This window comes from Lathamus discolor, chromosome 16, assembly GCF_037157495.1.
Source record: "Lathamus discolor isolate bLatDis1 chromosome 16, bLatDis1.hap1, whole genome shotgun sequence".
Classification (NCBI taxonomy): Eukaryota; Metazoa; Chordata; class Aves; order Psittaciformes; family Psittacidae; genus Lathamus; species Lathamus discolor.
In genome coordinates, this window is record NC_088899.1 from 3,064,939 (window position 1) to 3,116,333 (window position 51,395).

At 53.8% G+C, this 51,395-nt stretch overlaps 1 protein-coding gene across 1 annotated transcript; it reads left to right on the forward strand.

Annotated features, from left to right (window-relative positions):
- The first annotated feature begins 558 nt into the window (after positions 1-558).
- On the forward strand, positions 559-44,191 carry EPHA8 (EPH receptor A8). Its single transcript, XM_065696175.1, has 17 exons — positions 559-643; positions 13,078-13,142; positions 18,822-19,485; positions 31,922-32,077; positions 33,060-33,395; positions 34,880-35,004; positions 35,176-35,338; positions 35,812-35,908; positions 36,375-36,442; positions 36,942-37,067; positions 37,859-38,044; positions 38,651-38,712; positions 39,103-39,312; positions 40,570-40,719; positions 41,821-42,011; positions 42,537-42,692; positions 44,077-44,191. The coding sequence occupies exons 1-17, from the start codon at positions 559-561 to the stop codon at positions 44,189-44,191; spliced, it is 2,955 nt and encodes a 984-aa protein (XP_065552247.1).
- The last annotated feature ends 7,204 nt before the right edge of the window (positions 44,192-51,395 follow it).

A 51,395-nucleotide genomic window follows, 5' to 3' on the forward strand; every position in this document is an offset into this window, starting at 1 on the left:
TGGTGTGGCATGACGGGGTGTGTGGGGTGTCTGCCTACCTCTCCTGGCCTCAGACATACAAGGGAAGCATGTGCAGGGGATTTTACCCCCTGTGCACACCGGGACTGAGGGGCAACCCCATCCCCTTCACGCCTGACCCCGACTGAGTGCGAACTCCCCGCCGGGCCACGGCTCAGGCTGCAAGTTTGGCTCTTGCAGTGAAGAGCGATGGGGAGCACAAGAAGCAGAGGGGGCCATGACGGGGCGGGAGGATGGACGGGTGGATGGATGGACGGCAGCGGGGAGCCGGAGCCCGCCGTCCGGATGCTGGGGCTGGGTACAGCGAGCGCGTGTGTTGCGGGAAGGGGGGCTCGCTGCAGAGCCCACCCAGCCCATTGGCTTGCGAGCCGTGACAGGCAGGCAGCTCCCTCCCCGCCAGCGCTGCCTGTGTGGATGTGAGCAATGTGCGCAAAGTGCCTTTGCATTAGCCCGTGAGTGCCGTAGCGCCGGGCGCTCGCTCGCTGAGGTGCTGGCACAACCGAGGTGGCCCTGTCCCGTGCCTGGTGGCCCTGCCGGACCATGGCATGGGCACAGGGGGACCTGACATCCTCACTCTCCATCGTCATCGCTTTGGCTGCCTGCCTCTCTGCCACCACCAGCGAAGGTAGGAACCGGGGTGGCCCTGGAGCGACAGGGCAGTGTTGGGGGGACCCGCAGGATCACTGCGGTTGTTTGGATGTGTCCGCGTGGGCTTCACTTCTCTGTATTCCCAGGGGGGCACAGCCCCAGGTTCCTGCCTGCTTGAGTTTGCTGATCCTGGAGCTTTTGCACCAGAGGCTAAACTTCGGAGCTGGGCAGGAGGACTTGATTTCTGCAGCAGCGCTGCCAGCTCTGGCCTCCCTTCAAGGGCTCTGCTGCAGCGTGCAGAGGGGACAGGGACACAGGCATCACCTCAGCCATGGCAATCCCCATCACCAGAGCTGGCAGCAGCACAGGGCTGCGCTGGATGGAGCAAACGGGTGGGCACGGGAGGATGTGGGGAGCTGGGAGGGCAATTCGGTGGGAAACTTGCCACGAGGGAAAGGGCTGGAAACTTCCGAAGTGGAAAGCAGGGATGCAGCCAGGGACCCTCTCCTGACAGCTCCGTGTCAGCCGTGTTAGGCCTGCTCCCTCTGCCTGGCCACGCTGCCCTGCTGCAGCTGCGCTCACCTCCTCAGCAATGCCACCCTGCTCCGGTGTCCCCCCTTGGCATGGGGAGTGCTACTGACACCCACCCGCTCGCCTGCCTCCTCCTACACTGGCAGTGGCAGCACGGCTGCTTCCCGGGTCTGCTGATCGTCATCACCCGGAGATCTGCCGTTCCTGCTCCCAAGCGTGTCCTTGGCACCGGCACTAGCATCCTTCCTTCCTTCCTCCCTTCTGCTACACCTGAGAGCCACAGCCAGCACAGCACATCCCTCTGCAGCGAGCCCCCGTGCTGGTGTCCCTGCCCGGTGCTGGCAGTGGCATCCCTCCCTTCTCCTGCCTCTGCATCCCTGCCATCCTTTCGGCATGCCGAGGCCCACAGACTGGCACTGTGATGCCTCACACACTTTGCAGCACCCACTGTGCCGGGTCGTTGTGCCTGCTGCCATCTCCCAGTACCCACCCATACCTCTCCTCCCACCAGCCTATCTTCCTCACCTGTATCATCCATTTCCAGCTATTCTGGTCCTAACCCTGATTTCTGCCCGCTGTCCGCTTCCTGGCACTCCTCCTGTTCCCTTCCCCACTGCTTTCCTGTCCTTGACTGGGATTCACTGGTGTTTCTGTGCTGAGGATGGGCTGTGTGGCTGCCGGATAGGACCCCAGCATCCTGACACCCCAGCCCTTGCCGCCCTGTGCCCAGGGCAGGGTGCAGCACAAGACACTGCCTGCACTGCCGGTGGCTCTTGGTGCTGCAGCCCTACAAAGCCAAGCAGCTCTGCCTGAACTTGGGCAACCCTGGGCATAGACAAGTGATGCTGAGGCCTCTTTGCTTTCCTCTGTGGAGGAGATTGTTGGCTGCTGCGGTGGGTTTTATGGTGTGTGTATGGAGATCCAGGCCTGGACTGCTGCCTGCCTCTTCCCGGGTAGGAAAGACCTGGGTTTCCCACAAGACTTTTTGGAAAGGAAAGCTAGTCTCAATAACAGCCTTGGTCAGGGGGATATGTGGGGCTGGGGGTAAGCTGGGCCCTGGTGAAGACCAAGCAGGCAGGACCGAGGTTACACCGGGTAGAAGGTGCTGGGTGGCACCAGGACAAAGTGTGGGGTCCTGCAGGAAGATGGTGGTGGCCCCGTGCTCTCGCAGGGTTGGTTGTGTCTCCAAGGGTACTGGGGCTGATCAGTGCCAGCCATGCCCTGCAGTCTGGGCAGTGGAGTGGGGATGTGGCTGCAGGCTCCTGTGAGCATCCAGCAGCCCAGGGTGCTGCGCTGTGCCCATGGCACTGTCCGTGCCGTGCCAGTTGGTGAGCACCCTGGTACAAGGATGGGTCTGGAAGCATAGAGAGATGCTGCAAAGCGCAGCACAGCCCTGGTGCCTCCTGTACCCCAGTTGTGCTGGGCTTTGCTATCCCATCTCTGCAGCCTGTGGCTCAGCACAGGGGGTATCCACAGTGCATAAAGGTGTCCAATGCTGCCAACCATAAGCTCTGCCCGCTGCGCAGCCACAGTGCATCTCTGCCCATGCCACCCAGCAATCCTGGTGCTCATTCGAGGGTTGTAGGGTAGGAAATTGCAGACACAGAGTAGATTTAGGACTGGCGTGCGCTGCACTCTGCGTGTGCGTACTGGGAGGCAATTGGTGTATAAAAACAGGTATTAACCTGAAGGAACGGCTTCAGTCTGGTTTTATTCCCCTTCCAAGAGCTCCCAGTGCCTTTCTCTTTGCTGAAAGATTTGTTCCAAGAAGTTTCAAGCATATATATCTTATTATATAATTATATACATAAATAATATATTATTATAATAATTATAATTATTATAAATAATATATTCTATATATTGTTATCTATTTCTCATTCATTTCAGTCTTCCGTACAGTACGTGCCCTGGAAATGGGAGGAAAAGGGAATCTCCGTTCCGTGGTAAATCCCCACATTTTGGCGCGGCAGCCATTGCAAAGCGCTTTGAAAGCCAAAACTCCGATTCTTTATAGATGGGCGGAAATTTGCAGGATGTGGGAGATTTCCATTTGCGACACCGAAGAAAAAAGAATTCCGAAATTGTTAAATTGCTTTAGAGCAGGGCAGTAGAAAAGTTATTTTCAATAATATGAAGATAGTGTGATAGAGTAAACTATTTGCACTATTACACGCTGTGTTGCATTGGCAAAAAATATCAAAGCAGATATTTTATATGGCACCAGCAGCTGAAGTTAAATAATAAAAGAGGAAATATCTCCGTTGTATGGAAAGAAAATCGGACGAGCAGAAATCGCCACATTTGAGGCTTGGCCAGGGGGTGAGAAAATCTGATTTTCTGCCCGAAAATGGCACTTGGAATGCCGCTGCTGGCGTCTGCTCGCTCCCAAGCGATGGCTCTGGCTCAGCGCTGTCCACCATCAGTGAAGTGGGTGACCTTTCTCCCCACCGCAGCAAAGACCCCATGGCCTGCGGGTGAGCTTGGTGGTACCTTGGTAGGGATCATGGTGTGGCAGGGAAGCGGGACCAAGGGGCCATCTCCCATTGTATTCCAGGGCTTATCAGGATGGCCGAGGCAGACAGCAGGGGATGGGGATAGGGTGAGTACAGGGACTACACCGGGGAGGATGCAGTGCTGATGACACGGGGATGCTCGCCTTTTCCCTGCGCCATGGGGTCAGTGATGGAGACGTTTTGTTCCTCCCTACAACAGGGATGGCATGTGGGAGAGCACCAGGATCCTTGGGAAAACCCAGCAGCTGAAACAGGAGCCAGAGGAAGGGTTTGTGGCGATCTCCCCTGCTAATCTCTCGACTGTAATCTCATTAATTGCCCCTCTGCTCAAACAGAAAAAGAAGTAAAAGCTCATCTCCGCATTTATTCAGCGCTACTTTTGTACCCCTTCAATGCCGAAGTCGGGGCTGCGAGAGAAGGAAAGCTCTGAAAGGGAGAGGAAATAGCTTTTTCCGTTGTAAAAAGGCTGTGAGGATGCCGTGTTCCTCTGTAAGAATAGGAAACAAGAGGGTTTAGGTACACAGACTTTTGGTGATGGGGGCATGGGGAAGCGTTAGTTTAAACCAGAGAGCTGATTTGGGGCTACGTTTGCAGAAAACCAAATAAAATCATTTTGGGGTGTATAATATCATTATTACTCCCAAAATGCTGCTATAAAGCAAGCACCTGCAGGATTTTAGGTAGGATTTTAGGATCATGGGGGAATGTTTCTGGTCTTTCTTTCTCATCTTCATTTCCACCTTGCTTGCATTAACAGCTTCTTATAGTAAAACTTCCGGAAAATCTAACCCCCAAAATCTCAGACAAATAACACAACAGGGCACAAATTGCACTCACTCTGTGGGCTTTTTACTCACTCCCCTTGAATTCTGGTTTTCGGAAATAGTGAGGGATTTATTTACAGTGAAAAGAAATGGGCACCATTTTGGTGACGGTGGAAATAGATCTGATGGATCCAAATTTAACTGAAAACCCAATGAATTACTGCAAGGACAAAGGAATTCCCTATTTATTTATTTTATTTTTTTGTTTTAACTGGCTGAGAAATAGTTAGGAAAAATAAATATTTTACCCCAAAGAAAAGCACAAAAAAACCAAACCCCACAAAAAATAACGAACCCCAGCCCTAAAAGAGGCTCAGTCAGGGAGGGAGGTTGAGCTGCTTGTCCCATGCATTTCGCTGGGGCCGGCACTTGTGGGTCCTGGTGGGTGATGCTCTGTGAGTGCCGATTTCATCAAGACACCCCGACACCTCTGCTCATTGTTTCGGCCGGGTCCTGTGTTTTGTGCATCCCTGCTCGCCTCCCTGGCAGCCTACGGTGCTGCCTTTGTCTCCAGGGGTAAATCCGTTCATGTGATAACTCTATTCGTACCCTGACAGGTTTTGATCGTTGGGTCTCCTCACCCCAGCGTGTTTGCGTGAACAACACTCAAAATTATCCCTCTGTCACACGGAAATGGTTAACCCCTGAGCGGAGGGATCACACAGTCGTATTTCCTTCATAAAGAAACAGAAATCCCCACGTCCTGCCCGGGCAGGTGTGTGGTCAGAAATAACAACATAAAGGATGTACGTCCTTTACGGATCAGGTCCAGCCACACCGGTAAAGCCTAATGAACGGTGCTTGGCCCAGGGATACCATTGAGAAAGCTGTTCGATATTTCTCTGAAGCCATGGGCAAAAGCAGACCCATCCCTGCCTTCCCTAATCCATTCCAACGGCTCATCAGCCTCAGCCTTAAAAAATTGGACCCCGCTTTTCCCTAATATAAATTTCCCTGGTTCACCTTCCAGCCGTTTGTTCTTGTTAGGCATTTCTTGCTAGAATAAAGACCCCGTATTTTAATGCTGCGAAAGCACGCTGGGTGCAAGCGGGTGCCTTGCACCCCTCATGGGCACAGGCAAAACTGGGCTTTGCAGTTTCCCTTCTCACATATTTTTCCCCCCATCCTTGGTATCATGGCTGTGCCTGTGGTACCTTCTGCTCTATCTCCGCTTTCTCCTATTTTAAATGCCTTAAACATGTAAGTGAGTGGCTGCAGCTGGATAGACCATCTCGATCCCAGCATCAAGGGCATGCACAAGTCCCTGATCCTTCCCTGGTTGAAATACCTTTTGTGTTAGGTACCTCCCATATGATTTTTAAAGGCTCTCGTTTTGTTTCGTTGCTGGTGGTGTGAGGCATTCAGCCCTTCCCTTCAAACGTTTTCAGTATTGGTATTTTTGTCCGTGAAAACGTTCTGGTTTAGAAAGCTTTTTTTTTTTTTTTAAGAGAGCAAAGTAAAGCAAAAGCCTTTAAAAAGGAAAAATTAACTTGCTTGAAAAACGTCCCCGTGGTGCAAAGAGCGGAGCGTGGTTTGGGGTGGCTGACTGCTATGAGAGCAAGAGATGAAACCAGGGAAAAAAGCATCCGACAGCCTGACGGCAGGAAAACTGCCATCCAAAGCCCCTTCGGATAATCCAGATCAGTGGGGACGTTTGCAAACATCCACATTTCACTACCGAATCCCCTGGGGAGGATAAACCCCAAATCTCTGGCAGGACTGCTGGGATGTGGGGGTCAGTGGGAAGGGCAGGGTGTCTTTATGGTTAGTCCAGCTAACGGGCTCACGGGCTGTTCTATAGGCACAGATCTCCAGTGCCAGGTGACATCGGGGAGTCTGATTTTGGGTTAGAAGTCTGCAAATCCCAAACAGGCTGGAGATAAACTGAGCAGGCAGCGTACAGGTGGGGAGTGAAAGCACTGGGATGCTCTGGGATAAAGACCTGCGATGGTGTTAGGGGCTTGCCTGGTGTGAGCTTTGGCTACCAGAAAGCTCAGCGGAGGTCAGAAACATCAGTGTCTAAAGCTGAAAATGCATTTGTGTCTATTTTGCTATGTCAGACGTGAGCAAAGGGATGAGGGAGTCAGGACTGGTGCAAGGACACCATCACAAACCCCTCTGAAGAGCGGTCCCATTTCTCCAAGTCCATACACACAGGTTTTGCTTACCACAAGCAGAAGAGGCGTATTTTGTGTTAGAAAACACTCCTGTGTGATTCTGTCGCTATATTGGTGGCATGAGATGTTCAGCCTGTCCCTGAACCTGGGGCTGCAGCTTGGTGGGACGTCCCGGTGTGGGTGCACGTCCATTATCTGTTCTTTGAGCTTCTGGGTTAGGAGACGCTGGTCAGGGATGCAAAAAGCCATCCTTTGATGGTGTGTGGGATGATGGATGGGCTCGTGCAGGGCTTTAGCCTAACGAGATGACAAGTGGTAGCTGTGCGAGGCGCGGGCTCCTCTCTGCTGATGGATGTGTCCCTGATGTCTTGCTGTCCCTTAGGCTGGGGACACTGCGCTGGAAGGGAGATGCATGACTCCCTGAAGGCCAAATCCAGACCTGAGCACACCAGGTCTGCAAATCCCTCCTATGGGGCTCCAGGGACCTTTCGGCTGCCTCGGTGCCCCCCTCTGCAGCCTCGTGTGGTCCTGCTCCTTCCCTTGCTCACACTGGATGTTCCCTTGGAATTTCTTGCCTCCCCGACCTTTCTCACCCCCCCATCCCCAGAGCCTTCCCACCTCCTCCACTGGTTTCTGCCCTGAATTACAACGAGCCCAGCCGCCCCTTGAGCCCAAAATACCTGCTTCCATACCAGCGCAAGCTCCTGGACTAGGGATGTGGAAGCGTGTGCTCACCCCTCGCTCCAAGCCTCAAGTCTGGCCCCAAGCACCCCATCCCTGAGCCCTGGGACAGCCTGTGGATTCTTTCCACGTTCCCAGTCAGTTATTTATGCCCAGCTCTCACCACACACTGTCTGCATCGAAACCCGTGTGTGCCACAATGCGGGATGCACACCAGCACCGTAACACCCTGCCCAGCAGTGGTACTGTCAGTGCTTCCATTCGGGGTGCCCAAGCCAGCGTGCCCAATTCGCCTTGGCTGTCTCACTGCACAAGAGCATCAGGAGTCTCAAACAGAGTCGGAAACAGGAGCATTTTACATCTCTATTTTCCCACCTATATTTCTGCGAGGGAACATTTTTTTGTTGTTTGGCTTTTGATGTGTTTTTTTTTTTTCCGGGGAGAAAAAACGCTGCCCTGTAATTTCAAGGTTTTTACCCTTGGAAACGCTTTCTTCCGAGTGTTTCGTTTTGTTTCTTTTTTTACGTTATTTCATGACACCTCGGTCCTAGCGCAGGTTATGCTCTCGCGCTGCGCATTATCTCACACGCGATCATGCAGGGGCTGGAAGGATTGGGTTGGTGATTTCATTTTTAACACCTGAACTGTTATTTTTTTTTGTTAGCACTGATTGAACAAACAAGCTTTCTTCCTACATCAAAGTATCTTCTGCTCCTGGTATACTGAAAAGGGGTGACCCTCTGGGCAGTCCTTATGGGCATTACGGCTCCTGATGCATTACAAAACGATATGAAATTAAATACAGAAAGTTCACAGCAGCAATCCGGAGGTCTGAGAAGAAATCCTGGAGAGGGAATTAGGGCACGTCCAAAAAGCAGCACTGTTATTGTCACGGCGATTGTTTGAAAACATTTCTTTTGAATGTATTCCTTTTTTCCCAGTCTGATCCTGGTATTCCAGAAATGTGGAAATCCCACGTTCCTACCGGATTTGCTGACATCTTTTCTATCTACCCGCAATGCTTTACTAAATTCCTCGCTGGGCAGCCGAGGCTCCATCCCCGCTGTGTCCTCAGTACGTGCAGCCCGACAAAGCCTGCCTGGATCCGGCTGAGCGCTGGGGTGCAGCACCCCATTGCCATGGTGCCGACCTGCATCCATGGGGCACAGCCCCCAAATGGGAAGCGCTGACCTACCCTCCAGGCTCGCTGCTCTTACCTCGAAGCCCTTGTGTGCTGGTGAATAAATCACTGCTTTTCTTTCTTTAAGGATAAATACTTGTCCTGGGAAGGGGGAGAGCTAAAAGCAGAACATCCCATCCCGTCCCCCGTGATGCTCCGAGGCCAGTAAGACACAGCTTTGTTGCTCGGCTTTGCCTCCCGAGTTGGAAAGGTCATGGCTAGCTATTCAGCATGCCCCTGGATTAAACGGTGGGACACAAATAGCTGACCCACCCCGGCCCCACCTGCCCCTTCAAAGTCCTGTCTGAGCTTATGGGAAACGAACACCACTGGTTCTTGTTCCCCTCCTCTCAGGGAGCCTTTCCCTGCCCCTTTCCCATAACCAGACTCTCTCTTCCTGCTGCAGATAACTCCCCCTGTGCCGTGTTATCCCCCACTGAGCGGGGCTGGGGTTGTGGGGCCGGTGTGGGGTGTGCAGACCCTGCGTGAGGCTGCAGGGGCTGAGCCTGACAGCCTCTGAGTTGCAGGGAGCAGGAGTGCCTAACTGTGCTGATAAGAGTTTAATTATCGATGCAAAAAGCGTTGTTGCACGGGGGGAGCCTTGCTGTGAATCTTGGGAGGCCTTTGAAGTTGTGATGGAGAGGAACTGAAGCCCAAGGGAACAGGGCTGCTCCCACTGACCCTTCCTCCCCACGCCTGAGCTACAAAGCCCCTGCCTGGGAGGGAGACAACAGAGTAATTAGAGAGAGGGCCGCAGTGGGTTAACAATTAGTGAGGGTGCCCAGAGCCCTCTTTGGTCCCCCACTGCTCTATGGAGGCTGGGGCTCAGCGCATCCCTGCCCTGTGTCACCCTGGGCTTGCCCCACCACCCCACCACACACCCCCAGCCAGGCTTGGGGGTCCACAAGCTCCACTGGGCTGGGCTGCTCCACAGGACTGATCCTGAGCCCGGGATGCTTGGATGAGGGACCCCAAGGTGCCTGTTTGTAGGGATGTCCTGCAGCCCTGCAGGAGCTGTGCCCACCGGAGCGAGTGTTGGGAAAGGTTTCTGACCGCTCCATTTCATAGATACGTGGCAAGAGATACATGGACCCAGACAAAACACACATCTTCTGCATGTTGGTCCCTGCCTTGGCTTCCTCACTTATCCCAAACAGTGTCTGAATTTGGTAGATATGGGTACGGATAGGGGTAAGGATATGGAGATTATAGATATAGATATATAGATACAGATAGATATAGCTATATGTGTATTTCTATATATCTGTATCATCTATGTCTATCTTGATATCAGATATCTATATCTATAGTTATCTATATAAATATATCTATATCTAGATATCTATATCTCTCTATATAGCTATAGATCTATATATCTATATATATCTATATGTATAATATCTGTATTATATATCTATATCTATACATATCTATAATCTATAAAAAATATCTATACATCTATAGCTATATATATAGATATCGATATCTAATATCGAGATACAGATAGATGATACAGATATATAGATGATATAGATAGATTTAGATATAGATATAGCTAAAGAAGTAGAGACAGGTTAGACATATATAGACATACATATAGATATACATATAAAAACATGTAGCTATAAATAAATTAATTATACATATACTTCATATACATACACACACACACCTAGTCTTCAGCTCCTGTGTAACCTGCATCTATGAGACTGCCGTGTCTCACAGGTGCAATGCAACATGTCAGTGTAATGCAACATTACACGATGCAACTTTATAAAGGAGTGAGTAGGTCTGCCTCGCATGGCGCACCATCTCAAGACCCCAGTTGGTGCTGGGGAAGCGACCTGCTCTCTCCTAGGTGCTTCCATTTGAACGGGCAATCGGGCTTGACAGCTCCTGAACCAGTGCGAGCATTTCCCCCGACACCTCCTGGTGTTTTGGCTCAATACAGCAAGTCAAGGCCAAGGCAGAGAATAGGGGAGATACAAAATGGTGCTCAGGAGCACAAAATGGAGCTCGCAGTTTGAGCCTGATCCATGCAGACAGTCCATAACATCAAACGGAATCGCCCAGCTGTAGGACATAGGTCTCATTCCAGCTGAAAGGGGTCCTTTGTGGCAGCCTCCTTGCCCTCCGATGCTCTTTCTGATCATCACCTCGGGAGGTGGGACATCACCTGCGAGGGGCTGCGCAGGGCCCTTGTCGTATGTGATCCCTTTGGTAGCCTTTCCCTGGAATGGGTGGCTGGGTTTCGGAACAGCATTGGTCTCCCCATACCTGAGCACAGCATGCAATAGTGCTGCTAGTTGGATGCTCAGGTCCACAGAAGCGTGTGCTACACCAGGAGTTAACACAAAAGCCCTTGGGCACACAATGCCTTTGTATTTGTGCAATGCCCACTGCAGTGGTCTTAACGGCTGAAACACTTGATGAGGAATAAAAGAAGCAACTTCACCCTCTTTCTGCAGCAAGGCACCAGCAATCTGCTCCGCAAGGCTTCCTGCAGGAGGTACAAGCTTGTGCACCAAAGCACCTGCAAGGAGCCGGCTCCATCATCTATATGAGGTTGGGTAGCACCCATATGGTCCGCATGGTGGGATGGGGTGTTCCAAGCTGGCTCCAGGTCCCACACGGGGCAGTGCAGACGAGCCTATGGTACATCCCACCATGGATGCAGCTCCTTGTGCTGCCTGGAGAGCAGCTGCATCCATTGCCGAGCATCTTGGCGTGGGAAAGAGGGTGCAGGGACCACAGCGGGGGGGCAGAGGGGGTCTGCAAAAGCAGTCTGCTCCCTGCAGCCTGCCTGCTGAGGGTCACTGGGACCGTGCTCCTGCTCTGCGAGCAGGGAGCTCCCGAGCCCGAGCTCCTGCTGGGTGAATTACCCAGGGAAAATAGGCAGAAAATCTTCAGATTAACAATAACAAATAAAAATGGATTTGAGATCTCGGAGGTAATTACTCCGTGCTGAGGGCAAGGGGCCTCTTTAGCAGTGGGAGCAGCGCCATGCGGGGAGTGGAGGGGCTCGGCCTGCTGTTGGGCCAATGGAGTCACACAAGAAACCCTGGAAATTCTTTCAAATTGTTCTGCTAACGTTAATAAATGCCTCAAAAGCTCCTAATCTGCTCTGTCAGGAGCATGACGTCCGGGTGTTTCACAGCCAGCTCACGTCTCTGCTCCTCTCTCCCTCCGCCTCTCCTTCCCTGCCTGGTAATAGTAAATGAAAGTGGCACCCGTTCCTCTGGATGCTGGGACCAGCATCACGCTGAGCCCAGCCTCCTCCAGGCCACTGTGCCCCATCCCCAGCATGACAAGCCACTGCCTTGCTCCAAGACCACCACCCCTACGGAGCCCGGAGACCAGCCAAGACCTGATGCAGCAGCAGGGATGCAGGCGAGCATCAAGGTCTAGTGTGATGATGCTGCTGGAGGGTGAGGAAGGGCAGTGAGCATGGAGCCCATGCAAGTGGGCTTGAACTTACTGGGTGGCTGCAGGGCTTTTGCTGGGGAAGGCTGGAGGCACTGGAGGTCTTGGAGGAAGCCTGGTTCTGATGAAGGGTGACAAGACAGGGCCATGCTGGTGTCGGTGCCTGCTGCACTCATGCCCAAGGGTCCGGGCACCTTGTTGGCATGCTTTCCCAAGCCTCCATCCCTCTGGATCTGTACCCCGGGCTTGGGCCCCTTCCCCTGGTACTGAGCAAGTTGGGGGTTATCAGGCAGAGGCAAGGCTCTGCTCTGCCTCGTGCTGTGGGATTTGGGTTTGGGGCTCATGGGCAGCAGATGATGCTCAGCAGCAGCTCACCCTGTGCATGCAGCAGTGCTGTGGCGTCCTGCTGCTGACACCGCTCGGGTTTGCACAGGAAGCTCCTGAGCACGTTCAAAGGCGCCCTCACCTCTCCCGCTGCAGAAGCTGCTCCCCTTTCCTTGCGGATTTGCCTGTGCCTCCTCGTTAAGCTGGGCTCCTGGTGGTGGCAGGGCTTTTGAAGGATTGGCTTTGATGGAGCCTGTCCCCCACTGCCTGGCCTCTCCACTGGGGTGTCAGCCAGGACCATGGGGGGTCACTTGTGCTGGAGCCGGGCACCGAGGTGCGTAATTACAGTGGCTGCTGGAGCGCAGACTTCAAACCGGTGATGCTGGGAGGGATGTGAACGTAAAGGACTTGACTGAGCCTCTGGAGAGGTGTCCAAGTGAGGAATGATGCTCTGGTTGCATCAGTGTTGGCTCAGGGTGGGACTGGTGGACAACCTAATGCTTGCACTTTGTGTTCCCAGCTTCCCTATCCCCTCTGCCCTGCTCCGCATCCCCTCCAATCTGTTGTTTGCACTCCCCTCTCCTCCAAAAGGACACATTGCCCTCAGTCCTATGGCCATGTCTGATACAGCCTCATCTCAATTATACCCCAAACCAACAGCTTTGGGGAGCACCATTTATTGCCATCTCCTCGCTCCACACCTGCCCCAGCTGCAGCCAAACAGGTCCCTGGCAGCAGCCCCATGGATTGATGGGCGCAGGAACAATCAGGCGAGCGGGATGCAAGGAGGGGTTGCTTGTGGTGGCTCAGTTCCTCGCCCCTCAGGGATGGGGAGAAAGCTTTCTAATGCAGCATTTTGCTCCTGTGTTTTCCAGTGAACTTGCTAGACACATCAACAATGCCGGGGGACTGGGGCTGGATGACTTATCCCTCGCATGGGGTAAGTATGAAGCGGCTGTTGGCGTGTGGGGAATGGGTCGCCACAGGTCCCCCTGGTACCTAGGTCAGTGCTGATGGGGCAAAGAGACGACATCTAATGGGAAAACGTCAGCCTGAAAGACCAGTGGGATGCAGGTGGTTTGGAAATGCCATTTAACTGTCCATGTCCCCTGGTAGTGACTCGGTTGTCACCAAGTCCTGAGCAAAGAGGGAGCTCAAGAGCTGGGTCACCCCATGGGCTCTCACACTGAGAAGCATCTCATTCCTCGCTGCACCAAGGGGAGCATCAGGAGGAGCAGCCCAAAATGTCTGTGAAACTCTCAGCAGCCTGGAATCAGAGGAGTTTGCTGTAGGAAATGGGGGAGAGGGGTCGGGATGTGGATGGTTTCTTAAAGGGAATGGGGATGTAAATGCACAGCCCTGCAGCGCGGCCAGGAGTGATGTAGGGGTGCTGACCCCCATCGGAACCTGCCATGTCTACTGGCTGGGTCCTTTCTGCATGCTCCCTTCACCTGCATTTCCATGTCCGCATTTCCCTGCCACAGCAGCTTGCTGGAAATGGTGAGTTTCAGATGGCAGCAGCGCCCCGGCTGCAAGGATTTTGCTCATTCATTGAGTGAACAGAAACAATCCCATAATAAACACAGAGAGGACCAACTGCGAGGCACAGTGGGGCTTGCCGCAATGCACAAAACGGGCAAAACTGGGGTGCCTACCTGGCTTTCGCTGCTGTGCTGCTTTTTCATGTCCACTCTTTTTCATCCCCTCTCTGAACTAAACGGTCCTAATCTTTTCAATTCCACCTCCTACAGAAATCTTCCCAGGCCTCTAATCATTTCCATTGATCTGTTGCTTGAGACTTCCAGTCCCCACGCTGTTCGGGCAGGAGTGATCGGAGCAGTGAATTCATAACAATAACGACGATTGGGTTTATAGCAGGCATTATTATGTATGTAAATATATTAAATTATTAGCTCTAATTTTAGCAGTTCGCTCTCGCAGTGACTAACCTGGAAATGCAGCAGATTCAGTGGTACAAGGTCAGTGGGGACCGCAGAACTAATACGATGTGATCTCCTGCATAAATACAGGCCTTCAGACCTGCCGATGCACTCGCACCTCAGAAAAGCCCAGCTTCCATCAAATATAAACCTTTGGCTGCAAAACTGCCAGTGGTGGCAAATCCTCCAGGTCCTGTAGTGATGCTGTTAACGGGTAGCTGTTAAAAACCCATCGCTATGTGGGTTTGTCTGGCTTTGGTTTCCTTCTTCTGCCATTGCTGAATGAGGGAGACATTGTCCTCTTCATGGTCATGCACAGGTTGCCCTCGGTTGTGTTGATCCCTATCCTATCACACCGCTGCTGCCATCTCATCCCAAACCTGGTGCCGGATCCTGGTGGCCTGGAGCGGCCTGATGCACGTTCACAGGTCGACATTGCTGACCCTGTTCCTCAACTAAAGTCACGCTCGTTTTTGCTTCACCCACATCTCCATTCCGCTGCCCTGCCTGAGCCTGAGGCCATGACATGGGTGACAGTGGGGAGGTGGGTAGCTCTGCATGGGTCCTTAATGGCACTAAACAGCACAGAGCCCCAGTCCCCATTCTGAGGAGCTTATAAAGGGGTCTTATGTCCTCTAGCTCAGTCTTTAGCACCCTATAGCTTGCCCTACGGTTCTGTCCCACCTCTCTGGGGCTACTGGGGATGCCAGAGGAAAGGTGGCAGCCTCAGGGCTTTCCTCTTCTGGGCTGCTCGTTGCCTGTGCAGTGAGTCAACAGTTCAAACCGTCAGCAGCACAAAGCTGGAAGAGAGGCACTTGCAAAGTCCTGGTGCTTTCATCTCATCTATGGGGAAAGTGAACTTGCCTCTCGGGAAGGTTTTTTTCCTCTCTGGGTTTGCTGTGGCCACCAAGAGCAGAGGAGCAAAGGGCAGGGAGCAATGGGCGCAGTAGGGGTGAGCAGCACCATGGACCCTAGGGAGTGTCAAGCCATCAGGGAGGCATGTGTGGTCTGTTTTGACATTTCCTCTTGCCAGACGATTAACTGAGGGGTAATTGGCTGTAATTGCTGCTCAGGGGTTTAATTGCATCCCCCCCTCACCTCCACCACGGAGACACGTGCAGGAAGTGGAAGGGTCACCAGCAGCATCCCTGTCCCGCAGGCTGCGGCTCCTCTCAATTATAACTTCAAAGGGCTCCCAGGAGCTTTGCAGCTCGCTCCATCCCCAGAACAATTCCCTTTGCGCTGAAAATTAAACTCTTATCAGTGCTGTCAAAGAGGCTGCCCCTTCCCCTTCTGTGCCTCCGGTTTCCCAGCTCTCCCCAGTAAAACGCCCCAGTGCCCCAGTGCCCTTCTCTCCCCTCTCCCTGCTTGGCACGTGACCCGTTGGATCAGAGGGAGCCTGATCGGCCCCTTTGCAAATTGCTTTTCTACTGACTAATTAAAACGCTGATGAGATAAGTCAACATATTATTAATAATTATTGTATCGTCTACTTTGATTTACAAAGTCAAACAGGAAATGATTTTGTTCAGACTCAAGGTATCTAAAGAGCTTGAATGATGCCTTGCAAAAGCTAATTACAATAGGAGCACCTTGAGTGCTGGAGGAAGGCTCTCCATGCTGCCTGTGACCTCCCCATCTGACCCCCACCAGCACCTCTGTGGTCTGGCCCCATAGCATCCCTCTCACTGCATGGGCTGGGGTCAGCCCAGGGAGCTGGTGGGCATCTGTCCCCAAGGGACCTGCTCCAGTGCCTGGCACGCTCCATGTTGGTTATGTTGGTGGGAGCACCAGGAAAGACCTTCAGAGGTGGTTTGTGCATCCCCACCTCTACCCTTCTGCTTCTGGTAAAGGGGTTTCTCTTCCAATCCGGAGCCTCTGCCTGGATCCAGGAACGCCAGCAAGTTACAGGGCAAGCAGCGGTGAAACTGATCTTCTCTGAAAAAAAGAGAGGGGTAGGGACGGAACGTTGGAAAAATAAAGATTTAGACTCGTAATTGAGATAAAGGCTCATCTCCCAGAGCTTGTTCAGTAAATGCTGGGTTATCGCTAATTCCCCAGACACTGGTCACTACCAGGAGTTAATCACCTGCAGTGAAGCTCAGGGTAGTTAACTGCCTGACAAATCCCTCCTTAGCCACAGCAGTGACTGATTTCATGAGGATTATCTCCATTAAGGCCTCCCACTACTGATTTATAGGTGCAATAACATCCTTCTCTTTTTCTCCTCTCCCAGTGACAGAGTGAGGGCCCTGGCAGCTCCCAGGGAGCTCAGTGCTTGCTCACGGGAGGAAGGACGGTGCTGGATGTCTCAGGGGCAGCAGCTTTGCTGTGCCAGGCAGACCAGGCATCCCCCAAGGAAGCCATCCCAGGGTGGGGAAGACCCCGTCCCTTGGTTCCCTCTGTGGTCACCAAAGGGTGGTGGGATGCTGAGCTGATGCTGGATGTGCTCTCTCCCTGTGTGTTCGCCTCTTCCACTCCTCCTCATTCTTTTCCCCACTCTGCTGCACCACGCAAGCCCTGGGAGACTTATAAGACCTTGCTCAGCTGCCCAGATATCTGGTGTTTGCATCTTTCGCCTTCCATATATCTGGCAAATATTATATAGCTGCTGTTGACTTTAATTTAAACCATTAGGCAAACCCCTGCATACAGATGCAATCATGTCCCGTGTCACCCCCCCCCAGTGCGTGTGCTCACCACAGTAATTATGATGTCCTCATTTCCGTCTCGCTGGGGGATCTTATCTCACTGGCGGGGGCCAGGCTGAGCTTCCTCTAACAAAAGCCACTTCAAACTGTGGGCTGAGAGCAGGCGATGCGAGAGGCTGGGGATGTGCGCAGTGCCCGTGCTCCTGGACCGAAGGTACCCGGCGTCAGAGACTCCTCTCCCCAGCTATAAGAGCCTGTCATTAAGGTGAAACAAGGGATGCCTGAAGCAGAACCCTCCATCCCAACTGCTCTAGGGATGCCAGAGCTTGTGGGATCTGTGTTGCCTTGTGGCATGCTGGAAGGTGCTCCTGTGGCATCTGAGCCACCAGTTTGGGTGGCCTGTCCCCCTCCATGCGTTTCCACCCATGGCAGAGCACATGCCCTGTAGGTTGGTGATACAGGCAGGCATTTTGGGATCCCAAGGTGCTGCGTACACCCCTGGGAAAGAGCTGATGGTCCAGGCGCTGTGCAAAAAAGCACCCGGTCTGAAAGGGTGATGCTACAGCACCTCCAGGATGAAGATAGGCTGAGAACATTGGGGCTGCTCAGCCTGGAGAAGAGAAGGCTGCGTGGAGACCTCAGAGCAGCTTCCAGTGTCTGAAGGGGGCTATAGGGATGCTGGGGAGGGACTCTTCATCAGGGACTGTAGTGACAGGACAAGGGGTGATGGGTTCAAACTGAAACAGGGGAAGTTCAGGTTGGATCTTAGGCAGAAGCTCTTCCCTGTGAGGGTGCTGAGGCGCTGGCACAGGGTGCCCAGAGAAGCTGTGGCTGCCCCATCCCTGGCAGTGCTCAAGGCCAGGCTGGATGGAACTTGGAGCAAGCTGCTCTAGTGTGAGGTGTCCCTGCCCGTGGCAGGGGTTCGAACTGCATCATCTTAAGGTCCCTTCCAACACAAACCAGTCTGGAGTTCTATGAAATGCAAACCCTCCAAATTCTTCCCTGTGGCTGATGCTGACCATTGACAGTACTTGGAGATGGGCATTCAGCTCCCTGCTCTCTGCCAGCCATGAAGATGCTGCCAGCTCTGGCAGTGCCGCAGGGGTGTGCAGACACCAGAGGCAGGAAAACCATCTCCTCTCCCAGATTTGGGAGAGAAGTGGATGTCTGGAGACCCAAAGCATCCACACTAGCTGGAGGTCAAAGCATTTTGATGCATACAATAACCTCGTATTTCTCTTGCTGGACACACCTGGAGAGCTCCAGTTCCTACATTTGTCCCAGAGGGAAGCTGTAAGTGCATAGAATCATAGAAGAGTTTGGGTTGGAAGGGACCTTCGAAGGTCACCTGGTCCAACTGCCCTCCCATGAGCAGGGTATGGCAGAGAGCATCCCTGCTGCCACCGTTCAGAGCACCCCTGTACCCCTCGGCCAAGCGGCAGCAGTGTATCGTGTGTGTCACAGCACTTTCTGTGGGCTCCTCTCCACCCCTGGGGAAGCTGAGCTTCTTGCTGGAAGCCCCATGTTCACTGCATGCTTCCCCTTCTCCCCATGGTAAGCACCCAAAACTCACTCTCCAGCTGGAAAGCAGCCTCTTTAGTTTGTGCATGGAGGTAGCATGAGCCAGAAGGGCCCCACGTGCCTTCCTGCTGCTGCTGCTATGAATGACAGGTTGAGCAGCAAGAGACCTGCAGACATGGTCTGGAGGGTTTGGAGCTCTCCCAAACACACACTGCCATCTGTTTGTGCCATCAGATCAGACTTGTGCAAGCAGGGGTGCACTGTGCACTTAGCTCAGCTCTTCATCAGTGTGGATGGTGCAAGTTCCTGCCCAAATCAGTGCTGGGTACAGCCTGCTCATCCTCGTTGTCTTTTGGCCTGTGACAGTAGTGGCTTCTTGTGCAGAGGCAGCCACAGGAGCAGAGGGAGCTCATCCCAAAGCAAGTGACGGCACAGACTCCTGCATGCCCTGTGCTCTCCCGGTGTTCGAGGACACCTGGAATGACCTGTTCTCTCTCTGTCCCACAGTGGGATTCGATCAATGAAATGGATGAGTTTTTTAGCCCCATCCACACCTACCAGGTCTGTAATGTCATGACCCCCAACCAGAACAACTGGCTACGGACCAACTGGGTTCAACGGGACGGAGCGCGGCGGGTCTATGCAGAGATTAAATTCACTCTGCGGGACTGTAACAGCATGCCGGGCGTGCTGGGCACCTGCAAGGAGACCTTCAACCTCTACTACCTGGAGTCCGACCGGGACCTGGGTACCAGCACCCGCGAGAGCCAGTTTATGAAGATCGACACCATCGCAGCCGATGAGAGCTTCACCAATGTGGACCTGGGGGTGAGGCGCCTGAAGCTGAACACGGAGGTGCGGGGCGTGGGGCCCCTGAGCAAGAGGGGTTTCTACTTGGCATTCCAGGACATAGGCGCTTGCATCGCCATCGTTTCAGTGCGAGTGTACTACAAGAAGTGTCCGGCAACAGTGAGGAACTTGGCGTCCTTCTCCGAGGCTGTGACTGGGGCAGACTCGTCCTCCTTGGTGGAAGTGCGGGGAGAGTGTGTGGGCCATTCGGAGGAGAGGGACACCCCCAAAATGTACTGCAGCGCCGAGGGAGAATGGTTGGTGCCCATTGGGAAGTGCGTCTGCAGTGCTGGCTACGAGGAGCAGCGGGATTCCTGCATGGGTGAGTCTCTGCTTCTTGCTAGCAATGCCTGCGAGGGGAGGGATGGCTGCAAGGGGCTCTCACCTCCCTGGGGATGGGCTGAGGACAGAAGCCCACTCGCACAAACTTAGCCAGCCATCCTCTGTGGAGGCAAAGGGCTGCCCAAGCCTTTGCTGACCATCTTCATGCTTCCCATGTGTTGCAGGCACCACCAGCAAGCTCCTTGGGAGCTCCTGTGAGCCTGACCATAACACGTCCTAGCGCACAGGGCTTTGGGATGGGGACTGGTTTTGCATAAGGAAAAGGACTGCCCTGGCTCCATCTTTTCCTACCGTGGAGCACAGTGGCCCAGAGCTCCCATCCCAGTGCCCTCAGCAGCTCTGGCTGGTGCTGACGTCTCTGCTGGTTCACTCCAGCAAAGCGTCACTTGACTTCTCCAAAATGCCCCACCACTCGCTTCCCTTTGGCAGGGCGTTTGAACGAGAGGAAAGCAAACAGAAAACCACGGAGCTTTCATGAAACAAGGTTATTGCGTCCATCCATCACGGCTCCCCGGGGCCGCTCAGAGCTCTGCAGCCTGGGGGTACCGGGAGCCTTCCTGGGGAACCTCTGTGCCGCTGGGCAGACTTCAAGCTGCCGACTGTGCAAACTGTGATAAGGAAGAGGGGTGACCAGCGGCAGCCGTGCATCAGGCACAGGGATGTGTGTGTACAGAGCACGGGCTCCCCGTGAGAGCTCTCTGCGCAGCTCTGTTTGCTCTCGCTTTCTTTATGGGATGTGTTTCGGGGAGCAGCACAAATAAGAGTGCGGGGCCTTTGTTTGAGTTTCATGGGAACGCCAAGTGAAGCATTTGTCTTAGGGAGACTTGACGCAAGGTCAGGGTGTCCGATGCTGGATGGGAATGGATCCAGGGGCTGCTGAGGCACACACCAACCCCAGCGTGGTCCCCAGCTATGAGAGAGGAAAGGACATGCAGAATAAATGCTTCTATCCAAAACTCCTGCCTGCAACCATTGGTTTGGAAGTCATCCTGTGATAGAGCTGATAATTTATAAAGGATTCTTTGCTGTGAGGGTGCTGAGGCACTGGAATGGGTTGCCCAGGGCAGCTGTGAGTGCTCCATCCCTGGCGGTGTTCAAGGCCAGGTTGGACAGAGCCTTGGGTGCCATGGTTCAGTGTGAGGTGTCCCTGCCCATGGCAGGGGGGTTGGAACTGGATGAGCTTAAGGTCCTTTCCAACCCGAACTGTTCTATGATTCTATGGTTCTATCTTATCCCATGTTCAACAGTAGGTGCAAAGTGTGCATGAAAGGGGCACTGGTGTGAGACCCAGCCTGACTGCAAGGAGCTGAGTTCATAGAATCATAGAATGGTTGGAGTTGGAAGGGACCTTAGAGGTTGTCTTTAAAGGCAGGGATAGGGACACTTTCCACTGGAGCAGCTTGCTCCAAGCCCCTGTGTCCAACCTGGCCTTGAGCACTGCCAGGGATGGGGCAGCCACAGCTTCTCTGGGCACCCTGTGCCAGTGTCAACCCACGCTGCTCAACCAGGAATGCTCTCGGGTGAAAATCTCCAGGGCTTGTGGCATCAGAAACAGGACAGAAATGGCACCGGACTTTGTCTGACCTCGGTGTCGTCTCACACTCCCGCTTTCCCTTTCCCATTCATCCAGCACAATGAGTTGGATAGCTCAACACCTCTTCCTTATCATCTCCTTTGGAGCAGGAGTTCATGTATTTATATACAAAAGCAAATAGACGCCAATCTTTAATCTAAGCTTCTTGTGCTTGACTGGGGCAAAGTGCATTTTTCATGGTGAAAAGTGCCTTTCCAGGGTGATTTATAACCCCAGCGGGTCTGCCCGGGTTGGAAATTAGCCGTTTTAATTGTCAGGTGGACAAAAAGCAGGATTCCAGTGGCTGGAAATGTTCATTCTCCATCGCAGGGATGAGCTGATATAAATCACTCCTTGTGGCCCTAATAATCTTTCTATAAATATCAGGGAAATTCATTTTTTTTTTGCTTGGGGGAAAAAAAATTAGAGAGGAGACGCTTTGCCTCTATGGCAGTGTTTAAAATGTGATTCCAAATTAATTTCCTTCCGCCTTTCACAGCCAGACGCCTTATTTGTCAAAGCTAAAGATGTTTGAACAGTGCAGGTTTCTCCCCCTCCTCTTCAACGCTCATTTTTCTAAGGACCTGCCAGAGCGAAGGAAGAGAGCTCTGGAAACCAGATCATGGCCAGAGCTGTTCCCAGCCCTTCAGAGGAGAAGGAAGGCTGTGGCACGGAGCTGGGAAGGATGGGGTGAGGTGGGACATGGTGGAGGATGAGGAAGAACTTGGGGAACTTCTCTGCCTCTCGTCCCCTTTACTGTCAGCCATCACCTTGGACGCCTAAGCAAAGGCTGGGCAGGAGGGCGGTTGCTGGGGTCTCTGACTCCTTGCTCTTACTCCAGCAGGATCCACACGTTTCATCTTGTTGTGATGTCCTAGTGTTTGCCGTAAGGATGTGAGGGGCAGTTTCCATGGGATTGGAGAGAGGACCACGCTAAGGCTGCCAGCTAGGCTGGCATCAGCTGCGTCGCAGCTCTGCATCGCACAAGGCATTTGTCCCCCCTATCTGTGCCTCATACATCTGCCTGATTTATCTACAGATGCACAGGGCCCCCTTTTCGACTGCACCAGTGCTGCCCACGAATGGCCACAATTGCCTTTCGGGTCCTGGAGTCTGCCAACTCCTACAATTCCCAGCTTCCAGTCCCATGGAATTTTCTGCCACAGCCACCCCAAGAATGAAACCCCTCAGGGTCCCTGTCCCAGGGCAGCTCAGCGCTGCTGCCCCACTCACTCTTCCCCACCTTAGTCAAGGGTCTGAAGGACTTTGCTTCCCTCATCCCCGTCACACACAGCCAGCTCTTTCCTCCTTGAAACGCATCACTCCACAGCAAGACACATTAGTATCTCTTAACCACAGCAAATAGCAAGTGCTCTGCCTAAATAGCAGAATAAGCAATAGCATGAGTAAAAGGGATCTGTCCTTGCATTTTATCAGATAAGAAGACAATCAGCATAATCCACCTTATTTATATGCGGCTGCTGTACAGGACAAATAGAGACCCATCTCAGTAAGGTCGGTGCAATTAAAGTAATGAGAGAGGGAAGCACTTTAACCCTGGTTCTGCTTTGTGGGAATGGAAGACAGCCATAAGCCACCTCCTCAAGGAGCCACGAGGCTGAAACCCAGAACAAGTGTTCCACATCCTGGGGCTGGATGGAGAGGTGGAGGGAGGCTCCGGCAGGTGAGGACAGGATCCTTGCATCCACACCCCTCCTACCTGCCCTGGTCAGACCCTCTTTGGGGAGGGTTACCCTTTGAGTCCATGATCCTTGCATCGGGGTCAGCGTTTTGGGGCAGATCGGCATCATTCCGTGGACAGACTCTTCCTTGTTGTCAGAGGGGGGGGATGAGCCTTTGACGGAAATGCCATTCTGATACGAGGATAGACTCCACAACTCCTTAAAGCTGTAAAGTAGGTATGCTTTACTCAGCCCTGAGGTGCATGGGTCATAGCTCCTCCAAAGGCATGTGCACCTCAGCGTTGTTTTCCTCTACATTTATCCTCTAAAGTTATACATATGCATGAGGTTACACAACACGCCTATACATACTCATGTCCTATCCCCACTTCGGATTATAATGAGCTAAAAGGTCCTTTGCGCTTGCGCAGTGCCTTCTGGTGGTCGTGGGCGAGGGTCTCAAGATGAAGCAAACGAGTCTTCCTCGAGCCTGGACTTTTTACCCCCCGTCGTTACACATGCTCCCTGGAGGCTTGGTCATTGTCCAACCCGCAGAGCCAGTTTCAGCCAGCCTGGGCATCCAAAGGACGGGAACCAAGTCACGGTCCCTACCTCTTAACAATAGCCATGTCCTTACCTCTTGTTCAAGCATACACGGCCAGTATGATAAGCATGAACGAGCAGTAGCATTGTCAGGCAAGTGGCTTAACCCTAACCCCCCTGTACATCGGTTAACCCTTTGCATCAATTCCCAAAAGGTGCCTCTGTGATATACCCATGGGTTTCAGGAGTCTGGGAGCAGGCATCTTAACCTCCTGGCTGCTTTCCCTCTGCTGTGCTCTGGCGCTTCAGCTTGGCTGGAAAGCAGTGATGAGGAAGCAACAGGTAGGTGATTGCTGCTCCATCAGCCCATTTGTAACGGAGGAAGGTGTTTATAGCCTGCCAGGGCCGAGTGGGCACAGCTTCCAAACAGGGGAGCCACGAATGAGGATTTGGCCCTGGGGTAGACTTCACCCAGCTCTGCTTGAGCTGAAGAAATGGTCGTGTCCTCTAAACAAGAGGAGAGGGAGATTGTCACTACTGGGACCCTTCCCAAACTGAAGGAGAGGTGGGAATAGGAGAAGGTCTGCTGGCTCCTCACGGACAAACCCCTCTGCTGCTGGCCTCCTTGGGTCCTCTATGGCACACGGCTGGTGGAAATGGATCTGGAGAGCCTGGTTAGCAATCTGGGAGCCAGATAATTTTTTCCAGTTGATGGGATTCATGCTGATGAACCAATCAGCAAATTTAATGTACCTTAAACCTTCCTTGTGGGCAACTTTAATCGAGCAATTAAAGCACCACGGCATTGCTAATTAAGAAGAGAAAATACCCAGCTTGGTAATTATGTGTTTGTGAATACAGTTTTGCCTCCATGGACCTTTATAAGCAAGTCAGTGGGGGCTGACTTTCCAGCTGCTGGGGCAGCAGGGGGAGCGGAGCTGTACGGTGTGAGAGGAGGGAAGACTCCATTTAGCTGCACCATGTCACTGATGTACTGTGCTGGTTGGGCACAACACAGGGACGGGGCAAGCCCTAAACACCCCAGGGGACAAGATGACACCGGTGAAGGCATTGGCAGACGAAGCCAGGTCAGACACATGGACTCCAGCCGTGCTGGGCAATGACCTGCAGCCACAGCAGCAAACCTTTGCAGCTGCGTGAACAGATGTGGTCCAGATGCTGGTGTTGGAAGGGGAGGAAAGGTGGAGGCATACGTCCTGCTCCCATTGGGCTTTGGAATGAGGGGACAGACCCGTTGCCCAGTGCACTGATTGCCCCTGGATACCTCCCCAGAGAAACCACAGCCTGTGCTCCCTTCTGTCAGTGCAGAAGGGGTGGAGAAGCATGCAGGGGGGAAGAATGATGGGCTAGTGGGTGAACGGAGCCCATCAGAGCCTTGCTCCATTCTCTTCCCAAACTCCAGATCCCTTTCTAAGCTAGAGAAGCCTCAGGCTTCTCTCTCCCTTTTCTGTTAACAGTGATTTGTTTTCCCCACCTGGGTAAGAACATCACAGAGGAACCTCGAGCTTGTTGTGTGGTGTCTTCATGTGAAACAGCCCATACGGGCTGCTTGGTTGGAACCAGGAGACTGGTCTCGCTGTGCTGACTCCAAGCAGACCCCATTTTTCCTGGCTCCGAGCTACACAAAGCTCCCAGGAATGTGCCGGGGGGTCACACATACCTGTGTCAACCAGCAAACCTGGGATTTCAGCGCACCCATTACCAGGCTGGGCTTCACCACCCTTAGGTCCTGCCTGGAAGTTTATGTCCTATATATATCAAGGTGGCAGACAAATGTATGTCAATATACCTTCCAATTGCAACCGCGGGCAAACATGTTGGAATACTTCCTGCATTTCCTTGCAAAATGGGTGTGGATTTCAGGGAGATTTTCTATGCAAGTCCCAGTGCTCGTATGCCAGCCCCGAGCTGCAGGCTCAGTGATGCCTGCTCAGACTCTCCTCTGCCCAAGAGCCAGACTGCACCATTGCCCTGAGTACCCACCACAGAGGGATTGTGCTGTGAGCCTCCCAAAACAAACCTTTCAAGGGCAGGAGCAGTGATAGTTCCAGGGATGAGCGATGGGAGTTCTGCAGATGCCCTGTCTGAGATGCCAGGCAGGAAAATCAAAGAAATGCAGTGATTCACAAGATTTTCATTGCTGGTTCGCAAGCCGGTCAGCTGCTTTGTAAAATACAGCCAATATCAGCTGGTGAGATTAAATCACCTCTGTTTATCCCATGCAAAGCCCTGCATCCTTAAAAAAAACCCCAAAAAACCAATAAAAGCCAAAACCAGTTTGTTTTCCAGACCACATAAGCCAGGACTATCCAGGATCCTGGTATTAGACTTCAGATGGGAGCAGACTGCAAAGAAGATGTGTCAGAGACACCAATTGCTTGCACAGTTTGGGCTGGGCGTTAGGAAATCTTTCCTTGCAGGATTATATCCAGCTCTGGGATGGGATCCTTGGATTCGCACTTGCCTCATATCAGTTTGTAGCCCCAGACCTGGGTGTTAGTTGGTCTGTTTGGATCCTATGGTTGCTGGGCTGTGTGTGCATGGCTGGGTCAGCTCTGTGAGTGTGCTGGAGCAGGACAGGGTAGTCTCAGCATCTCCAGCACCTTCATTCCCTCAAGCAAGTGGCCAATCGTATGTACAAGGAAAACAAAATGAAGCAGCCCCAACACGTCAAACAATTCTATATTTTCACTGGTTAGGCACAAACAAAAAGGACAGAGATGACTGCAGAGCTGCCCTTTCCCCACCAACAGAACAATATGGGGTTTATCCTGTATTTTATTGCTTGCCATTTTTCCTCTGAGTTTGCTGTGTTTCGCAGCTGATGTAGGTGAAGGGTGAGAGTGATGCTGGACTGGAGCTCAGGGCATCGATGGGGATGGAACAAACTTCATTTGTGCTTAGTGGTCTCTGTAGCCCCTACAAGAGGTGCCGAAGAGCAGTTGGGCTGTGCTGGATGGATCTGGCAGCATTCAAAGACCTTCGCCAGTTTGGGAATGTGGGGTTTTTGTGGTTTGAACACTTCCAGAGAATCTGGCTCCTCGTCCCACACAGCATCAGGGCAGTGACAAAAGTTTGCTCCGTACTCGGCATGAGATCCCACACACAACAGGGCTTCTTGTGTGATCACATCTTCCCCTTCCTGAAGACAAGATGCTGCTGCTCACACTTCCCTGTGAAGAAGACAAGGATCCAAAAACTGGATGTTTTGCATCCATCCAGCATCTTGTGATGCCCTTCACTTGCTCCTGCTGTGGGCACCCTCATTTTAAAGCTCAGCCCCTGTGTATATCCAGAGCCATATGCATGTGGTGAGAGGGCTCCCATAGCCTCTAAAGCTGCATAACGGCTCCTGCAGGGGCTGGGGTTAGGTTCTTGCTGTTCTGTGTGACCTTTCTTCATTTATGCATCTTTGCTTCCTGAGGCCTTGCAGCAGGGATGCGGGGTTGCCTCCGGCACCCTCTTCTGCAGGGATGGCTCCCATTCAGCCCTGCTCCTTTCTGAATCCAGCATTTTCTGTGTTTGGTTTTAGTCTGGTGAAAACCGTGGGTTTTTTCCGAAGCCTTGGATAATTCTGTCTAAAACCCCCTGAGAAGGCTGAGTTTGGAAACAGCTTTTTTTCTAATTCTAGCATTAGGCCGGTTGTTTCTGGCTGACTCCTGCAAGCTGTGGCTTGTCCCACATAAGCTTTATGAAATGCCTTTGCTCTGAGAGCATGCTGGGATGTCTCACCTACATGACCCCTGCACAGCATCCCCCTGACTCCAGCAGGGTGTCTGCACCAGGCAGCAAAGCAGCGCTCATAGCAAACTGGGATTTGGATGCAGATGTAGGGAAGAGGGTCAGGATGGAGTCAGGGGTGATTTCAACATTCGAGGCACGTGGCAAGAACTGCTGATTTCAATATAGCAGCACCGTGCAGATGTCCAGTCTGGGATGCAGCCAGTCTGCCCCATCAATGGTCCCAGTTTGCCCAGCGCTACAAGTGGAATTACTCCACCTTGTGGGTGAAAACTGCCCCTATTCCCTACTCTGCATCATTTAGGGGTTCAAAGGAGTGTTAGATGGGTAGGACAGTGGGAAGAAGGACCAAGCAGCGAGGAGGTGATGTCAAACAAGTTCTGGTGTGGTTGTAAGGTAGTACTGGGTGTGGGAAGGGTTGTGAGCTGTACAGAGGGGCCACATGGTGGCAACCAGGATGTGTGAAGGGCTATAAGGTGGTGCTCAGGGGGTAGAGCCAAGGCAGTGACTGAGAGCGGGTGAGACAGAGGCAACCAGCACACAAAGGATGCACAGAGCATCGGCAGGGCTGTGGGGCGATGCATGATATCGGGACCAAGAGTCTGACCAACAGAGACAGTCCGCCCAGACCACAGACCAAGCTGGTGAGAGACCCTGAGCTGACCTGGGACTGCAGGGAAAGGGGAGCACAGCCTTGCAGAAACACAAGGTTTGGCACAATGAGGCAGACGCCTCTTTTTAAGACATGACTGTGAATAACAGGCTGCTGTTTCAGTGTCTGTGTCATGTGGGAGCTGAGATTGGTGGCATCATGCTGAAACCGGATTGAAAGGAGCTGGGATTTTCTGTGCTAGCTTCTCCTGCAGCCTGGAGGCCTCCGGGACTGGTGCCTGTCTCTGGCTGTCACAGTGGCTATGATACGCTTATTTCTCTCTCTATCTCTCCCCAGCACTGCCAAAGGGAGGTACCTGGCTGCTCTTCTGGTGGTTGCTGATGCTGAGCTTCATTGCAGGGTCAGGGAAGGGGCAATTGGTAGCATCAGTCCCACATGGCACCCCCTCAACCGTGCCTTCACCCTGGCCAAACCTCCCAGGCTGAGGATGGAGCTGAGAGGGAGTGACACAGAGTCAATGCACAGCCCCACTGAAGCAGCCCTCGGTGGTCCCACCAGGGCCACCTGCAGAGCACTAGTCCCAGCCGGTGACTTCAGCATGAGAAGAGCGGCTCGTTCCCAGATAGCGCATCCTCGACAGGTTCATCCATCATCTCCCGAGCTCCGCCAGCTTATTAACAGATGTTGTCCTGTCCCCAGAGGATGGAGAGGGAGGGAAACAAATGGACTGAACTACAGATGGCTGGCAGAGCCCTCCCCATGCTCGCTGCTTCTGAGACAAGCCTGCTGCTCCGGGCTGCCTTGGGCAGGCGATGCACTGGAGAGTGGGGCTGCTGGGCTGGCAAAAGCAGGCAAGATGTGCTGCCCAGGATGGGGGGATCAGTGGTATTGACCCCAACAGGCTGGGGTGATAACTGGGGACCCACTTACATGACAGAGAGCTGGAGGCGTGCTCTGCCAAGCACAGGTTTGTGTTGGGTTTTGTAGGCTCTGCCTGGGACCAGTAGGGTGGATGTGCGAGTCTTGAGCTGGGCTGCAAGCGAAGGTCGCTGCTGTCCCGTGTGCACTGTGAAACCACCACACTGTGAGGTGAAACTGCAAGGACAGACAGACAGCCTTGGCTGGGTTTCACAGGAAGGTGGCACTGGGGGGCAGAAAGAAGATGCTGGTAGCAGGACTTCTGGTGGTCCGCAAAGAGGCAAGGTCCTTAGGCACAGATTTAGGGTATAAATTGCATGAAATAATTAAAAATGAGAAATCCCCACCTTCTGCTGGGCTGCTGGGGGGGCAGGCGGGACAAGTTGGGTGCAGTGCAGACAGCAGGACAACCATTCCATAGTGGCTTCAGGTTTTGGTGGCTTCAGTGCATGCTGCAACCATAACTGTGGAGCACTGTGATTTTAGACCTGGGGCATCTGGTTGAATTTGTCTCACTGGCCACTTCTCTGCTGGTTTGCTTTTACCAGAGCTAAGGCAGGAGGTCCTGGTTTTCCACATGGCACTGGCCTGGTATGAGAGAGCTGAATCCAGAGCAGGACATCCCTGTCATCCTGTAGGGATTTCATGTCTTGTGCAGGTTCCAAGCTGGTGCCCTCTCCCGTGCCTATGAAGGGCTTTGCACAAGTGTCCTGCTCCCATCTAAAGCAAGCATTGAGGCACACAGAGGTGCATGACCCCATCCAGAGCAGTGCCTGCCCCAGCCCCAGTTGCTCTCCAGGCCTCCCCATGTTCTCATGCTGTCCAGGCTCCCAATGGCTCTGCCGTGGTGCACAAATTCACCTGTAATTTGTCATTTAGGATAATTTTCCCCTTGAGTGCATCTCAAATAATTGTGAATCATTGCTACGGGTAATTAACAGGGTTTATTTTTACAGCATTGAATGCTAAGTGATTACAACTGCTTGGTACAAATCTGCTTTACAACTGCTTGGTACGAATCTGCTGCTTCATGTTCTCATCCTTCCCCATCTCTCCATACTTGATGTAGCACTGATTTCTCTGCCTTTAATTAACTATTGGTCGGGGGGGAACCACTCCAGTACCTCTTGAATCAAGAGTCCCTGGCTGCTGCATGGGTAGAGATGACAACGGTTTGCAGGACCAAGGAGGATTCACACAGGTTGAAGGCAACAAATCCTGACATTTACACTGCCAAGCATGGGCGGTGGGGCTGTGTCATCGCAGGGGCATTTGGTAAAGGCAGGGAGTCCCTCTTAGTGTGTGGCATCAGGAGAACCCATCAGCACCAGAGGGTGGCAAACGTCCTGGGTTGTCCTTGGTGCAGTGGCTGGGGGCAGCAAACCTCTTCTCCCAGGTCTGCCTCCCCTGTGTCCTCTGTCTTCTGATGGGGAGAAGAAACGTGTCAGGAAGGCCGGGGAGCAAAGCCAGCCCTGAGCTGCAGCAATTTCCCCCTAAGTCACGTCTGCCTTCCCTTGCATGCCCAGGTTGGGCATTTCTGTTCCTTCCCTTATGCCCTTTAGGAAATGGAGGAGCAGGAATTCAGGAGCAAACTCTGCAACAGCCGGACTTCACTTTTCCAGCCTGCTGTACCAAGGCATGATACCAACCTGTGCCACCAACATCTCTGGCACATGCAGCGCGTGTACACCCTGCTGGTGCTCTTGCTCCCCTGTCTATAAGGTAGCATTCGGTGCAAAGTGCCACAGAAGCTGGTGACAGTAAAGAGAGACCAGCAAGGCACCAGGGATGCATGTGGATGAAGCTCTGCCTTCAGCTGCTGTGGCTGGAAGTAGCTCAGTTATAGAGTCTGGTTTATTACTGTGCAGCGTGTGATCCGTGAAATACGCTGGTAGCACAGGGAGATCTGTGGCAGGGGAAGGAGTGCTGTTAATAAGCGAACAAATCAGCACCTAGAAGCAGAACAAACAGACAGCGCGGAGGGACCCAGACCACCAAGGATGCTGGATCACAAACAAAACCCTTCGACATGTTTGGAAGCAAAAATTGAGGCTGAATGCAGAGCTGGCAATGGGGGCTTGAAGGTATTACCACCTCGGTAGGGAAAACTGAAATGAGTCAGAGCCAGGAATAGCGCTTGAGTCACTGGAACTGGTCCTAGAACTGCTTGATGAATACAGGAACCCAGGCAGAGCCGGGTTTTTCCTTACTTGGAATCGAAATGTGCACAAGAGGGCAGATCCTTCCACGCCTAGGCAGGCACTTGACGCGCCACATGTCGCTATGGAACTAATCGATTTCCCTAACGAGAGACGAGCTGTTTGTTTGTGTGACAAATGATTCACCCGGGGGGCTGCTGCGAGAGCTGGGGCTGGGATGGAGCGGGCTGATGCCATCGCGGGTGTGGGATGAGCGTGGGCTCCTGCCTCGCAGCCCCAGCACCAGCATGAGGCAGAGCCACCGGAGGCAGGAGGTGCTGTCAGAAGAAACTCAGCCTGGCTCGCTTGGCTTTGCTGTCCCTCCACAGACCTCAGTGTGCGCTGAGAGCTTGCTGCAAGGTGAAACAAAAGAGGGTGTTTTCCCTTTGTTTTGTGCAAGGAAGACGTTTGCCCAGAGGAGATGTGGCTGCCCCATCCCCGACAGTGTTGAAGGCCAGGTTGGACACAGGGGCTTGGAGCAAGCTGCTCCAGTGGAAGGGGTCCCTGCCCGTGGCAGGGTTGGAACTGGATGAGCTTTAAGGTCCCTTCCATCCCAAACCAGTCTGGGATTCTATGATGCTATGAAGGAAACCTATTGCTCTGTGTAGCAGCGCACCAGGGTCAGAGGACAAGCACCACTATGTCCCAGCATTTAGTTCTTGAAACCCCTGCCATGGGTGCTGCTGGGCACCCCCAGAACAAGCAGTGGGGCAGCTCCTGTGAAAGAGCACTGCACCGCACAGATTATGGCTCTTATAATAGCGAGGTGATTTCCAGTGCTGCCTGGTTTGTTCTTCGCAGCGCTCCCTGTCCCGAGGCCAGGCAATGGCCCTGAGCTGCAGCAGGGAGGGTGTTCTGGGCAGCAGGGAGGAGGGAAGCACCTCCAGCTTTACAGGCAGGTCAACAAAAGCAAAGGCACCCGGATCTGCCAGTGAAACAGTGGGGAACCGGTACCAGGATGGCAGTGGCACAGCCCGGGAGAGAGACAAAAGCAGTCTTCACAGGGCTGGTTTCTCATGCCCTGGATGGGGGTGAGAGCCGGGTCCAGGTTCATGCTGCTGGGAGGTGCTGAGCTGCGGGATGCTCCTCGTGCAGGCGCATCCCCCTGACCCTTCCCTCCTCCGCAGCCTGCCAGCTGGGATTCTACAAGTCCGCCCCTGGGGACCAGCTCTGTGCCAAGTGCCCCTTGCACAGCCACTCGGAGAGCCGGGCTGCCCGCGTGTGCCGCTGCGACAGCAGCTTCTACCGGGCCCTGCAGGACCCCCCCTCGGCCGCCTGCACACGTGAGTACCCCAACATGAACCACCCACGGGCAGGCATCGCATCCACAGACCCTGGAGATGATGCACCCCTGCCCCTGTGTGTGATGCACAAGGCACTGGGTCTCCCCTTGACACATGAGCTGAGACCCCCTTTGCTGCACCCCCTCAGTGCCCTCTGTCTCGTCCTCATCCTGCTGCTCTCCAAACATCCCTGCTCCTCTCCCAAGGGTGTCTCCTGTGATGGAGTAGGGTGAGACCATGGCTCTGCCAGCAAGCTCGCCTGCTCACGCACCAGCCACTTGCTGGCTGCTCTCCTTTGCACAAATGGTGAGGGTGATCAGATCCAAAGGACAGCACAAGTGTTGCTGCGCTCTCCTGGACACTGGCACTAAGGTGTGTTGTATGGTTTCAGCTCAAGTCTCTGCAATGAGCTGCTTTAAGGGGTTCAGTGCTATTAAAAGGGGACAAGAATATCGCAGGAGTCCTCCTCCTCTCTGTAGCTGGTCCAGGAGGGAAGAAGGGTGGATGGCTACTAGCTGGTGCCAGGGTGAAAGACATGTCAGCAGCATCTGACTTGTGTTTCCCTAGGGAATATCCACCCAAGGTTGTTAAACTCCCCAAGAAATGCCAGTTTACCCTTCCCTTTAGATGAGCAGGTCCTGTTCTCCACTCTTCAGCCCATCCACACCTTGGCTCTTCCCCCAAAAGACTTCATGCATCCCCACCGCTTCCTGCTTCCCCCCCCCTCCCCGAACAAACATCAGCTCTTTCCTACTTGGCATTTGGCATCATGATCCAGAGCATCTCACCCCCATGGCACTTTAACCTGAGACCTGTCTGTGGAGCATTCCCCACTCTGGGCAGCATCACTTGTACGCGCAGGTACAAATGCCAGCGCCTTTGCAACGTGCCCATGACAACAGCGGCATGCCCAAGGCGCATCCCTCCGTTGGTCCCTCGCTTTGCAGCCCCCACTCTGCCTGAACCTCCGCTTCTTTCCCAGGCCCCCCCTCTGCTCCCGTGAACCTGATCTCCAGCGTCAACGGCACCTCGGTGACACTGGAGTGGGGGCCGCCCCTGGACAAGGGGGGCCGCGCTGACATCGTCTACAACGTGGTCTGCAGGCGCTGTGCGGGCGATGCCGGGCACTGCGAGGCGTGCGGCAGCGGGATCCGCTTCGTGCCCCAGCAGATGAGCCTGGTGAAGGGCGCGCTGACCGTGACCAACCTCCTGGCCCACACCAACTACTCCTTTTGGGTGGAGGCCGTCAACGGCGTCTCTGACCTCAGCCTGGAGTCCAGGAGAGCTGCAGTTGCCAACATCACGACAAACCAGGCAGGTAGGAGGAGCAGAGGCTTTGCCTCCACCTTTGTGGGTGATGCTGATGTTGCCGCGATGCTGCTCCAACCAGTATCTGCCAAGGGCTGGTTTGGTGATGGGCATGGGACACTCTGGAGATGAGGGTCCTATCCTCTCTGCTGCAGGAGGTGGATTCAGGGAGCCGGGATGGGCTGGAGACAAGCAGCTGCCCAAGGCAGCAGTGGTTCTCTGCTTCACAGGATCCCTTTTCATCCTCCTTTCCCTCCGCTTCAGCCTGCGGCTGCTGGTAGAGGCTCCTTTTCTGCAGGAGACAGGGGCCACGGAGAACACTTGTTTGTTGACAGGAACATTAAGTGGAGCATGAATCTTTCAGGCTGTTCCTCCAGCCTTCTGTCCCTTCCCAAAGGGCCAAGCAGCAGTTCATGCTCTGCTCTTAGCTCACACCAGTGCCAGGCCCTGGCAGGTGACAGCAGCTGGGGAAAGTCTCTCTCCTGCATGTCTCATCTTTGCAAATCCCTTGATCTGAATTGCTTTTTCCCCAGGAAATCGCAGAATAGTTTGAGGCAGAAGGCACATTCCAAGGTCTTCAAAGAGAGAGGCTTTTCAGCAGGGCCTGTTGCAATAGGACGAGGGTGATGGTTTTAGACTGAAAAAGGGAGATTCAGGCTGCATGTGAGGAAGAAATTCTTTGCAGTGAGGGTGATAAAAGCCTGGCACAGGTTGCCCAGAGAGGTGATGGATGCTCCATCCCTGGAGACATTTGAGGCCAGGTTGGATTGTGGTTCTGAACAGCCTGATCTAGATGTCCCTGTCATTGCAAAGGGGTTGGAATTAGATGAGCTTTGAAGGTCCCTTCCCATCCAAACCATTCTATGGTTCTATGATTTCAACCTCTCTGCTGGGAAGTGGATACTGAGCAAACGCTGCTAAACCAGCGGGGTTTGGTAGTGACTGAAGTTTAGGTGTGTGCCTGCTCCAGCTCCACACCACGGAGCATCCTGCCCACCTTGAGGGGGTGAAGGACCCAGCCATGCTGCCCATGCTGGTGCTGGGCACTCTTGTCTCCCAGCCCCTGAGCAGGACAGGAGCGGGTGCAGCAGAGATGCTCTGGGGCAGATTCCCATCATCCCACCCTGTCCCAGCTCCCTGGGGTCTTGTGTTCCAACAGTGATTTCTGCTCTTCATAGGAGGCAGCCCAAAGAGCTACAACTGCTGCCTTTCAATACCTGGGTACCCCAGTGCAGTCCCTGTGGGCTCTTTTGGTCTTTTGGTGGTCTTGGCAGTCCTGGGGTAATGTTGGACTTGATGATCTTCAAACCAGGTCTTTTCCAACCCGGTTGATTCTGTAATTCTATGATTCTATGGCTTTAATTAAAACAGAAATAAGGCTTAAACCAGGGGTCCTGCATGGGCTCCAGGTCCAGCCCTCCCTGCCGCTGTGTCCGGCTGCCCCCACCATGCCCAGCCAGTGGGCACCTAACACCCTGCCGTCTGCATCCCCAGCCCCATCCCAGGTCATGGTGGTCCATCAGGAGAGCACAGGCCAGAACAGCGTCACCCTGCTGTGGCAAGAGCCAGACCAGCCCAACGGCATCATCCTGGAGTATGAGATCAAGTACTATGAGAAGGTAACACAGAGCTTGCTGCCACAAACCGGTTCCAGCACGGTTTAGAGGGGCTTGGTTTAAATCCTGATAGCAGTTGCTGCTGTCAGCCAGCCTTGCACAAAGGACTGTCTTGGAAGGCTTTGTGGTTGCTGCGTTGATGCAGCAAGGTTTCTGGGGGTTGTTTTTCACCAGGACAAGGAAATGCAGAGCTACTCGACTCTGAAATCCAAGGGCACCACCGCCACCATCTCTGGGCTCAAGCCTGCAACCCGCTACATCTTCCAGGTTCGGGCTCGCACGTCCGCGGGCTGCGGGAGGTTCAGTCAGACTGTGGAGGTGGAGACGGGGAAGCCAGGTGAGCGACGGCGGTTGTGGGGGGTGGGAAGTGTGGGGCAGGGAGCTTGGGGAATGGTGATGACCTTCTGCACGGCCCCTGTGCCTCTGCCGCATCGCGAGGAAGGCAGGAGGCACATCTGGGGTTGGAGCTTGCAGGGCTTGCTTGAGGTTGCCCTGCTGAGATGTGCTGATACATTAGAAAGAAGAGGGAGGAAGGACATAGCAATTAAGGCTAGGAAGACATGGTGAGGTCCTGAGGCTCCAAACTCCACTCTGTGCTGGTTTTCTGTATCACCATGGCTTTCCCACATCTATGCTTGGTTTTCCCACTTGTCAATGGTCCCTGTACACTGGGACAGCCCCAAAGCTGGGATTGCACGGATGATGGTGCTTAATCTTTGAAGACTAGAACCCCATTGGGTTTGGTAGGGTCCTGAGCCCAGCAGAGTCTCCCCACTCTAGCTCACCTCCTTCCTACCCTGCTTCTTCCAGTTTCTCTCCGGTACGACACGATGACAATTGTCTGGATCTGCCTCACACTCATCACTGGCCTTGTCGCATTGCTGGTGGTCTTAATCTGCAAGAAGAGGTAGGTGTTTCTGGAGGTCAGTGTGGCTTTCACCAAGCAGGGCTGGAGCTGTGGGAGATCTTGAGCACAACTTTTCTCTCCTCAACTTGTCCAGAGCATCCATAGGTCAGGAGTTAATAAGCAACCAAGAGACTTCGTTTAGGGGTCACCCTGCCTCCATGTTCCCTGAGGCAGAGCCAGTCTCCAGACCTTCCCTTCATTGGCAATCCTGGCCTGAAAGTCTTTTCCAACCTGGTTGATTCTATGGTTCTGTGTCAGCAGACTGAGTAGAGGTAGTGATAACAATAGCCATAGCAATAGCAGAACCAGTACCACTGCCAGTACGAGGGCTGACTGGATGGGCTTAGCGTAGATCCTCCCAGGCTGCCTACAGCCCTGACCCACACTGCCTTCCACCCTGCCTTTGGGCTGCTGGTGGGAGCAAGGGACAAGAGCACCTCTTCTGACCTGTGTGTCCCCATGGCAGGCACTGCGGGTACAGCAAGGCTTTCCAGGACTCCGACGAGGAGAAGATGCATTATCAGAATGGGCAAGGTAGGACCCTTCCTGCTGCTGCCCCTGGGGCAGGAAGGACCCTGTGGATGGGCAGGGGCTGGACCATACCCCCTGGACCTGCTGTGGTTTCCAGGGGGAAGGTGTTTGACCACCGACTGCTTCTGGGGATGTGTCTAGGAGAGCTAAGCAGGGGGCTCTGATCCCAGGGACACGCTGGTGATGGGGTTTGAGGGGTTGCACAGCGTGAGATGCGACTTGCGGGGGGGGCTCATCCCAAATAGCAGCAGGCCAGAAGAGTGGTGGCTTGATGGAGAGGGACAATCACATTGAGGAGACCTGGGCAGCTGGGTTCTGCACTACTCTGCTGTGCCAAAGAGTGCCTTAAGTTCCCTTGTGGCTGCAACCTCTGTGGCTCCTCAGCATGTCAGCCCGAGAGTCCTGCCCTTGCCCATCCTCTGCCCAGCTGCTGGGTGCCCCTACTTCTTAGCAGAGCTGCCTGAAAGAGCTCATCTCCTTTCTCCCCTTTGAAACCTGGCAGTGAAGTTCCCCGAGTCCAAGTTCTACGTGGACCCTCACACGTATGAGGACCCCTGCCAAGCTGTGCATGAGCTCACCCGTGAAATTGAGGCCTCCCGGATCAAGATCGAGAAGGTCATTGGGTCTGGTGAGTCCCTGGGCCAGGCTGCCTCTTCGCATCACGTCTGATGAGGGAAATTCAGTCTGAGGTTGCGCTGGGACCACTGCCGGCTGCACGGTGCTCACCCAGGGCTTCATCCGCTCCATATCCTGTTAGAGACCAAAATCATGGATAGAGTGGGAGCTTTTCTGATGCATGAAATAAGCTCCTTGGAGGCAGCCCAGTGCGGGGGGCTGCTGGTGTGGCACTGACAGCTCAGGCTGACACAGCAGATGGCTCAGCCTGTCTTGTGTGGGTGCTCCAACACGGCCACCCTGCTTTGAAACCTCGGAGCAAGCATCTACAGTGACAAAATGCAAATGAAATTGTAGCAAAATGGCACATTTTCAACACAAAAAGGTGTTTTTTTTCAGGGAAGCACAGGGAAGGGATGGCAATGGAGCTTCACCAGCAGCACCCCAAAGGCTTACCCCAGAACAGCATTGGGAAGCCTGGCTGAAAGACATCCTGCTGCTCTAAGAGATTTCCAGACTTGCTCATTAAAAGCAGTAAAGCAAGCGCCACTGTAACCGCTATCACTGGCCCATCACTTCAAGTGTAAGGCATCAGAGGGAGGTGGTATCTGATATTCCTGCCCGGTTGCCAGAGGTGGCACTGGAAGCTGGAGATGGGAAATCCTTTCTGCGCTCAGAGGCAGCGATGCGCAAAGAGCCCGGCAGTCCCGAGGAGATTGATCACAGCAGATGGGGTGATCCACGGTGCTGGTGGGTCAGCGCAACACGCTCAGGAGCTTCCCATGCCCTCCCCTTGCCTTGCAGGGGAGTCTGGAGAGGTGTGCTATGGCCGCCTGAAGCTGCCAGGGAAGAGGGAGATTCCTGTGGCCATCAAGGCGCTGAAAGCCGGCTACACGGAGAAGCAGAGACGGGACTTCCTGAGCGAGGCCAGCATCATGGCACAGTTTGACCACCCCAACGTCATCCACCTGGAGGGGGTGGTGACCAGGAGTATGTCGCCGGTGGGGACGGGATGCTGGTGGGCAGAACTGGGATGTATCTCCCTCTGGGCACCCTGGAGATGGGGGTCAGGGCTCGCTTTGGGTGCCCTCATTCCTGCAGGTGCCCTACATGCCCCCTTCTCAGATGTCCATTCACTGGGGTCCCCTCCGTCCCACCCCCTTGCCTTCTCTTACAGGACAGACTTCCCATGTGGCAGTTCTTCACCTTGCTCTGCAGTGGCCCCAGGTCAGGGTTATTGGTTTAGGAGATGTTCTGCCCATTAGTGTTTATTTTAAAGGCTGCCTGTGTTGCAGCATAATTCGAAGTCTTCCTTCAAAAAGCACATTCTGATGCAAAGCATTATGCTAATGGCATGCAGATTTCAGCAGGATAAGGAAGCTGACCTAGCCACATCAATAGCACTGGGAGGGAGGGGTAAGTGTTGGGGTTATTGCCACATCCCCAGTGCTGTGCCCGTTCTGTGTGGTGCAGGGGTGAGACCGCTCTGGGAGGTGCAGGAGGATGGATTCAAGTCTCTTCCAGTAAAAGCCTGGCACTGGGCTTCCCAGAGGAAGGTGACTTCTCTTCTAACTTGACCCCCCTTGTTTTCTGCAGGCAAATTGGTAATGATTGTTACAGAATACATGGAGAATGGCTCGCTAGACACCTTCCTCAGGGTAAGGAGCTCTTTTGTATTTTCATTCATTGCACATCCCCCTGGGCTGAGTGACTGGAGGAAGCTGGCTCCTGCTCCTCAGCCTCACGGCCACTGCAACCCCTGCAAGAGAATGGTGTGCTCTGGGCTCTCACCTCTACAGCAGACATCAGCTCCAGGGCATCGTGCCCAGCTCCATGGGGAAAGGGAGGGACACCAGCCTGAGCTGCATGTCAGAGGTGCTGGGAGGGCAGCAAGCAGGCTCTGGGACAAGACAGAGGCACTGGGGCTAGAAGAGGTACTAAGTCAAGTACAAGAGGTCCTGGGGGGTTAGGGGGTTATTTGAATGAGAACAGCATCAATAGGATGCTGGTGAAAACCATGGATGAACTCTGGGGTATTTCCTTTCCAGAAACACGATGGGCAGTTCACCATCATCCAGCTGGTGGGCATGTTGCGCGGCATCGGAGCGGGCATGAGGTACCTGTCTGACCTGGGCTACGTGCACCGGGACCTGGCTGCCCGCAACATCCTGGTGAACAGCAACCTGGTCTGCAAAGTGTCTGACTTTGGCCTCTCTCGCATCCTGGAGGATGACCCCGATGCTGCCTACACCACCACGGTGCGTGGCTCCTAGGGCTGCAGTGTCTTAGTGAGCCTTACCAGTGGTCATTGCCCAGGCCGCTGACAGATGGAGAAGTTGGACACTCTCAGGTCAAGATAGGCAGGGTACGATTGGAGGCAGTCACCTCACTGCTGATATCTGAACCAAGAGCATGAACCCGAAGAGCTTTTGAGCCTTTTCCTTCATACAGGGGCATCCCAGAACTGAGGTGCGCAGTGAACAGAGCAGGGAGATGATCAAACCTCTCCAGACGAACAGCTCCTGTGGGTGCACGTGGGTCATTGCACAGGGACGGTCCCATGTTCTTGCTGGAGTCCTTCCATAGACTTCAGCTCCATCCACTCCTCCAGTTGTCCCAGAGCCGTGGGTCAGTTGGTGGGTGTTACGGTAGACTCAGCAGCAGCGTGGCCACACAATAGTTTTTCCATGTGATGATCTTTTGAGGTCCCTTCCAACCCTTGGGATTCTGTGATTCTGTGATTCAGGGGTGTGGAAAGGGTGGGAATTGGCTTTGCAGGTGATCTTGGTTTGATGAAGACAATTCTGTCTGTGAAGCCACTTTAGGACTTTTCTGGCCAACCTGACAGCTCTGGAGTTTGATGCGCTGCTCCACTGCAGGTAACCAGAGGTGAAATGAGGTATATTGAGGGAATGTGCTCTTTTAGCTCTTCTCTGGCCATGAAAGGAGGAATTAGTGTGCTCCCCAGGCGTGCCTCTGGATGGGAAGATGTTGTGGATAGCTAGCTCCTGATGGAGGCCAGTTTGGAGCTGCAGCTGAGGAGTCGGGGCATTGTTTTTCAGAAGAACAAAGACTAAAGAAGCAGAAAGGCTTCAAGTTGCTTTGGGTTAGCTGATGGCAATGCCCAAAGCAGTTGCAGCTCCAAGGGATGAGTGCACAGTGGCCTATCCTGGAAACCATGGCCTTCATGCTTTTCGCTTGGCTTCAGCCAAGAGAAGAATTGAGCCAGGATGTGTCCTCTGTGTGTCTTTGTATTCAGCTGCTCCCTTTGTTATCTCAGAGGCAGATACCTTTTGTGCTATTCCAGATCCTTTAATTCTGGGGAACGCTCCTGCTGTTGGTTCAAGTGCAGCATCCTCTGCATCTTGGCTTTGGGACTCTCAGAGGAAGGGTCAGAAGAGGCACAAGATCAGTTAGGGCTTCCTGGTGTCAGAGCAGCCCATGTCCTCTGTGGCATACAGACACACACAGCCTGGCCGGTCTTTGACCTTCTCCACTGTTCCTCTCTTTTGCAGGGGGGGAAGATCCCCATTCGCTGGACGGCTCCGGAGGCCATCGCATTCCGCAAGTTCTCCTCGGCCAGCGACGTGTGGAGCTACGGCATCGTCATGTGGGAGGTGCTGGCCTACGGCGAGCGCCCGTACTGGAACATGACCAACCGGGATGTGAGTGCACAGGGGCATGGGGCAGCACGGTGCAACCCTGCCTCTCCTCCTGCTCCCTCCCAGGGAGGGCTGGGGAAAAGGGACCCAAAGAGCAGCCCTTGCCTCTCCTCACTTCCCCACGGGGCTGTGCACGCTGTGCTTGTCCCCTCAGCGTGATGCCCATCACTGCACTGCACAGATTTCCCCTTGCAGCACCATGAATCCTAGCTGTGCCTGGTTGTGTGCATTGTGGGTCTCCCCACCCCTGTCTGTTGCTCTGTACAAGACTTTGTGCTGCTTGGAGAGCTTCAGCACATGTGCCACCTTTCCCATTCCCTGCAAGGGGTCAGAGCTTCCCTAGAAGCACTGCAGCCCCACTGCATTAGCCTGATGGTTCCATCCTGCACCCGGGGCTGGGGGTCCATCGCTTCTACTGCCCATGTGAGGCTCCTGAGAGCACCCGGCTTGCATCACCTGGCAGTCAGCTTTGGGCTTGTCAGAATTATGTGGAGCTGCTCTTACCTCAAGAGTGGCATAAAAACTATAGGCAAACATAGGCTGTGTTCCTGATTATAACCTGGGAGAAATAGCTCCAAAAGGAGGTGATAAAATGAGTATTTTGACTGCAGAACCACAGAACTTCCTTTTTACTTTCACCTATAGGGACTATAAACCTATTTGCCTTCTCCCTGCTATGGGAGTCCTGAGAATACCCTCTCCCAAGTGTTCTTAGTATTTTAGAAAGTGGCCTTGGTGACAACAAGGAGCCGATGCAGTGCTTGCACTGCCTTCTCCACACCGTTCTTCAAGCAGGGCTTCCTGTGAATGGCAGCAAGCCCAGAATGACTGAGTGTGAGTGAGGGTCTCATGGCTTGTCTGATGGAGGGAAGCTGCAATATTTTAGGCCTATTGGACCCTGTAATAAATCCACTCTCATAGCAGTGATTTCTGTACGTGTTTGGTATCCAGCCTGCTCCCATCTCTCCAGTGGCTTCACGTGGCCTGCTGGAAATCCTTTTGTTTAGCATGAATCTTGTGTACACCTCACCGCTGCTTCCCCATCTGATGGTACCAGCAGCTCATGCACCAGGGTGCAGCTCCTAACTCCTGGCTTCCTCCCAGGTCATTAACTCGGTGGAGGAAGGCTACCGCCTGCCTGCCCCCATGGGCTGCCCCACGACCCTGCACCAGCTTATGCTGGATTGCTGGCAGAAGGACCGCAGCGAGAGGCCACGCTTCTCCCAGATCGTCGGCATCCTGGATAAGCTGATCCGCAACCCGGACAACTTGAAGTGCACGGCCACCGTGAACCGGTAAGGGCTGCGTGATGAGCTGGTGCTGGGCAGAGCATGCTGGCACCTGATTCCTCCCCTCAGGTGTGGGAAGGGGTAGATACACTCAGCTACTGCAGCATCACTTTGGTGGTGAAGACCATGCCAACATCCCTTTGATGGTGAGGACCATGTCCAGAGAATCACCCCGCTCACAACCCTCAGGAATGCAAGGCACCGTTGTGTCATTATTTACACATCATTTCGTCCTCTTCTGGAAGCTGCTGCCATGGAAGCAACATTCTGGAAGCAACATTCACGCAGTGCATGAGGGGTGTTTCTGTCCAGCTCTAGCAGCAGTGACCTGTGACCATGGTCATGCACAGGGCTCATGGGCACGGATTAGGGTGGGCACATCACTGCCTTGCTCCATGGTCTGGGGTAGCAGTGCCCATAGAGCAGTGATTCCTGCCCTCACCTCACCTCAGGCTCTTCAAGCTGGACCTCACAGCCTGGCCACCGAGGACCAGCACCTCCTGGGCTAACCCCTTTCTTTCCTGCTCCCAGGTTCACCCAAACACCCTTTGACAGGGGCCTCCTGGACCTGGCCACCTGCCTGACTGTGGAGGACTGGCTGGACTCCATCCGGCTGGGGCACTACCGGGACAACTTTGCCATGGCAGGGTACTCCTCCCTGGGCATGGTGATGCGCATGAACATCGAGTGAGTACCAGAGGACAAACAGCACTGGTTGGGTTGCCCTGCACCTTCCCACTAGCCCCAAACAGTGACCGTCCTGCCTTGGTTTGCTCAACCTAGTCGGTCGCTGATGCCAGAGATATAACCCTAAGGAAAAGGTGTTGAGGTCTGGGATGATGTCCAAGGCAGTGCTGACCTTCTGGAGAAGGTCTGGGAGTTGTTCTTGAAAGTGTGTGAGCACCAGGTCACCTCTGTGATTTCTCTCCAATGTCATCATAGATTCATTGGTAATTTGGGTTGTAAAGTGCCTCATGAGGTCATATAATCCAGATATGATAGATATCAGGTTGTTGTCTCCTTGCTCTTCTCACCTTTGGTTCCCTGGCGAAAGGTTTGTCTGGACCAGAGCATGGCTGTGCCATGCTGCACAGCTTCTCTGGGATCACTGGCAAACAAACAGAGCTGGGGGCACCTCAATGCTTCTTCAGAACCCAGAGCACTGGACTGGCTCCTTGCTCAGTGCAGCGGGGTAGGGAGGTACCATATAGGGCCTTGGTGTGAGTGCAGGGTCATAGCCAAGTGACCAAGGCTGGCTTAAGTAAGGAGAGCTGGGGAAGATGTGTCTGACTCATCCTCCTCTTGCTGTAAGGAGCTGCCACCTGTACAGGGGGTCTCCAAGTTTGCTCATGCTCCAAGCGGTACCAGGTGACCATACTTGCTCCTATTCTGGGCTTCCATTCCCCATCCCTTGGTATTAGCATTAGTGCCAGGGCTGACAACAGCCTCTCCTGCCTCTGAGAAGACTTTTTCCCTGTCAAAAGGCGTGGAGCTGACAGATGTCTCCCGTGACTCGGGAAGGATGTGACAGCGCACACCTCGGTCGAGGTGCAGCAGGTTGGGAAGGAGCCAGTGAAAGGGAAGATGGAGAGACACAGACAGAGGGCTGTCATCCATTGACTGGGGGCTGTACTTGGGGCCTTTGCTGTGGGACTGAGCTGATACTGATCCTTGTTTCTCATGCACATCAGGGAAGCTCTAGAGTGGGGAAGGCTCATCATCCATCTGTCTTTCTGACTGGGTTATCTGAGGGCATCGCACTAAAACTGAATCCAATTTCAGATCATTGATCTTGTCACCTGCTAGCTTGTCAGGAGTGATCCCACTCCTGCTCCCCCCGGAGCTGTCACAGCAGTCCTGTCAGTAGGATATGGCCAAGGGAATGGCAGCCTTTGTGTCCCTGGGAGGATGCTCATGAACCCTCAGCCGTAGCAGACTTGTGCTAATGGGCAAGTGGAGAGGAGCCAAACATAACGTCCTGGGCTGGTCCATGGGATGCATGCATGGGGAGGAGCAGTGCCTCTGTCCAGGTCCAGCACCTGGGGCGTCTGACAGTGTCTTTGTTCTCCAGGGACATTCGGAGTCTGGGCATCACCATGATGGGCCACCAGAAGAAGATCTTGAGCAGCATCCAGGCCATGAGATCCCAGCTGCTGAACACAAACGGCCCCAGGAGGCATCTCTGATCACCGGATTTGCAGACCTGCAATGGGCATTCCTTAACACTTACCCTGGCAAAGGGGCAGCAGGGTGGTGAGCAGGAAAAGGGGCACCAGATCAGGACCTGGAACCCCACCAGCATCTCTTCGATTTTAGCATCAGTGGAAATGTGCTTTCCAGATACCTCGATGGTCCTGCTGCCTCCTTCCCCCACCTGAAGGGGGGAGCAGATTTCCAAGCAGGCAAGGGACATGTCATGCCTCTCTCCATCTTCTACTGTGTCTCGATGGCACTGGGGGTCCCCACACAACTATGCAGGACAGGGGGTAACCCTTTCACACAGCAGGATGGCCCCAGCAGATGGAGGGGTATCAGACGCAACAGCAATACCAGGAGCAGTGGGACTATGCTTGTCATGGCACACAGCTCCTTTGGACCCCACAAGTGGGGAGTTTGTTGGATCTCTGAACTGAGCGGGGCTCCACAGGCTGCCACACAGCAGAGACAGCCCTGCTCCCACTACCTCCCAGTTCCAGCTCACTCCAGCCTGGACCTCCTGAACTGCACCAGCCTGCAGGTGCCTTCACGATCCACCTCTACCAAGCCCAGGAGGACAGGGGACCTGGTGGCAGTGCCGGAAAGAGCAGAGGAAACTTCCCCAGCATGGAGGTCTGCTCTCTGGAGCCTCAAGAAGCTCCAGGATGCTGCGGGAGGCTCTCCACCTCCTGCCTGCCATGTCAGCTGCAAAGGAGGGTTCTGAGCAATGCTTCCAGATGCAGTCCCACATGGCTGAGGACAGCAGGTCTGGGCAAAGAGGGTCTTCAGCACTACCCAGCTGGTGAGCCTGGTGACTGGGAGGTTGGGCTTCCCTCCACAGCTCTCCTCTCTTCCACAGGAGCATCTCTTCTGGCAGGGCAGTGGCCTCCAAAGACCTGTGGAGCTGGTCTAAGAGGCTGAGCCGGCTGCAGATGCAGATGGGGGGCAGGCTGCGGGCTGAGAAGGATTCTCTTGGGTGTAAATACGCTTTTCTAAGGGTTCGGGAACTGTTTTACTGAAATACGGTGTTAAGTACACAAGAACGGTCTCAAAGCACAGAAGCGTCGGTCACGGGGCTGAACTCACCGCAAAAAATACCTACTGGGAGCACGGCTGGGGAGGGGGGAAGTGCTGGAGGGGACTCACAGTGACTGCCAGGGGCCAGCCTGGCCCACAGCATCGTGTCCTTAGCTCTGGCACAGTGAATCCAGCATCACTCGAATGCAGGTACTGGTAGGATGTGGCCTGAGGTCTGCTCCTCCCAGTGCTGTTTGGGCACAGTGGGGTTTAGGGGGGAGGGTTAAAGCCATTTCTCAGCTGCAATAATCCTGGCTAAACTGGCCTTTCTGGGGCTCATTTAGCTTTCCATCCAGGGCGGTTGCGCCCTGATGGATTCTCTGACTGTGGCGGGCACTTTACTTCTTCCTATGGAAGCTTTTTGTAATGGGGGACAGATGCAATGTGTTGTTTAATTTGTATTGCACCCTGTGTCCTGCACTCAGACCTTCACACCCACCCTGCAGTCAGCATCATGACGGAGGGCAGTCCATGCCCTGCAGCACAAGATGGTAGGTACTGGCCATGTCCTCTCTTCCCAACATTTGGGACTCCCCGAAGGGTGAGTCCACCATGGGCAAATAGGGGAGAGCAGAGGGCAGGCCAGTGCCACAGGCCTGTGTCTTTGGGGTTTGCTGGGCAATCCCTGTGACTCGGCTGCAGGATCTGAGGTTGGGAGCTGCCAGATGCCCCTTTCCAAGGTAGTCCATGAGTCAGATCCTGCAGCCTGGGGTCATGGGGCTGCTCCAGGCTGCAGGGATGGTGGGGCAGGGTTTGCCTTTTGTGTTCAGAGTGTGCACCTCCTCCTGAACAATAAAATTCCTTCTTCTCACGGGCCATCCCCTTGCCTGTTATTGTCGCTGTGCTGCGCAGAGCTGCTCCATCACTTGCAGGGACCTCTGAAGGTCACCTCATCCCACTCGTCCACGTGCATGTTCAGTGCTCAAAGCTGTGTGGGTCCTGCTCAGACCCTCACCCCTCACACAGACAGGGGCAGCCACCATGTCACACCTGGCTCACGGTACACTGCTGGCACTGGGCACAGCGGGACAGCCTGGGAATGCTGGGACAGGTCAGTGCTCACCAAGGACCCACGTTTCAGTTATGAATAAAGCCGGTATCAACATGGTGCAAGGTGTATAAAGTTTTCTTACATTTCTCAGTCCCAGAGCAAATCCATGGATGGTGCTGGCGCTTGATTCTTCCCCTCAGGTGTGGGAAGGAGTAGATACACTCAGCTACTACAGCATCACTTTGGTGGTGCAGACCATGCCAGCATCACTTTGATGGTGAGGACCATGCCCAGGGAATCACCCCACTCACAACCCTCAGGAATGCAAGGCACCGTTGTGTCATTATTTACACATCATTTCTTCCTCTTCTGGAAGCAACTGCCATGGAATTGTGTTCCTGGCAAGGGCCAGTCACTGGGGGCTCCTCTGCAGGGCACAGAGCTACATTTCCAACCTTGTGCAGTGCTCTATGTTCCCAAAGCACTGCCAGCAGTGGGTATCCGGTCCAGCCAGGCTGGGGACAAGGCTGGCACACGGGGATCTGATGGCTGAAAGGGGAACCAGCCCAGCAGCAAACCCCTCGTGGAGAGGATTTTGGGGACCTCTCCAGGGAAGGAGCTGGTCAAGAGGCAAACTCTTCCATTCGAGGGGAGGTGATGGAAACTCTGGCTTATATAGGACAGCAAATAAACCCCTTCATGTATCAAAAGAGCCCTCAGGATTTTCACATCTTCTTGAATGTCCCCCAAGAGACTTTGATTCCACTTCCCTGAGTAAAGCAGCTTTTCTTCCCTAATCACACCCAGCATCACCCCAAGCTATCAATAAGTCATCTCCGAAGCATCCAGTTTACAGCTGCCCAGGCCAGATTTGTCTGTGCCGTTAGCAAGCGCTGCTCTGTGAGCTGTGTGTGCCTGGAGGTGGCAGTCTGGACTTGCAGAGCACCTGCAGAGCCCTGCATGGAGCCACGCGTCTTCGCTCTGCACCCATGCTCAGCTTGTGCCGAATTGATGCAGGTTTGCAGGGGTCAGATGCACTCTGTGGATGGTGCTAACAGATGGTGAACTCTGCTTCCCGTTTACTGATATGACTCCTGTCTGATCACATACCAGCTTAGTCTGCCAAGAAGGCTGTATTCACAAAGCACCTTCCCTCTCTGCTTGTAGCGCAGTCACTTAGCATTGTGTCCAAGGAAATTACTCAGGATAACCCGATGTAGGATAGAAACCTGTTGACCTAGACTCCCAGCCACAGATTTTCATTCTGCTGATGCTGAAAGAAGGTGAAGCTGTTCCCAGGCACTCACTGATGTTTTCTGGACCCCAGGCTCGTTCATATAGATTGATTATGATTCATCCTATGAAGACTCCTTATCTTCCCCCTCACAAAGTTGTCCTGAAAAGCGGCTCTTGTAGGAAGCGGTGGGGTGGCATTCAGCAGATGAGGTGTCCTTCGCAAACACAAACCTGGGTGCACCAAGGAGAAGAGGTCAGTGTACGTGACACAGACTATGGTGAGAAGTGGTCTTCATGCCTGGAGCTGAGGGAGTGTGGGGTGACAGAGGTAGTTTGGGTGGATGTGCTTTGGTGGATCGATGGGGTAAGAACTTGGTGCTGCAACACAGGCAGGGCACGCTCCAAAGGCACCGGGCGGGCTTAGAGCTCTCAGTGCAGGGATGCTGGAGGTGGGGATAGAGGACGTGATGGAGCAGCAGGAGCCTCCCTGCACAGTGGGACTGACCCCATCCTGCATGGACACAAGGCAGGGAGGGATGAAACCCCGTTTGATGCAGGGCTCCTCTGAACCTGTTATCGGAAGATGAGGCTCCCCATGGCAGTTGATTTCTTTCACATTCCGAGCTGCCAGCGAAGGGTCAGCAGCTCTTATGGAATCTTCAATTCTCACAGGTTTTGAATTTACGTGGGGTTTTTTTCTGCGTCTGAGCTGGAAGACGATGATGAATAAAAGATTAAAATTGGAATTCTCCAATCGTTTAAGAGCAACGCAACCAACATTTACTCCAGGAACAAGCACGAGCCAAGCACCGCTGCATGCATACCAAGAATTAGCTGCAAACTTCAAACAGGGCTGAAACAAAAGGCTGTGCTCTTTGATGTGACTGCTGGAGCGCGGGGAGGAGCTGGAGACCTCTGGGCTCTGCAGGGTCTCGGGAGTGGAGCAGCAGCCTCCTTGACTCCAGATGCTCCACATGGAGTCCTGACGGCTCCATCGATGCTTTTCCATTGCTGAGCCCTGCTGGGAGGCTTTAGCATTGTACAAAAGCATCCTGTGCAAGTGATGGGGCCCTTTGAGAGAGGATGGATGGTAGGAAAAGGAGGGTCATTAGGACATATTGGGGTGAACTAGGATGTGGCTGAGAGGCTTGGGAAGATGAGGAAGATGAGGAGTGACTGGGATGAGCTGAGAAGCACTGGGGAGTCAAGGTAAGTCTGAGTGGGGCAGGAGCTGAAACAAGAGGCCAGGGCAAGCCTGGTGTGGACAATGGATTTTCCTAACTTGAGGCAATGGCTCACTGAGTATAAGCCTTGCAAAGGAAAAAAAGCTCTAGCAAAATCTTTGGCTCATCTGCTCAGAGAGATGAAAACGGGACGGGACCTGCTGGTATATGGCCCCTGCTTGGCCATGGGCACATTTCTGTGCATGTTCTCACCATGCCAAAGAAAACCCCATCCCTTACACCTATAGGTATTTGACCTTCCTTCCTGTGTCCTCACTTTTCCAAGCACTTTGATTTCAGTTCACTTCTTTATCAACACAATAAAACAGGCACAGACATGGTTTGTGGTTCCCAGGGCAGCCTCTTCCATGCTTTGCTGGGATAAGAGACATCCATCCTGAAGTGAGGTGTCCGTCTCCTCAGAGCTGTTCCCTGCCTCAGTTTCCCCTGTCCTTTCAGAGCCCTGCTCCCATGCCCGAGCCAGAAGCTCAGATCTCACCCCTGCAGCCCACCCTGTGTCTGTGCAGGTCGCACCACACATTTATGTTTGCAGCAGACTGGGATGAGCTGTCCAAAGGAGCTGGTGCCAGCCTGGGGGGAAGGCAGCAGAAGGGCCTGTGACCAGGAGAGGCTGGCAGGACCCCAGCCATGCAGAGCAAGGACATGCCACATCCCTGGAGGGGAACATGGTGTATGGGACCACCTGATCAGTAAGAGGTGCTCACCACTGTGAACAGGAAGCAGTGTGTGCTCACAGCCCAGAAACAACCATGTCCTGGGCTGCATCACCAGCAGCGGGACCAGCAGGTTGAAGGAGAAGATCCTGCCCCTCTGCTCTGCTCTCATAAGACCCCACTTGCAGCACTGGGTGCAGTTCTGGTGTCCCCAGCATAAGAAGGACATGGAGCAAGTCCAGAGGAGGCCACGAGGATGATCAGGGGCTGGAGCACCTCCTGTATGGAGCCAGGCTGAGAACATTGGGGCTGTTCAGGCTGGAGCAGAGAAGCTGCGTGGGGACCTCAGAGCAGCTTCCAGTGTCTGAAGGGGGCTACAAGGATGCTGGGGAGGGACTCTTCATTAAGGACTGTAGTGACAGGACAAGGGGTGATGGGTTCAGACTGAAACGGGGGAAGTTCAGGTTAGATATAAGGCAGAAGCTCTTTCCTGTGAGGGTGCTGAGGCACTGGAATGGGTTGCTCAGGGAAGCTGTGAGTGCTCCATCCCTGGCAGGTTTCCAGGCCAGGCTGGACACAGCCTTGGGTAACATGATCTATTGCGAGATGTCCCTGCCCATGGCAGGGGATTGGAACTAGGTGATCTTAAGGTCCTTTCCAACCCAAACCATTCTGTGATTCTATGATGCTGGACAGGAGAACCCAGAGGTCCCTTTCACCAGCCCTGCTGGGTCCTGGGAGACTTCCAGGCAGTGAAATATCTCTAAGCAGCAGACCTCATCAATAAATGCTCCGCATAAAGCACTCAAATGCTATGATACAACTTCCCAAGACATTTCCAAGACTTTCACCTTTTTTTACCAAGGGCTTGGCATTGCAGTCATAGGCAGCATCCCCCCTGTCCTGCATCTCTCTCCCTGTCCTGGAGCAGCAGCGGGCTTCAGCCAAATGTGGCAGAGCTCCGCAGCACAGAGGAGCTCATGTTTGTACAGGCTTTATGGAAATAGATGACAGCAAGAGAGGGAGCGTGCGATGCAGCAGTGCCCCTGCACACAAGACAGTGCCAGCCTCAGTTTCTGTCTGCAAGTGAAAGGGGGACCTATGGGAGGTCCCTGTAGGCAAAGCTTTGCTTCAAGCTTGCATTGAGCCCTGAGACACTGTCTGGAAGGAAACTGCCCTCAGGATTGCTTGTAGCTCATGTGCTCTGGTTTTCCACATTTTACCCTTGTCCTCTGCTCTCCTCACACTGTGTCTTCAGCTGCTCCCTGAGAGCACCCCAACAGCTTTCCTTCCTCCTGCTGAGGGCAATAGGGCAGGGAGAAGCATCCTTGGTGGTGAGGGGGTCTTGTGGTTCTCTTAACCACAGATTACCCCAGGTTTCACCTCCCTGCCTGTCCTTTGAGCGGGGCAGTGCCCAAGGAGGGCATCTGCAATGGGGATGATGCATTGTCTACAAGAGAGCTCCACGCCTCAAATCCTGTGCTCAGCTCTGGGCCCCTCACTACAGGAGAGACATTGAGGGGCTTGAGCAGGGCCAAAGAAGGGAACGGAGCTGGTGCAGGGCCTGGAGCCCAAGTGTGATGGGGAACGGCTGAGGGACCTGGGAGGTTCAGATGGAGAAGGGAAGGCTCAGGGGGGACCTGATGGCTCCCTACAAGTGCCTGACAGGAGGATGGAGCCAGGAGGGGCTGGGCTCTGCTCCCAAGGAACAAGGGATGGGACAAGAGGAACCGGCCTCAAGCTGCACCAGGGCAGGTTTAGATGGAGCTGAGGAACAATTCCTGCCCCAGAGGGTGCTCGGGCATTGGAACAGGCTGCCCAGGGCAGGGCTGCAGGCACCGGCCCTGCAAGTGCTCACACACCCTCAGTGCCATGGGGCAGTGGTGGCCTTGGCAGTGCTGGGGACGGTTGGACTGGATGAGCCTAAAGGTCCTTTCCAACCCAGCTGATTCCGTGGTTCTCCGATTCTAAGAGCAGAGTTGCAGCCTCTTTG

What these genes read in the sequence shown, in the direction of transcription:
- EPHA8 (XM_065696175.1), top strand. Translation starts at nt 559, where the DNA reads ATGGCATGGGCACAGGGGGACCTGACATCCTCACTCTCCATCGTCATC. An exon ending in CATCACGACAAACCAGGCAG is followed by an intron (nt 33,396 to 34,879) that starts GTAGGAGGAGCA and finishes CTGCATCCCCAG; the next exon opens with CCCCATCCCAGGTCATGGTG. An exon ending in GGTGGAGACGGGGAAGCCAG is followed by an intron (nt 35,339 to 35,811) that starts GTGAGCGACGGC and finishes TGCTTCTTCCAG; the next exon opens with TTTCTCTCCGGTACGACACG.